The sequence below is a fragment of the Euleptes europaea genome, chromosome 1, assembly GCF_029931775.1.
Source record: "Euleptes europaea isolate rEulEur1 chromosome 1, rEulEur1.hap1, whole genome shotgun sequence".
Lineage (NCBI taxonomy): Eukaryota > Metazoa > Chordata > Lepidosauria > Squamata > Sphaerodactylidae > Euleptes > Euleptes europaea.
The window spans coordinates 59,534,933-59,607,021 of record NC_079312.1 but is presented as its reverse complement, the minus strand read 5'-3'; the positions used below and the strand labels follow the sequence as shown (position 1 = coordinate 59,607,021).

The 72,089-nt window shown below is 43.8% G+C and overlaps 1 protein-coding gene across 1 annotated transcript; it reads left to right on the top strand.

The window, feature by feature from the left end:
- The first annotated feature begins 25,015 nt into the window (after nucleotides 1-25,015).
- On the top strand, nucleotides 25,016-71,140 carry LOC130480391 (monoacylglycerol lipase ABHD6-like). The gene is made up of 9 exons (XM_056852898.1): nucleotides 25,016-25,039; nucleotides 47,374-47,514; nucleotides 51,938-52,094; nucleotides 52,999-53,112; nucleotides 55,823-55,955; nucleotides 56,509-56,666; nucleotides 58,355-58,409; nucleotides 67,035-67,135; nucleotides 70,769-71,140. Exons 2-9 carry the CDS (start codon nucleotides 47,396-47,398, stop codon nucleotides 70,943-70,945), a joined length of 1,014 nt encoding a protein of 337 aa, XP_056708876.1. The 5' UTR covers nucleotides 25,016-25,039; nucleotides 47,374-47,395; the 3' UTR covers nucleotides 70,946-71,140.
- Nucleotides 71,141-72,089: the final 949 nt, after the last annotated feature.

Genomic DNA, 72,089 nt, shown 5'->3' with positions numbered 1-72,089 from the left:
ACACAGGGAAATTGTAGGATAAAGAATGGAACACTCTTGATGCTTCAGTGCTGGGTGCAACAAGGTCTGGACCTCAATAACTAAATAAAAATAGCAGCCCCACCTCCCCACTAAGACCCACCTCCCCACACACCATACAATGCGGTTGTCCCGTGCCCAGGCTAGCCCCGGGCGCGGGACTGCCCGGCGGTGCACTTACCGGGCAGGAGGTGGCGAAGCCGGATGGGGAAAAGGGGGCAGGACCGACAGTGCCACAGCCCGCGGGAGCCCCGGGAGAACTGCCGGCCTGGCCGGGAGGGCTGGGGCCGAGCGACTCAGCAACGCCACCCAGTATTGGCAGGGTTTGCGGGGCGACGCCTCCGCCGGCCCAGGCGTGGGGCGAAGTCCCCCGGCAGAGGAGGAGCCGGGCGGGGAAGGGCCGGAGGGATGAAGGGACGGGAGCGGGAGCGGCAGAGCACGAGCCGCCGATCAGCTGGGGCGGGGCCGCAGCCCTCCTGAGGGGGAGGGCGGATGGACGGAGCTGCCAGGGGCTGATTGGTGGAGCCCCTGTCAGACAGGAGGGGAGGTGGGAAAGGGGTGGAACCCTGGAGGGCCTGGCTGGCTATATGACGGGGAGGGGGTGGAAGGCGAAGGAGGAAGCGGTGCCGGGCGTCCCTGGAGCTGGTGTGGCTCAGAGGAGCAGGAACGGACCGTGGGCTGAAGAGGAGGAAAGGAAATCCTCTCAGGAGGCCCATTCTGAGGCCAAAGGAAGCCCTCTCCAAGTCAAGCCGGCCAGGCCACGGGGCTAAGAGGCGGGGCCCGAGGGGACGGATCCTCACAGCGGTCATAAGAGACACACCCTTCCGAGCTCACACCAAAAATCAATGGGCTTAGAATGGTGTTACTCTGCCCAGGGCTGCACAGTAAATTGAGCTGTTGCTGTCCATGGGCTTAGATTCAGTGCACTGTCAGTAAACCAAAACCAGGATTTCAGGTTAGCTCTCTTGGGCCTCTAGCCAACACTTTCTTCAGTGAACAACACCAACTAATATTACTGTACAATCCTAAATCCACTAATCATGAAACAAAGCCATGGTCTATGTGGTGGGACTGCTTTAAAGGTAAAGGTAAAGGACCCCTGTGCAAGCACCAGGTCATTCCTGATTCATGGGGTGACGTCACATCCCAACGTTTCCTAGGCAGACTTTGTTTATGGGGTGGTTTGGCAGTGCCTTCCCCAGTCATCTTCCCTTTACCCCCAGCAAGCTGGGTACTCATTTGACCGACCTCGGAAGGATGGAAGGCTGAGTCAACCTTGAGCCGGCTACCTGAAACCGACTTCCGTCGGGATCGAACTCAGGTCATGAGCAGAGTTTGGACTGCAGTACTGCAGCTTATCACTCTGCGCCACGGGGACTGCTTTACTGCCCTGTAAATGTGAGGGTACTTTCTCCCCAGCCTTTCCCAACCAGCTGGCAGCCCAGTTGGGAAGCTGGGACAGAAAGTCATTAATTGACCCTCCTTTTCTGAGAGTGCCACCACCTCAGGTAAAAATCAGACTCTGTATCTTTGTCTCTCTGTGTCTCTCTTGTGGTTAGGGTTGCCAACCTCCAGGTACTAGCTGAAGATAACCTGCTATTACAACTGATCTCCATCTGATAGAGATCAGTTCACCTGGAGAAAATGGCCACTTTGGCAATTGGAGTCTATAGCATTGAAGTCTCTCCCCTCCCCAAACCTCAACCTCCTCAGGCTTCATCCCAAAAAACCTCCTGCCGGTAGCGAAGAAGGCCCTGGCAACCCTACTCGCGGTGTTGCCACAAGGGTATGTATTTCTTTAGCATGCCATGTGGCCAGACGGATGGGTAAGGAAGTGGGCAGACTCTTTAGTTAAACAACTATTTTTCTACAATGCACAAACTCAGGGTAGTTACAAGACAGGTACATCTAGCAAAATAAAGAAAAGTTACTAACTCGGTACTTACAATCCATGGAACGTCTGGTCTTTGTCGGCTGCATGATGCCCCTCCCCCTGGTGCACCGGCAAGCATCTTCTAGCACCATTCCCTGCTTTCATTCCTCATTGCAAACACATGCACGAGTGTGCTGCCAATCTCCCCAAAAAGATAGACCCCAAAAAAAGGAACATCTCCCCCTTTTAGACCCCTTTCCCCACATGGACTTGTGGGGGGGGGGGCGCTTAGCCATTCTGGGTGCCTGGGTTTAAGGCCAAAATATAGACCTTCCAAACAAGAGATGTTAACACACCAAAGAGCTTGTGTTTCCCCTTTATGTTGTAAAAGATGCTCTCTATCCGGAGGAGTGCACCTCCCACATACTCTGCCTATCGCAAGGACATCAGTGTACTCTTCCATCACCATAAGTGTCACAGCATATCTTACCCAATAAGCCAATTAATCATAAAATGAGGCCATGGTCTAGGAAAACAGATCATGAGAAGATATTTTTGCAAATATGGGTGCTCCTTCATGCCTCTTATTACACATTTTACCATTCATACTACTGCTTAATTATCACATAGAGACATCCTGGTATTTTAAGAGACCTGTGAAGTTCATTAAAATTAATTTAAAGTTTGCACCCAAGATTAGAGCTGTGAAGAAAGAAAAAAGTGAGAAATAGCAATGAAATGGTTCGGTGTTGGCTTGGAATCATTACCTTACTCCTGTTTACTCTCCTGGACAAATGAGAATTGTGGCCAGGCCAATCCAATTATTTCAGGCACTCAAACAACTGAGCTGCTTTTATAATGCAACAGAATTTGTGGAAAGTAAGAATTCAGATTAAGCAATTGTGTCCACCAGGTGTCAGTGTTAGTAAACGGCTTTCCAGATTGCAGGATTGCGACACCCTGTGTAACAGTCGAATTACCGCATCTTGGAATATGCTGGTTGTAACTCCTGTCAGTTTCTCTTTAACATCTAATTTTATTTCTATTAAAAGCTTTAGAATTTAGAGCACAGAGGACAAATATACACAATTAAACAGTGCTGTTAAGGCAATGTACCAAGCCAGAGGGTCACTTCAGTTTATTCACTTTTATCAGAAGCAAGAGGGCTGGTTTGTAGCAAGCTGTTACCATCTATTTCCATTTCCATTTATTGTGACGGCCATTGGCCAGCATAAAATAACAGAGCAGTGTGAAGTGTTACCTTCTTTCTTCGGCAGACTACTGTAACAGAAGGAGGGGGGAAGATAATACATTCAGGTTTCTGCTCTTTAAGGCTCACAGAAATCACAAATTATCAGGCGGCTCAATATATAAAACATTATATACACAGACTAGTGTGAGGTTTGATACTCTGTATCATCTAAGCTTTCGAGATATTCATCAGAGAGACTTAAGTTGACAAATTAAAAACCATAATGTTTTGAATTGAATATAGATAGAAGAAATATTTAGAGTATGTAAAGTACGATAGTATAATGACTAATAGAGGATGTGATAGAGAACTAAAAAAACGATAAAGTAATGTCTTCTTGAGGCAGATGTAGGATGCATGTATGTAATGTTGTAAACCACTAGAGCACATTGGTTCGTGTAGGTTATCCGGGCTGTGTAACCATGGTCTTGGTATTTTCTTTCCTGACGTTTTGCCAGCAGCTGTGGCAGGCATCTTCAGAGGAGTAACACTGAAGGACAGTGTCTCTCAGTGTCAAGGGTGTAGGAAGAGTTGTATATAGTCAGAAAGGGGTTGGGTTTGAGCTGAATCATTGTCCTGCAAAAAGTATCAAAGGTAATGTGCTAATCATTGTCCTGTAAGTATCAAGATAATGTGACACTGAGAGACACTGTCCTTCAGTGTTACTCCTCTGAAGATGCCTGCCACAGCTGTTGGCGAAACGTCAGGAAAGAAAATACAAAGACCACGGTTACACAGCCCGGATAACCTACAAGAACCAATGAACTCTGACCGTGAAAGCCTTCGACACTAGGACACAGATATCAAATGCTATTATTATTTTCCCCTCCTTTTCCCTAATTTTCTTTCTGTACCCTTATAAGAAAAATAAAATAATTATTAAAAAATCTAAGCTTCCGATATTTGGGGGATGACGTGGCAGCTCGCAGGTAGTTATCCAAATGGTCATCTGTCAACTGTGATCAGTTTTTAGATTTGATGTGTTTTATTGCTGAAAACTATGACTGCAATATAAGTGGATTCGAAATAAGACAATCTTTGCTGCACTGTTTTTCAACAAAGGGAACGTTTTGGGACCCACAAGCCTCCAAAAATCCTGATCATTGAAATGAGTTGTTAATTGTATATCACTTTTGAGGCGAGCTAGCACCCTTTTCATGCCTTCAGGTAGAGCTTGAGATATTTTCCCGATTTTCATTGCCTCTGCAGTTATGTTAGCAAGGCTGGATGGATTTTCAAAAAACATCATTACTGGTCCCATTTCAATAAACTGCTTGAAATGGACATTGAATTGTTCTTCCAGGGTTGTAAGGTAGCCCACAAACACCCTGTTGTCAAATATGGCATCACCAACTACCAGCTTAATTGACAGAAAAAGAACAAATGAATTCTTCTGAAAGTGTAACTCCCATATATTCAATTAGGAATTGAAGGTGTTCACAGACATAATCATCTGAGAAAAGGGTTTGTCCTTTCTCTGGAGCTCAGTGTTCAAGCTGTTTAGTTTTGGGGTTAAGTCTGCAAGAAAAGGCAAGTCCAACAACCAAACCTTATAATACAGCTGATCTTTAAACTTTAATCTTCAATCAGGCTTAGAAATCTTGCAAGAACTTTCCCTTTATTCAGCCATTTCATTGTACTTTGCACCAAAACCCTCCAGAAGTGCCTTAAAAACTCGGTGTTGCAAAGACACAGCCCAGATAGGTAGGGTTGCCAGGTGGGTGGTACTGGCGGGCAATTGGCCGCCAATCTACCCAGCCGCTCTGGAGCGGTGGCTGCGTGTGCATGAGCTTACATGATGATAGCATTTCCGGTTTTACTTCCAGAAGCGCCGCATTGCCGTGGCTGCTTTAACACTCAAACCCCCAACATAGTTGTAAGACAACATTTATTTGAGTCTTATGATGTGTTCTTGATTTAAAAGCAGCTGAGCAGCAACCCTGGTTAGAATCATAGAATAGAATCATAGAGTTGGAAGGGACCACCAGGGTCACCTACTCCAACCCCCTGCACAATGCAGGAAATTAACAACTACCTCCCCCCGCATCCCCAGTGACCCCAACCCTCCCCCTGCCATGCAGGATCCCACAATCAAAGCACTCCCGACAGATCCAGCCTCTGTTTAAAGACCTCCAAAGACGGGGACTCCACCACCCTCCGAGGCAGTGCATTCCACCATCAGTTCCTGAGGGCTGTCCTCTTACAAGGGAAAAATGTAAAAACCTCAGACTAATAGAACTAAGCACTACAGTCTGACTAAGGAGAAAGTACTCCTTAAGAACAGATACCTGTCCAGTTTCTCCCCCCTTTTTTCAAGCACACAAGGCAGTCTCTGGAGAACTGTTGTACAGTGTGTCCTCTGTCAAAGAGGTTATTACTCTCTTAGCTTTATAGGGCATCGTGTTAGCACACTGAGGAGTTATCTCCATGTTATAGATTAGTAGCAGGTTCCTTGTAAAAATAGGCCAAAGTTCATAGGGAGTAAGAGGCAATGATCTGTCATTGAATATTACACAAACATACTCCTGTGGCACCCTTTAATAAAACTTTGCATCAGAATTATTGGGCAATTAAAAGAATCTGGAAGGGCTGTTGAAAAAAAAATTGGTAAAATTTGGATTTGACAAAATTCGGCCTGTTTTGATTCAGGAAAAGCCAAAGTCCGAACTCCCCCGATTCGGATCTGTGAAATTCGGCACGCAATTCGAAGTTCGGGAAAAAATTCAGCCGTTTAAAGCCATTAAAAACACATTGGCGCCTTTCCGTGGCTCTGGGGGGAATTTTTGGAGGTAGAGGTCCCAAAATTTCTGCATAGCTTGAGGGGACCCTTCTTGCAAGAACCTCCAAGGGTTCTTGCAAGAAGGGACCCCTCAAGCTACGCTGAAATTTTGGGACCTCTTCCTTCCAAACATGCACCCCCCCAGAGCCACGGAAAGGCTCAAATGTGTTTTTAATGCCTTTATTCCAATTGGCGATTTTGGGCCCCATATCTCAAGACCCCCTGACCCAATCTTTACAAAACATGGGGGTTCTTGCAAGAAGGGTCCCCTCAAGCTACGCTGACATTTTGGGACCTCTACCTTCAAAAATGCTTTCCCAGAGCCACAGAAAGGTGCAAGTATGTTTTTAATGGCTTTAAACGGCCGCTAGTTGCTGCTATGCTGATGATTCGGAGCCCCCGAATTTGCTGAATTTATTCGGTGATCACCCCGAACTCGCCAAATTCAGCTCGTTGTTTCCCCGCCTTTTTTGAATTCGGTTCCATCCGAACTAGAAACCGCCAAATCGGGGAAAATTCGGCTGCTTTTTGGTTCGGGACAAACCGAATCGACAGCCCTAGAATCAGGATCTTGATATAATGCAACCCTTTCTTCATTTCTTCACCCCCACCCATTAATTGGTTTCATGGAACAGTTTGCAGTCTACGTGTTATAGTTCCCATTTAAACTACAGATAAGCCTTTGTCAGATAGACGATTGCTGTCTCAGGGAGGGGAAGGTATGCATACATCAGACTCCAGAAAAATGGGGCACTGATTTACCCCGAAGCGCCCAAAGTTGCTGGGCTGGGCTGTGGCAGGCGCGGGCGAACCAGACTCCCCCCTTGCCCTGAGGGTGGGCGGGTGGCCGCGGAACACAAGGAGCCCGGGGCTTCTGGTCAGCACGGGCTCCTCCGCCCTTTCAGGTAGCAGCAGCAAGGAAAGGCGGCGTCGGACCTGACGCCGCTTGTACAGCCGCGCGCCTGCCTGCTCGTCACTGGTGGGAGCCAGTTTAAACGAGCCAATCAGGCTCGGCTCCCAGTGGGGGGTGCGGGCCTCCTGGCAGCTGGACCTGAGGTTTTCACTCAGGTCCGGCTCCCCGGCATACATAAAGGCCGCGCTCGGGCTGCAAACCATAAAGTTGTGCCATTCCTCCAAGCTGGTTGTATGTCATCTTTGGGTCACACTGCTGGGGGTATGTATGGGTCCTCACTCTTAATGGGACAGGTCTCGCCAGAGCGCCCCACACAATTTGGCACTAGCCCGGCAAAAAAATCCTTCAATTGTACATTAAAAAGTTCTGAGGATAAAGAAGGACTGCCTTTCTGGAAGTCACACATACCTCCAGAACAGTGACCATTTTCAGATGAACCACACACATGTATAAGCAGCTTTTAGTACTGGCAATGGGTTTTTGGATGAGGTTGGACAGCATACAGCACCACTGTGGAAACTAACAGTGCAATCCTAAAGACAATTACTCCAGTTACTATGCCCATTGAAATGAATGGGCTTAGAATGGAGTAGTCTTACATGGTCTGGGACCTTCGTATCTGCGGGACTGCTTCTCCTGGTATGTTCCCCAGAGGACTGTTCGTTCAGCTAGTACCAATCCTTTGGTGGTCCCCGGCCCGAGGAGTGTCCAGATGGCCTTGACCAGGGCCAGGGCTTTCTCTGCCCTTGCCCCTGCCTGGTGGAATAGCCTCTTTAGTGAGACCAGGGCCCTGCAGGGCCTGTAAAACAGAGCTATTCTGCCAGGCTTATGGTTGAGGCCAGCTACGGCTCCTATATATAAATGCTGACCTCCCTAACCTCCCCACTGCAGTAATACCTTTTTTATTCAATCTGGTATTTTCCACCTGCTTGCCTAGCTGAAGTTTGTGTGTGTTGTGATTCATACTTTAGAAGCGCCTAAGTAATTTAGAATAATGTTTATATGATTTTATAGGGATATTTAAAATGTTTTAGTGCTTATATTGATTTAATAGAACTGCTCTGAGGCTGCTCTGAGGCCAGCTTTGGCCAGAGAGAGTGGGGTAATAAATGGAAATGATAAGCAAATAAATAAATAATAACAACTGTCCTTAGGATTATACTGTAAGACAGTCAGTGTCTCCAGAATGCCTAGGTGGTTGGCCATGTAAGCCATCTTGAATTTCATGGTATAATCATAGAATCATAGAGTTGGAAGGGACTACCAAGGCCATCTAGTCCAACCCCCTGCACAATGCAGGAATTTCACAACTACCTCCCCCCCACACACCCAGCGACCCCTGCTCCATGCCCAGAAGATGGTGTGAGGAAAGAGAAAAACAGGCATGAAAATCCAGAACTCACTGGTTTGCTTTTCACACAAGTAAAAATGAAATCAAAATAGGGGCATTCAGACTGAACCTGGCTGATTTTAAAATTTGATCTTATTCCCAGCCAGATCTCTCTCTCTCTCTTTCTCTCATACACACACACACACACACACACACACAAACGCACAGCCTCTGAGCACCACAACCACCTCCCAAATGCTGTGTTTCCTCTAGAGTCCCCCACCCACAGTGTCAATGCTGGAGTAGTCAGTCTAGAACAGCCAGAAAACTATAAGATTAAGATTATTAATGAGATGCAATTATTTTGGTTATGTGTGGTTTAAGCTACAGATTATGTCCCTGATGCTGGGTATGACTGTGGGTGGATTAGTGGGAAACTGTGTAAGTGCTTTTTTTACATCTGCAAAATAAACATGACATCTGTTAACAGGGTAGGCATCTTCTTTCCATCTGGTCGCCCAGTAGCTGGCAAGCAAGAGAAGTAACTAACCACAGAGAATTAATTTCTTACAACTGCTACTTTCTGCTTTTCTAACCCAGGGACTCCTGAAGCCCAGGAAGGCGAAGGCAGGTGTATACATGTCTTCTCATGGGGTAGGGTTGCCAGGTCCCTCTTCGCCACCGGTGGGGTTTTTTTGGGTTGGAGCCTGAGGAGGGTGGGGTCTGGGGAGGGGAGGGACTTCAATGCCATAGAGTGCAATTGCCAAAGCGGCCATTTTCTCCAGGTGAACTGATCTCTATCGGCTGGAGATCAGTTGTAATAGCAGGAGCTCTCCTGCTAGTACCTGGAGGTTAGCAAGAGACTACAGCACGTTTAAGGCTCGTAATAAACCTGAAAAAAAGCGCAAATGCAAACATAATTCTGCAATTGATATGTATAACAAAAATCAATATCACTCAATAAATCCAAACCATACAGCATATAAGCGTCTATAAACAATAATATACAATACAAAGAATGGTATAGAAGACGCTCCAACCTGAACTGTAGTCCTTTCAAAACTAAAAAGATCAAGACTCAAAGTCCATTTTGTATAATTCCAGGTAAGTAGGAACCGTAGCGAGGAGAACAAAGTCCTTTCAGTTCCACTTTGAGGTAAGTTCTAACAGAAATGTGAAAAGTCAAAAATCAAAGATAAAAAAAATAGAAGTGAGTCAAGCAGACGACACCTCTAGATAGGTGGTCGTTTAGCCTGTAAGGCTTCTTCAGTTCAGCTTCTTACTGGAGGCCAATCTCCTTGTCTGTAATTGTACTATTTTAAGGGCAAGTTGCCTCTGCAAAGAAATGCATATAACAACATATTTTCACTTACAAATTAATTGCTATTACAAAATAAGGACACAATCCCAGAAGAGGCTTATGAAACCCAATTGAACCAATTAGAGAAAGACCTGGAAAAATACACAGCTGATATTGAGGCTTATAAAAGCCGCAAATTCCAGCGAGATCAGGACGACTATACACACAACAGAGTATATTTTTGGCACGGAGAAGGCAATCAGCAACGAAACTACAGAGGAAGAACAGGAGTGGCTAGGGGGTCGGACTCAGAAGCCTCCTTTACTGAACGAGGCAATTCCAGCATCTCCAGTGGAGGTTCCTATGGCTCCTCCTACTATCTCCGCCCCAGTCGGCGTGATTTCTCCTATGCCCCAGACCGCAACGAGGACCCCATCGCAAACAGCAACAAACCTCATAGCCACGAAAAGAACCACCTCCATCCCTCCCTCAAACTAACATCATAGTTAATTTGTCTTCTAAAACTCTGACTCCCGAGGAGGAAAGCATTCTAAATTTAGGTCTGGGTTTTGTGCCCACCCCTCGCTATTCAGACAAGAGTGGATCTGTATAAATTTTTTAGAGTTATCAAACTGAAAGAATTTTTTCGGGGACACTCCACCATGATTCATTCATTTCATCCCAAATTGTCTTTTATTCCAAAAAAACCCAGCCACTTTATAAACACATTTCAGTCTTTGGTTCTAAAAGATGTGGATAGGCTTGAGAAGCGCAGAGCTTGGAAAAACACAGGACAATCGAACTTGACCCCCACTGAGAGGTCTACTTTAAAATCACTTGCTGATGACATCACAATTACGCGTAGGCTTGCGGACAAGGGCGGGGCCATCGTCATAATGGATTCCTGCAATTATGACAAGGAAAATTGGAAACAACTTTGCGATGAGAAATATTACAAAAAAATCCCAAGTGATCCCATGAATAAGGTTCCCAACATAGTCAAAACTGTCCTGTATGAAGGTTTATCATTGAATTTTGTTCTGCTTTCAGCTCTAATTTGTTGGTTATGGTTTCCTTTAAATATCTCAGAACCCTCTTTGCCGCCACCCAATCCTTCTGGTGTGGACAGGCATGTTTTCTGCATAACCAGTGAACAGCAACACATATATCTGGTCTGGTCCAACATCCTATGTACAGTAGAGAGCCCACTAGTGATTGATACAATCCTTTCTGTTCAAACACTTTATCATCTGGTTCCCTATTGTAGCTTGTTGTCATTGGTGTTGTAACCTCATGTGCTTCACTCATGTTATACTTCTCCAGCAATTCACTTATTTTAGTCTCCTGGCTTAGTTCAAACCAACCATTCTCATTTCTGGAGACTTGTACCCCTAGGTAATTTTTAATTGGGCCTAGATGTTTCATTTTAAACATTTCCTGTATGGTCTGCATAAACCATTTCAACTGTTCCTTGTTGTGGTACATTAAACATACATCATCCACAAAAAGCAATAAATAACAAGTTAGTTTACATATTTCCACCTGATACAGACATGGATCAGACACACTCTGCTTAAACCCTTTTTTGGTTAAAGCATTTTTGATACACATATTCCATGCACGTCCAGATTGTTTTAAGCCATATAATGCCTTGTGCAATTTTAGCACTGTTTTGGCATTTTGACATTGAAACCCTGGTATTTGTTCAAGATAGAGCTCTTCCTCAATTGGTGCGTTCAGGTATGCAGTATCGAAATCAAAATGATCAACTAGCATTCCTTCTGCTACAGCCTTGGTTAATGCAACTCTAATTGTTTCCATGCGAATCGTGGTGGCAAATGATTCATGATTCATAATAATCCTGTCCAACCACCTGCGTAAATCCCCTCGCAACTTGCCTTATATTTAATCTTTATATTTAATCTTTATATTTAACTTGCCTTATATATAATCTTGCCTTATATTTAATTTTCCCATCTGGCAAGGTTTTTATTTTGTACAACCAACGGCAACCCAGAGCTTTCTTATCTGCCGGCAATTCAGATAAGGAAAATACTTCATTTGACACCAATGAGTTATATTCTGCCTCCATGGCTTGCAGCCAAGCATTTTTCTCTTCTGAGGCTAAACTTAACACATCATTGTAATCAGTTGGAACTTTCACAAACACATGATTAGCAGTTACGCCATTCCTTTGAGGTGGAACACCTTTTGTAGATCTAGAGGACACTCTTAGCACTACTCTCTGATCTGCACTCTGCACACTCTCAGAGTCTGCATGTATTGGTGACTGCACCTCCTGTTTTACTTCTGGCATGTTTTCAGAGTCATCATTCATAGGTAACAGTACTGTGGGTGGTAATTGGTTTGCATGTATCTTAGGCCAATTAGCATCCTCACAGAATGTAGCTGAATGACTGAAACTTAATGCATTTTGGTCATTTACAAAATGGTAAGATTTCATTCCTGTCTGATACCCCAGGAATGTCAACTTTTTTGCTCTTTCACCACCTTTTCTGCGTTGTTTCAGTGGTATATTGACCCATGCTTTACTGCCAAAAATCCTGATATGATCCAAACTGGGATCTTTCCCATACAAAGCCTTGTAGGGAATATTGTTTGTGGCACTTGTCCAAATTCTGTTTGAAATATAACAAGCATTTTTTGCTGCTTCAGCCCAGAACATTTTTGGCAATCCAGCATCAATTAGCATTGGTTTTATCATTGTTTGCAGTACCCCTGCCTTTCTCTCTGCGACTCCATTTTCTTGACTCATGGATACATTAGTAACCCTATGTTCAATTCCTTGAGTCTTAAATTACGGGAATTAATTGATCTTTGATATGTTACAGGTCCTATCTTGGAATATTAACGGACTGAATTCTCCTAATAAAAGAAGAAAAATATTTCACCATCTACTCAAAAGTAATGCTAACATTATTTGTTTACAGGAAACGCATATACTCCCAAAGGATATATTTAGACTGGAACATGTAAGATTAGGTTCACTCTTCACGGCTTGTAATAGGGTTAAAAAGACTAATGGAATAGCTATGTATATACCTGTCTCATTCGAACCAAGAGTTGTTTATCAAGATATGGAGGGAAGAGTTTTGATGATTGAAATAACATCTGGATTTCAGAAGATAATGCTTGTGGGAATATATGCTCCTAATATAAATCAAAAAATGTTTTATGATAAATTAGCAATTTTATTAGCTGAATATGCCACAGAAAAGATGATTTGGATGGGGGATTTTAATGGTGTTATATTACCTAAGGTAGATAGATCTGGGAAAAAGAAAAAAGCGCTTAATGAAGGAAAATTACCAGGGGTTTTTGACACTCTTATTGATCAATGGAACATGTTTGATGTTTGGAGATTGGCACATGGAAATAAAAAAGGTTATACTTTCTTTTCACAAAGACACCTAACATGTTCCAGAATAGACATGTTGTGGCTTTCGCAAGGCCTAATAGAGAAATCAGAAAACCCAGAAATTTTACCCAGAGTTCTGTCCGATCACAATGCTGTCTCAGTTAAAATTCAAGTGGGAAATAGAGGGTATAAACCCTGGAGAATTAATGATTTACTTTTAAAAAATTCTAAAATAGTTGCTAAATTGAAGATAGAAATACAGAATTATTTTAAAGAAAATACAGATAAGGGTACTCGTCAAGATATAGTTTGGGATGCCGGTAAGGCAGTAATTAGAGGATTATTAATTCAACAAAATACAAGATGGTATAGGGAAAGAGAGAATAAGAGAAAACATATTTTAGATGAAATAAAACAAGGAGAAAGACAGTTAAGTAGGCTGCAAGATAAAGCAAGTAGATATGAACAACAGGTGAAGATTAGAAATTTGCAACAGCAATATGAGTTTTTAATTGCAGAAGAAATTGAAAGAAAACTTATGTTTAATAAACAAAGATTTTTTGAACATGCAAATAAACCGGGAAAAATGTTAGCATGGCAACTTAAGCAGAAGGAGAAAAAAATACCAATAACTCAAATTAAAAGGAAGGGTAAAATCACAAGAATAAAAGAGGAGATACTAGAAACATTTGTAGAATTTTATACAAATTTATATAGCAAAAAGACACCTTCAGAGGTAGAAATGGAGATGTATTTTACTAAAGGAGACTGGGGGAAAATAACACAAGAAAATAAAGATTTTCTGGATTTGCCAATAACTAAAGAAGAGTTGGAAGAGGCAATAAAGAAAAGTAAATTAAACAAATCTCCCGGGCCAGACGGATTTAATGCATCCTATTACAAAATATTTAAAGACCAATTAACCCCTTATCCGTTGGAAGTAATGAATTTAGGATTGACAGAAGGGATTATCCCTCAAACTTGGAAACAGGCAAATATAGTATTAATACCAAAGGCAAATTCGGATACATCGGAAGTTAAAAATTTTAGACCAATATCATTATTAAATACTGATTATAAACTATTTGTAACAGTCTTAGCTACAAGATTAAAAAGAGTATTAAATCAAGTAATACATGAGGATCAAGCTGGTTTTTTACCAGGAAGGTTGATGAGTCAGAATGTGAGGGTAGTAATTGATCTTTTAGAATATGCAGAGCAGGATACAACACCATTAGCTTTGATATTTTTGGACGCTGAAAAAGCCTTTGATAATGTTAATTGGCAGTTTATGTTTAAGGTATTAGATTCTATGGATTTTGGTGAGAATTTTAAAACAGCTATAAAAGGTATATATACACAACAATTTGCTAATCTGATTATAAATGGGTCATTATCACCCAAAATAGAAATTCAAAGGGGAACGAGACAGGGATGTCCTCTTTCCCCTTTACTGTTTATTTTAGTATTAGAATTATTATTGCATAATTTTAGAAATAGTGATGTAGTTGGTGTACGAATAGGTAGAAATCATTATATGTTTAAAGCATATGCGGACGATGTAGTATGTTTTTTGACTGATCCGATTGAACAAATTGACAGATGGAATAAAATTTTGGAGGTTTATGGAAAGCTTTCGGGGTTTAAAGTTAATAAAATTAAAACTAAGATTATAACTAAGAATATGACTCTCTCACAACAACAAATATTAGTAAAAAAGACGGGGTTTAATATTGAAAATAAAGTTAAATATTTAGGTATATGGTTATCAAATAATAACCTTAATTTATTTCAAGATAATTATGTGAACCAATGGCAACAGATAAAAAAGGATTTGATAAGTTGGGAAAAATTGCCATTATCGTTATGGGGAAGAATTTCAGTAGTAAAAATGATGCTATTACCTAAAATGCTCTTTTTGTTTCAAAATCTCCCAATAATTAAGGGTGTACAGATATTTGATGTTTGGAAAAAAGATATTATGAGTTTTCTCTGGAGTAAAGAAAGACATAGAATTGCATACAATAACCTAATTGAGCAAAAAGATACGGGTGGATTTGGATTACCAGATTTGAAATTGTATTATCAAGCAGCATGTTTCACCTGGATTAGAAACTGGATTCTCTTAGAGAATCCGAAATTATTAGAATTAGAAGGTTTTAAATTGAGATTCGGGTGGCATGCTTATTTGTGGTATGATAAAGAGAAAGTAAATAAAGAATTTAACTCTCATATTATTAGGAAAAATTTATTGCAAATCTGGAATAAATATAAAGAAGTTTTTGAAAGTAAAACACCTGGTTGGATTAATCCTATAGAAGCATTTATGAGAAGAGGTGCACATTTAAATTTGGATTGTGATAATTATAGAGAAATAATAGAATATAAAGATGGTATATGGGAACTGAAATCAAAAGAAGAAATTTTGATTAAAGATTGGTTTATGTATTATAAATTAAGAGATGTTTTTAATAAAGATAATAGGTTAGGTTTTAATCAAACCAAATCAAAATTTGAGGTTATACTATTTAAGGGTAATAAAGGATTGATAGGTAGGATTTATAAATTACTTATAGAGACAAATTTAGAACAAGAAAGGATTAAGTTAGTGATGTTGAAATGGATGAGAGATTTAGGTTATAATATAGATTTGGAAATTTGGGAAAAGTTATGGAAAAAAGAATTTAAGTTTACAATTTCAAATGAAATAAGAGAGAATTTGTATAAAATGTTTTACAGATGGCATATAACTCCTGTATTATTAAGTAAAATGAAGAAAGATGAGGAAAATATATGTTGGAAATGTGGTACAGAAATAGGTACATTTATGCATGTTTGGTGGTTTTGCAAAAAAATAAGGAGGTTTTGGAGATTAGTTTTGATCGAAACGAATGATTTGATTAAATTAAAAGTTAAGAAAGACCCCGCTTTTTGTTTATTGGGAATACCAAAAAAAGATTTGGATAAAGGTGACAGAGTCATATGCCAATATAGTTTTGCTGCAGCAAGAATTATAATTGCTAAAAAATGGAAGCAGTCAAATAAACCTTCAATTAAAGAGTGGCGAGAGAAATTATGGATGTATATGCGGATGGCCAAAATTACAGCATTTCTATATGATAAAGATATGGAGGAATTTAAAGCTACGTGGGCAAAGGCCACCGCATATTGGGATAAAGTGGCAAAAACGGATTTTAAAAGTATAGTTAACGAATTATAGTATAAGATGATTTTCAATATGATATAATAATAGCTTTTTCTTTTTATATGCCATAACACTTCATCGGAAGTCCAATGGTGGAGGGCACTGGTGGGCGGAGGGGTTTTGTATTCGGGGCACACGTTTTATAAAATGATTTGAATATTGTAATAATGGATAAATTGTGTCCTGATTATGTAATTTTTGTTTTTTTTTTATGTACATGTAATTTTTATTTTTTTTTTGTTTTTTTTTTGTGTGTTTATTATGAAAATAATAAAAAAATTTATATATAAAAAAAAAAAATTCCTTGAGTCTTAAACCAATGAGCCATTTCACCAGACATATACTCTCCTCCAAAATCACTTTGAAACTTACAGATTTTATGCCCCAATTGCCTTTGCACATTGTTAGCCCACATCTTTATAGTGTCACACACCTCTGATTTCTTCGCTATGGGATACACCCATGTGAACCTTGTGGCATCATCTATCAAAACAAGAAGATATTTTCTTTTAGATATACTGTCTGGGAAAGGGCCTACCAAATCGCTATGAATAAGAAATAGAGGAGTTTCTGATACTCTCTCACTCTTTTTTGCAACTGGGTGTGCTTTAGACTTACTCTGCTTGCACACATCACAATCTAGATATGTTTTGCACCCTTCCACCTTCTCTTTGCCCAGCAGGGCAAGAGTTTTATTCAAGGTGCCCCAGCCCACATGACCGAGTTTTCTATGCAGCAAATGTATACACTTATGGTGAGGGTTTTTGTTTAACACTGTTTGTGCTTTACCTGCTTTGTTCTCTAGCACATACACATTATCTTTCAAATTCCCCACTGCCATAATTTTATCACCTTTTAGAATGTTACAGTACTTATTTCTGAATATTACACTGAATCCAGCAGAATCTAGTGCACTGATACTTAATAAATTTTTCTCAAGAGAGGGTATACAAAGCACATCATTGAATGTATGGTTTAGACTTCCAAACATTACACTTCCTTCACAGGAAACAGTGGCAGAGCGTCCATCCGCCAAGCTTACATGACCTAACGCCGATTGATTTGAATTCATTAGTAGTCTTTCCTCCCTCACGAATATTTGTGAAGCCCCTGAGTCAATAATCCAAGTGCCATTCAGGGAGTCTGGATTCACTCTCACCAGCATGGCTTGCTGTTTGTTCACAAATTTCCTCCTCTGACTTTCCTTGCAGCAGGACAAAATCTTTTAATGTGGCCTGCCTCTCCACAGTTGTAACATTTTCTGACACGTAAAGCTACAGGTACAGGCTTGCTTGTTTCACAGACTTTCGCCGCACAGCTGTGGCTTGCTTCTTTCCTTATCTCATGCTTGGCACAGCTCCCAGTCTGGCCGACTGCCAACTCCCGTTGCGTGTAACGCGCCTCCTCTTCTAGTAATCTGCCTGTGACGTACTGCAATGTTAACTTTGCTGCGTCGACAGATTCAAGGGCTGAGATTAGTGGGTCGTAACGCTCCGTCAGGGAACTTAAGACAATAAACACCTGGTCTTGGTCGGAAATCTGCTTTCCCCTCTGAGCCAGCAGTTGAAAATACATGGCTAGGGTATTCAAATGAGCTCTGACTTTCTCATTTGGCTCCATAGTCTTCCTATAAAGCCTTCTCATTAGGGAGATAAGGGATCCAGCCATGTCTTGCACATATACAGCCTTGAGGCTATTCCAGGCATCTTTAGCTGACCCCTGTCCCGCCACATGCACCAAATGGTCATCAGCAACACTAATATCACCGTGGCTAATGCCTTCTGGTCTTTTAAACTTTCCTCAGGCGTGGGAGCTTGTGGGGGAGAATCCACATATGTCCACAATGACTCACGTTTAAGATAGTGTTCCATTCGCAGGGACCACATGGTGTAGTTATCTGTGGTCAGTTTATCAACCAGCAGGGCAGAAGTAGCTTGCACCATGATATCGTCGCTCACCGGCAGTAGCTGATTATCTTCCCCTGGTTCCTCCTCTGACTCTTGGTCAGAAACAACTGGACCATCTCCAGACTGTACATCAAGGTCTTCAGCGTCGCTGGCCTCTGTAGACATCCAAACCGCTCACAGCAGCAACTCACAGCGGCAGCTCACCAACTCCAATAGAACCTCCAGCTCTCAGCGCAGTCTATCTGGGCCCATAACCCTGTCGCGCACAGCGTGTCTGGACTTCAGGGGTTTACCTGGTAGCAACTTCACACCACGCAGTTCTGCTATGTACAGTTTATTTACAATATCTACAGAGTCCTTTAGCAGTTAACATTTACAGCTCGGACCATCAAAGTGCTTCGCCAGCACCAATATTTCTGGCAAGACAAACTTACATTCAATACACAGACTTATATATACATTCATGACCAATCACATTTCACCTGAGATGAGTCATTCTGGAAATCCCCGTTCCTGGCTGTACAAACTGGCTCAGACCAGCATAATCACATGACTCAGCTGTCACTCTGATCAGTATGATCTGTTTAGCAAACTGCAGACTAGCCTGAACTTAGACATATGTTGACAATGATGTCACAATTACGTGTAGGCCCGCGGACAAGGGCGGGGCCATCGTCATAATGGATTCCTGCAATTATGACAAGGAAAATTGGAGGCAACTTTGCGATGAGAAATATTACAAAAAAATCCCAAGTGATCCCACGAATAAGGTTCCCAACATAGTCAAAACTGTCCTGTATGAAGGTTTATCATTGAATTTTTTTGATAAGCCCACTTCTGATTTTTTGTTTGTTAAGTTTCCCAAAGTTCCTATTTTTTATTCTTTGCCAAAGATTCACAAAACTCTTCAAAACTCTCCAGGAAGACCGACTTCCTGTGAAGATGCCGATCCAGCGCCATGTCCTCTGAGTTCGCTCGGAGGAACCGAGAGGCGTTTTGAATCGGGGCTTTTTTCAAAAGCCCCGTCTCCGATCCTAATCAGGGGATTGGAATGCAGGTAACCCCTGCTGCCGAAGAAGAGCGGTTTTGACTCCCAACCCCTCCCTCTTGCTGAGGAGGAGGAGTTGGTTGGAGCCCCGCCGGCTGAGGAGGACTTTAATCGCCGCGAAACGCCTCAAGGACTCAGAAGCTGTGGTCCCCTTCACATTACACTAAATATCGTACAAGCAAATGACAGAGAACCCCGTCTTTCAAGCTCCATGTAAGTCACTTGAACTCCTTTTGCTTATCATAACGGATTTGAACAACTGGAACTGTTTAAAATACAACTAAGACTTTACACCCCATCACCCAGACTTTTAAACGATCATCCGGCTAAAAAGTCTGTTTAATTAATACAAACTGAATTAGCAGGCAAATAAAAACAACCTGGAAGATTTGAGTGGCGTCGATAGCTTCCAATCGGCAGCTGCAGTGTGAAGGGGAGGAGGAGTATTTTTAGCTTTCATTTTCCCCGTTTGGAAGAGTCCTCTAGGCACGTACTCAGGAAGAGACCTCTCTAGGACTTGGAAACCAAAGAGGAGGGTCGTGCCGGTGTGCCTCACTCAGTGCAACACCAAAATAGATCCTACTTTCTTAAATCAGAGTGAGAGTCACGGAAGGCTCAAAACCTTGTACTTCCAGTTCTGCCTAGCAACAGCACTAAAGTTAATAGATTCTCTTCACAATTTCACTGAACCGATCTGCCTGCTTACACTTATTTCTGGTCGGGGAAAAGGAGAAAAGCCACAGATAATCATGGAAATAAACTATCAGAAGATACAGGAAATGTTGGCTGAGCAAAATGAATTAATAAATGGACTAGTAAAGAAGAAGTTTGAACAGGTCTCCAAGCAACAAGAGCAATCAGTTACACAAATGACTTTAATTATCACTCAACAGTTTGCTGATGTCATAAATGAGATCAAGGAAATAAAAGACCAAGTTACACAATTGAAAGACAGTATGAATAAGATGGAACTTTCAATTAACAACAATGCGGAAGATGTGAAAAGACTCAAAAAAGATATGAATTCCCACGCACAACTAATTGATGCTATACAATTCCAGGAACAGCAAATGAAAGATCAACTGACTATTTTGGATCTACAGCAAAGAGAACATAATCTACGCATACGCAATCTTCCGGAACGACTTGGGTCTACCAGAGATTACATCATCAAATCACTGGCTAAAATATTCCATCTAAATGTACAAGAATTGAATGCAGCAATAAGCAAGATATATAGAATTCCTTTATCAACACGGGTACAGAAAACAAAAGCCAGAGAAATTCTGCTATCCTTTTTTGACATCAGGATGAAAAATATTATCATAAAATTTCAACTAGAGAATCAATTGAGATTTGATAATATACCATTGATAATTCTCAAAGATATCCCACGTCACCTGATGGAGAAGAGAGCTGTATACAAAGATTTTGCTGAATTACTCAGAAATAAAGGAATAAAATATAGTTGGTTGCTACCACAAGGTCTTACCTTTACCTATAAACAGTCTAAACCCATAGGCTCCCTTCCCTCCAAGCCCGCTGATTCCCATGACGGCTCTCATTGTTCTTTTCCTCCCTCTGCGCCATCCCCGGCGGAGGGTCGCCGCCGGGCTTCCTCCACCGGAGCGCCCCGGATGGCGCTGCCCGATTCCAGACAAGCGTCCTCCACCATCCCCGCTCCCGGCACAGCTAGAGGGAGGCGGCCTCTCGCCTCGCCAGCCCTTCGGCACAGCCTGCCGTCCCCCTTACAAAACCCTCCCGCCTCGGCCCGAGAGGGACCCCCGGGGTGAGGGCCACGCGCTCAGCAGGCAGACCCCCACACCTGGCGTAACATGTGAACGCGCCCCACCCATCCCGGAATGAATGGAGAGGCCAGAGCCTTGGAGGGGATGCGCCTGGGGATGCTGGGCTGCAACAAGCGGTCCCCGCCCGGGCCAGGAGCCGCTGGCCCACTGCACTCACCACTGGTCTGCCCACTGCCACTGCCATGCTCCCGCCGGGCCGCCTCCCTCCCCAGCTGCTCCGGGTGCCGCTCACTCACTTCGGAGACTCCGAAGAGGAGGGCGGGGCAGAAGGCAGCACCCCGGCCCGCTCTTCCTTGCGTCCCCGCCCTGCCCTGCACCTACCTCGGCCGCAGCCAACTCCCCACGGCTCCTTGCCCTCCGGCTCCAGGGGGCGTGCTTCCCCAGCCCTTCCTCCTGCCAGCCGGCCCGACCCGGCCTGCCCGGGCCCTGACCCTGCACCTCCGCCCCTTGGCGGAGAGCCGCGAGCCAGGGGGGAGCAGAGGCGAGGCGACAGCTGCCCGGCCGCTCGCCGGCTGCTCGCCGGCCGCTCGCCGGCTTCACCTGCAGGCAGGAGCCGCAGCGCGCCGCCTCCTCCTCCTCCTCGAGAGCCGCACTGAACCAGCCAAAGAGCCGCATGCAGCTTGCGAGCCGCGTTTTGCCAACCCCTGGACTAGGGCCATGGCTGCTAGCAGAACGATATCTCTCTATAGTGTTGTAGAGTTATGGTGCCATCATAAAGAAAGAGTATAATTTAACGTTATTTTAATTGTGTTTTATTGATTATATTATTAGTTGTATGTATTTTATGATGTTAGCTGGCCTGAGCCCGGTTTGGCTGGGGGAAGGTGGGATACAAATAAAAAATGTTGTTGTTGTTGGGATACAAATAAAAATTGTTGTTATTGTTGGTATTGGTATATGCCTGCTGGGTCCTCATATGTGATATGGATGGCTTGTCAAAGAAGATCTTGCCTCACCTGTCTCCAATCTCGGTTGCCACCCTGGGAGCCATGTCTCCTGTACAGCCATCTTCCTCCCAGCACTGGTTTCAGGGCTACTGCTCTGGCTTAGAACTCTACAGCTGCTGGCTTCTCACCTTGTTATCTGCCCCAACAGTTGGTGCTAATCTTGTGTTTGCAACTGCTTCTCTATAATTATATAACCTATAAGACCACTCCTTTTTCTAGGGACATGACTCAATGCTTGAGCTGCTGCTGATGGTGTATCCCTGCCACTCCTGGTGCGGTCTTGGCTATTAATCATGCTGCAGCAGGAAAGGGTCGGGTGGTCTGGCTGAAGGCAGCACCCAACAGACCTGCTGCGGCCAGCAAGGTGTAGTGGTTAAGAGCAGTGGTTTGGAGTGGTGGACTCTGATCTGGAGAACAGGGTTTGATTCCCCACTCCTCCCCATGAGCGGTGGAGGCTAATCTGGTGAACTGGATTTGTTTCCCCACTCCTCTACACGAAGCCAGCTGGGTGACCTTGGGCAAGTTATAGCTCTGTTAGAGCTCTCTCAGCCCCACCTACCTCACAGGGTGTCTGTTGTGGGGAGGGGAAGGGAAGGTGGTTGTAAGTCGGTTTGAGTCTCCCATAAGTGGTAGAGAAAGTTGCCATATAAAAACCAACTCTTCTTCCTCTTCTGCATGGAGTTGCATCAGAGCGTTGCCCTTTTGCACAACTTCCACTAATTTCAATGGAGTTTGCTCAAGAGAAGCTGTCAGTACCAGTCAGTGCCAGAACAAGCACGTTTAGACATGTGTCGGTGTACAAGATGGTCAGGATGAGCACTGCCTGTCATATGGTCAAAGGTGAACACTTTTTCTGTGAGTTGAGGCTGGCACCTGTCCCTCATGTCTTCATAACTTTAAGGCTAAAGTCCAAGCCACAGTTACACATTCATCAAATCACCATCCATTTGCACGTGTAAGGATCTGTCTGGTAAACTCGGAAAGAGGCAGAGAGGCAGTTGTAGTCTGATTATACCACAATCATTCTGGTGCCAACAGAGGTATAGGGTTAAACCACCATGGATTACAGCCCATTGATAGAACTTTATCATATAGCCCAATATCTACCAAAGTATAATATTTTCAATGGAGACAATTCATGCGTTCATTTTTATTAGAGTCTTATCCTGCTTTATTTTATATTAGTTTACAAAATATATATCTTGCCTTTCTGCCCTCACAAGGGCCCCCTGAGGCGGTTAACAAAGAGCTCGGGGTGGCATGTATGGGTTGGGTCCAGCAATCCAACCAAGGTCAACACAGATTGGAAGGCTGCAGTGGGGAGGGGAAAGCGGGCAAAATTGCCCTGCTGATAAATGATAAGGAAAGTAGTGCAGGAATCTTAGGCTATAGTTACTACAACACAAATGAGTGAAACATCAAAGTGTAATGAATGCATACAATAGTGGAAAGGGACAAACATACAACTATATACAATGGTATTTCAATAGTCCACAAAGGTATGTATAAATGTGTTTTTTTCAATAGTCCATAAGGGTACATAGATCCAAGAAGATTCCAATGGTTGGTCACAAGACCTCAGCAGATGTGTAAAAGACTCTTATGAAAGGAAGACGATCGTTTCATTCTTCATCAGTTCCATTCAATTCATGCAGTTCAAAAGGTATACAAGGTTCAAAAATTCATTTCTTCCCCTTAGGGATAAATCTTATAACTATATCCATTGGCAAATGTAATAGTCCATATGACTTAAAATCTATAGAGGATATAGTTGGAATAAACAGAAGTCATTGCAAATGTAACAGTTCCACAAGTGGAACTGTTACATTTGCAATGACTTCTGTTTATTCCGCTCTCCAGATGCGCGTTTCCCCCCGTCTGAATGCTCACAACTCTGCACGGGGGCTCATTGTGGAGCGCTGAGGATCCGGATGGGGGGAAAACGCGCGTCTGGAGAGCAGCAAATTCAAGCAAAACCTCCCATGCATCAATGACCTCTCCCTCTCTCTCTCGCCCACTCGCCCACTCGCTGGTTCGCCGCAGGAGGGACGAGGAAGCCTCCCGCACAGCCGCCTCATTGGCACCCGCCGGCCGAGGCGGAGGAGGCGGGGAACGAGCCCGCTCAGACGCCCCTTTTCTATCGGAGGGCGACGGCTGCCTGGCGGACCTCGCCTTTAAGGGCCGGACGAGGCAGCGCGAGCCCGCGCGGCCCAGGGAGGCTGGCCGGAGCCCCGCGGCGACGGAAGCAGGTGCAGCCGGCGGAGGTAGGGTGGCGGCGCCCGAGGGGGCCGGGGCCAGGTCGGCCTGGGGTTGGCGTGGCGCAGAGCGGCTGGGAAGGCGCCAGGCCTGCTGCGGAGAGGATGGAGCCCAGCGGGGAGGGAAGGCTGGCCGGCTGGCTGGCTGGCTGGCAGGGGGCGCGGAGGAAGGCAGGCGCTGCGGCGGGGAGAAGGGGGCGAGCTTCTGCCGGGCCAGGAGGCGGCCGAGCCTCCCGGAGGCCGGGGCCATTGATGCCCGGCAGCTTTGGCCTGGGATTCGCCGCTCTCCGGATGCACATTGGCCCCTTCCGTATCCTTACAACTCATGTATATGTATATGTGTGTGTGTGTATATATAGGGGATGGTTTGCTGCTCTCCAGAGGCACACTTTCCCCAGCCACATTCTCAGAACTCTACGGCCATTTGTTCGTGGGAGGTTTTGCCTTGGATTCGCCGCTCTCTAGATGCGCATTTCCCCCCTCTGAGTTCTCAGGGCTCAAAAATAAGCCCCCCCACCCACCCACTCACCCACCCCTGCAGAGTTTGGAGAATGTGGCTGGGGAAAGTGTGCCTCTGGAGAGCAGCAAACCATCCCATATATATATAAATGCCCTACACGAGTTGTAAGAATACGGATGGGGCAAATGTGCATCCGGAGAGCGGCAAGTCCCAGACCAAACCTGCCGGGCATCAAGGTCGCCGGGTCGCCCATCCTGTGCGAGGCTGAAGCGCAAGGCGTTTTCCTGAGCGCCGCTTCCGAGCTCTGCGCGCTAGGGGGCGCCGTCTCCGCTGGGCCGAACCGGCGAGCGGGCGGGCGGCTCGGCCGGGTCTCCCTCGCTAGCCGCGGGCGGGGGTCCCCAGACAGGGCTGCGATTCGGGGACGGGGGCGTTTTGCAGCATCGGTACCCAGAGGCGCCGCAGAGCGAGCATTTGCACACACACACACAAAAGGGGGGGGGGCTTTGGATGCCGCCTGCATCCCGAAATCTGCTGACCCGGGAGTAACGTGGTGGGGATTGGGTAAGTACGCCTGGGCTGCGCTTCCCTCCTCCAGCAGGCTGGCGCCTCTCCTTTCTTGACCAAGCAGCTGGGTATGTTGATGGGCAGCCTGGGCGATCTAAGCTGCTTAAGGGCTTGGGAGGCTGGTGGCACCCATTAAGTCAGGATAAGAGCCTCTGATCTCAGGAATGAATCCTGGATTTGATGTCGCTCATGACACTCGAAATGCCCTGTGCTGCTTTTTCGCTTTATGCTGAAGGGGCTTAAAAGCAACATTTTGGAAAGATCTCGTCCCTGTTTTGCATTAATTTTCACACGGCTGGTAAAGATCGCCCCGGAACCCTTTTTCCGGCGCCTTGTGAGAAAACTGCACCATTCCGTTTTATTTTTTGGACAACTGTGACGGACAGGAGGCTGTCCGGCCCCTGAAGGGAAAATCGGCCACTTAGCAGAGCCCATAGGAGTGCTGCTCCAGCATCCAATCACCTTCGAGAAGGGGGATGAGATGTTGGACGGGGCTCAGGGAAAAGAGCAGAGTACAGCGTACCTCTGCCTGGTAGTGTGGCAGAGCGGTTTATCTCTGGGAGAGAAGAGAGTGCTCAATTGTTTGGCCTGTCTCGGGATGAGCAGACCGTGTCCCATTTAGTCTGACTCTGGGGAAAGGGCAGGCTGGCGGGGGTGGAATCCTGTGTGTAAGAGAGGATCCAACCTAGTGGCTGGTCTATAAAAGTCTGCTTGTGCCTGAAAGCGTTGTAGAAAAGTCAGAAATCATAACTAGTTTAATTTTCTGTGCCGCAGCCAGGTTTCTCCTCTGTCTACCTGGAGACCTGTGCTGCTGCTTTGTTCCTTTAAAAAGTAAGGTAGTCCCCTGTACAAGCAATGGGTCATTCATGACCCATGAGGTCACATCCCGATGTTTACTAGGCAGACTATGTTTACGGGGTGGTTTGCCGTTGCCTTCCCTAGTCATCTTCCCTTTACCCCCAGCAAGCTGGGTACTAATTTTACCGATCTCGGAAGGATGGAAGGCTGTGTCAACCTTAAGTCAGCTACCCAAAACCAACTTTAAAACCAACCTGGAAATAAATAAATCTTCTTAGTTATTTATAAAGCTCACTGAGGCTGGATTATTATATACTCTCTTGCACCCCAAAACCAACCTCACAGCAAACCTAAAGTCTACACACTCACTGCCTGTAGAACACCTGGAAACTGAGAGGAAGGTGTTTAATGAGAAGCATTTACTGTTGACATGCACTGTGTAATTATTGAGGACCTACAGTTAGGTGGCAGAGAACATGCAGGAGATTCTAGATCCAGCCCTTTGCATCTCTAGTTGCAGGATTACAAAAACTCTGCTTGGCAGTCTGCTGGCAGTCAGAGTAATACCAGGCTAGGTGAGCAGATGGTCACTCAAAATAGAATGGTTTTTAGGTTGATTGTACTTATTGATAGGAATACATGTGGAGGGAGAACTCATACCTCGATTATGACATCACACAGCTGTAAGCAGGGATGAACAAGGGTGACGGAAGTGGTTGTCCCTTTGTACTTCAGGGTCAGAATGGAGTAGTGAAACCCATCTAGTAGGTAAATGGTCAATGTACATCTTGCCAAAAAAAATGCAGACCACCATCACAGCAGAACAAATACGATTAGTCAGTTTAACTTGTTGAAAATTCTATCCCAAACCTTGTGCTTATAGCTGGAAGCCAGAATCTGGTCAAAGACAGGAACATAGCCCAGGAAGATAATGTCCCAGAAGGTGCTGCAGATCATAAACAAAGTAAATAAACTTATATTTGTGGTCTAGATACTGTGGCCATACACTAGATAGAGTCTCCAGATTTTTTTAAATCCTCCCCTGTTTATGTGTAGATCAGACCTCTCTAAAAGGTATTGGAGCAGGTTAGGCCTTCGTTTTGTCCACTCTTGTCAGAAAGGTTTCAGGAAGAATACTCAGGCCTTGGGTAATTAGAAGGTTCAGTAAACAGAGGTGCTGCATCAATGGTTTGATGTTAAAGGTTGCACAGGGAGCATATAATAGGACTGCCAAATTGCCTAGAAAAAGATCCTGTCCCTTTAATAGAGGTGTAATGGGATATTATTAGGTGATGTTATTTAGCTTCATGCCTTGAAAAGCTTCACCTGCCCTTCTTCACACATCAAGCTTCTGTTAATGGGAGAGGGCATTTCTCTAGGCCTTTTGGCAACCATATAGAATGAATGTGTGTGAGGTCCTTTTAGTCTCAGCTTAGCAAAAGATTGTCTCCTCTCTTTTTTTTAAACAACTTTCTATATGAGTCCCAACAGACAGAAGTTCAATTCTTTTTGTTTTTTACACTGCCACAGAGACATGGAGTCTTGTTAGTCAGGGTTCCTCTAACCTTTGAACCCATCTCTTTAGCTGTGTTATGAACCAGTGTTATTTCTAGCTTTTTACTAATAGATCATAATACTTATCTTAAAATGTCACTTGCTGTTTTCTGCACCTCATCTTATAGCAGACTAAAGGTAAAGGTAGTCCCCTGTGCAAGCACTGGGTTGTTACTGACCCATGGGGTGATATTACATCATGACATTTATTAGCTGAATATGCCGCTGAAAAAATGATATGGATGGGGGACTTTAATGGTGTTAAGGTACCTAAGGTAGATAGATCTGGGAAAAAGAAAAAAGCAAGTAATGAAGGAAAATTACCAGGGATTTTTGATGCTCTTACAGATCAGTGGGATATGTTTGAGGTTGACACATGGCAATATGAAGGGATACACTTTTTTTTCACAGAGACATCTTACGTATTCCAGGATAGATATGATATGGATGTCAAAGGGTCTGGTACAGAATTCAGAAAATTCTGAGATTTTACCTAGGGTGCTGTCAGACCACAATGCGGTATCAGTTAACATTAAAATGGGAACTAGAGGTCACAAACCCTGGAGAATTAATGATTTTCTCTTAAAAAATAAAAAAATAGTAGATAAATTGAAGGCTGAAATAACGAATTATTTTAGAGAAAATATGGACAAAGGTACCAGTGAAGATATAGTTTGGGATGCAGGCTAAGTCAATCTTGAGCTGGCTGCCTGAAACCGACTTCAGTTGGGATCAAACTCAGGTTGTGAGCAGAGCTTTGATTGCGGTACTGCACCTTACTACTCGGTACCACGGGGCTCCCTTATAGCAGGCTGCTAGACTGTATTTCTCTCCCTTTCTGCGCAACTGGCAACCCTATGAGGGAAAATTACCCCCCTCCCCCGCTGCATGAAGCAACTACTTCATGGACGAAAAGACGCTTCATTATTTACCTTGGAAATGAGAAAAAGGATGCAAAAGTCCAGAGGCACCATAAAGACTAACAACATTTACTTCCATAGGAGATTTAGTGAGTCCCTGCTCACTTCTGATATCTGTGTAGGCCATTTAAAATAGAAGAAAGTTTAATGAAGATTATACATGGTCTAAACTCGAGTTGCCTAAACAGCTCAAGGGAACAAAGGAAAGGTGAAAACAGAGTAGTCTGTGCCTACTCTACGTACTTCAGACTCTACTTGGAGTTGCAGTAAATGGAGTTCATCATTACCTATGATTTCACTGTCCCCTGCCTCCTGGAGTCTCTTGGTGAAAGCTGAGTTCATCATGGCTTGTCCACATACCAGAAGCTTCCGAAAATGGAAGAGACTCCTCTCCCCCCCTTGTTCAGAGTCTTTATTACTTCTCTTTTTACACCCTACCCCTGTCCTAAAAAGGAAGAGTTTCCTTCTATCACTTTAGTCTTCCCGGCTTTAAGGCTCTATGTGTGACTAACTAGCAGGGGATGGGGTAGTAAGCCCCTTGCCTTTTTGCCAGCTGTCATTCTGCTGTCCATAAACAGAACAATCACAATAGTTGGAGTAAATTCTTGGGTGGAGAGTATATCTCCATAGTTTGCTTCAGGTGCCAAGATAAGGATCAACTGATGTTGGTATCCTCTCCGAAACCTTATAATACTCAACATCTTGGATAATTAGAAAGCTTCATTAAACAAGGCTGCTGTAGGTTGCATGGGACACATTTGTTTATTCTTTGATTTCTATCCCTCCCTCTATCCCCCGGCCAAGGCCAGTCTCAGGGTGGCTGACAATGTGGTATATAACCATATAATAGTACAATAAAATGATAAGATATAACTACCTAAAATCATTTTAATCATGTCAAAATTAATCAATTCCAAAATGGTGCATCATTAGAGCCCAAGGCTACCACACACCTGGCAATGCAATCAGGGTCCCCTCATAGAGTTTAATGAAACCTAAAAGGGACAGGGGGGCAGGAAGGCCAGATTTGATGGAACCGTTGCTGCTCTCAACTATAGGCCTGGTGGAATAGCTCTGTTTTGCAGGCCCTGTGGAATTCCCTAAGATCCTGCAGGGCCCTGGTCTCATTTGAAAGAGAATTCCACCAGACCAGGACCAGGTCTGAAAAGACCCTGCGGCCCATGCCATGTGTTTGTGTAATGAGTCTGGAAATGGAGTAGGATAATAGTGTTCTTAAAAAACAACAACCAGTAAGATGCTATACTCAGCTGTTAACGCAGAAATCAGTTACAAGTAGTCTTAAATGAAGGTTTTCATTTCTTGAGCAATGAGCTCACAACTACAGCCTTTGAATATTAAAAATGATTATTTGTGTTTTAACTTAAAAGTTTAAATTGCTGCTTAAAGGACTAATCTGGGTTTTTAGAATTCTTGTTCCCACAAAGACTTTTCTTGGGTTCTACGAGCCTAACTAGATGTTACAAACTGCATAAGTTCACCATGGGGACTGCAGCTGCTGTTTCCTAGTTGCAGCTGGAGAGTAACTGTGCAGCAGGGCCTAATTTGGACTTGTGAAGTTTGTAAAGTCTTCTTAGGCTCAGAGATAATAGTTCCTGAATACTTTCTGGAAGGGAGGTCATTATTCCTCCTTGCTAGGTTCCTGATCGCTGTAGTGCAAGTAGAGTTGCCAACTGCCTGAAGGTCCTTTCCCTTTAATGGAGGCTTAATGGGTATTATTTACCAGGTGATGTTGTTTAGCTCCATGTCATGAAAAGATTCAGCTGCCCATTTCCACACATTAGGCCTTTATTAAAGGGACAGAAAATTCCCCCCATTTCTGTTGGCAACCCAAGGAACAAGGGAGGCCTACTCTAGGACTCTGCTTAGTTCTCCAGAGAATTGATCTGATCCTGGCTGGGGCAACTTATTCTTCAGTTTCTCATTCTCTGGCCTTTTCTGAATGGGCTGTTTCCATCATGGTCACACACACACCCCGACTACTTTGGGGCTTTGTTTTCATTATGCTCATTTTCTCTACCTTTAGAAGTCGCCTCGCCTCATGTTTTCCCTGTGTTTTCTGGATGCTGTTTTAGCCCAGGTTTTCCCTGTGTTTTCTGGATGCTGTTTTAGCCCAGATTTAAAGTATGCCTCAATCCCAAATCAAAAGCTGGTCCTGTGCATACTTGTCAGTTTGAGTTTTTCTCCCTTCGCCCACTCTCGCTTCTTCCTCCCACTTGACTTTCCCTCTCATCCATCCCCTCCCCTCGAAGCTGGAATATTATGTGGCTGCTTATTTGGGCAGTTTCACAGCGAGTGTTGGTCGAATGGGACAGAGCCGGGCTGATTTGCTGCCCTCCCCTTATACGCATCCTCTTTAGGATAGCCATGAAAGCCATTATTTTTTGTTTGCAAATGCAGGACTAGCGATATAACCATGGAATAGTCACAATATGAGGCAACTTATTTGGTCAGTTTCACAGTGAGTGTTGGTCAGTTTCAGACCTTTGTGCAAAGTGATTTGAGAGTTCGACAGCAAATACTGTGTATCAAGAGAGCAGCATATCTAACAGAAACAACCCATGCATAAAAGGCCTCTGAGATCTTGCTGCAGAAGTGCGACACTTGATCTCATGACCCTGAAACATGATATGCAGCTTTTCTCAGTATGGAGTTGCAGTGATGGCAAATGTTACACTTCTTAAATTCCTGCCTTCCAGACTGTTAATGGGCCCAGAGCTAGTGTCAGGGAAAGTGCCACCAAGGGATGCTCTCCGTTTCTGATCTTGGCTGTTTCCACTTGAAAATCCCCATTTGATCCTGTTTCTCCTTTATGTGATTTGAACCTGTGTTCACTTTTTTGTGTTTGTAATTTTCTGTTTGTCCGTGCCTAATTTTAACTGGGTGAATATATAGAAAGTACATAAAATATGCAGTCATTAAGATAAAAACATAGGCCAGAAAGTTCCAAAAATAGAAATTACAAACGTTGGGCTTTTTGAACTTTCATCACATCCACTAGAAAGTTGGCAACATCTACAGTAACCTCCGGATTGGAATCATTTAATAAAAATTGACGTTTTGCTTGGGTAGATAGGAGATATTTTGAAAGAAGCCAATTTTTTAACCATTTCCCATGGGGTGTTTCATATAGAGGGCAGACCAACAGAATATGATCAATTGAGTCCAGGGAATGGGTATCACAGGGACAAGTCCTTTCCTGGATTGGTATTTGTTGATACCTTCCATATAACATCCTTGAAGGAAAGGCATTAACCCTAGCGAGAGAGAAGGCTCTGCGAAGGGGTGGGATGTCCAGAGTGTGAAAATAATGGGGAATATTGTTGGTTAAATTCTTGAGACCCAACATTGCAGGGGAACAGACCAAGGGTTGAGTGGGGAGTAACGTCTGACGCTCCATATCCAAGAAACGCTGTTTAACAATTTTAAAAATATGGGCCTCAGTAGTTAAAGCCAGGTCTTCCACAGAGATTCCAGATGATCTTATTTTGGACAGAATTAGACAATCCCAGGAGGTATTATGAAGTTCTTTTAGCAGCAGGGACATCAGAGAACCATGCTCTGTTCTAAAAAACAGTTTAAGCCAATAACGAATGGTTAGCAGCCATGCCTTGGTTTCACACAAGCTTTGACCAAGTTCAGAGGTAATAGCATAATAAGAGACACAGCGAGGGAGACCAAGCATTTTTCTAAAAAAGTTAGCTTGAATGGATTCTAAGTCTCGATTGAACGCATTGGCCCAGATAGGTACACCGTACAGAATCTGGGGTAAGATTTTTGAGTTGAATACCTTAACTGCAGCGGGGACATACTGGTTACCCTTATAAAGAAAGAAGGACATCAGTTGGTTTGAAGAGAGTCTCCCTAGTTTGGTAATCCTGGATCTATGAAATGCCCATTTAAGGTTATAATTAAAAGTAATGCCAAGATATTTAAAACTCTTCACCTGTTGGATTTTGGCCTGACCTATACGCCAGCTGGTGGGCGACCATTTTTTTGAAAAAACCATGATATTAGTCTTAGAGTAATTAATTTTAAGAAGATTTAGATGACAGTATTCCTTAAACGCACTTAAGTAGCGTTTGAGTCCAATTTTAGAATAGGATAAAATAGCGGTGTCATCGGCATATAAAAGAATAGGAAAAGCTTTGCCTCCCAATTTAGGAGGATGTCCATTAATAGGCTCTAAAGAACAAGCCAGGTCTGTCAGAAACAGATTAAAAAGAAGGGGAGCAAGTATACAGCCTTGCTTCACACCCTTATTAAATGGGATCTTATCAGTAAGGCCACCGTTTGAAGAATATTTTACTTGGCATGTTGTGGATGAGTGGAGTTTTTTTAAAAGGAATAAAAGACGAGGGTCATTTCCCATACTAGACAGCTTAGACCAGAGTTTATCTCTGATAATGGAGTCGAAGGCAGATTTGAGGTCAATAAAAGCGACAAAGAGTTTCTTGCCACCCATTTTCATATACTTTTCTGCAGTTGTGGCAAGAACCAGGCAGTGGTCCAAGGTTGATTTGTTTTTGGAGAAGCCGATTTGTTCTGGGCCTATTATTGCATTTTCCTTTACCCAGCTAAGGAGACGCTGTTCTAGATGTTTCGCGTACAGTTTGCCCAAGACTGGAAGAAGACTGATGGGACGGAAGTTATCAGGAAGAGTTGGATCACCCTTTTTAAAAATAGGAATTATTATTGAATTTAGCCAGGAGTTTGGCAAGATGCCATACAGGTCAATAGATGTGAATAGTTTAGCAAGGAGCGGAGCCCACCAATCAGTAGATGCCTTAAACAATTCGGCCGGGAGACCATCAGGACCTGGGGCTTTGCCTGGCTTCAGATTACCTATTAATTCAAGAATTTCCTCGACATCTACAGCTGGCCATCTAGGGTAAGTTAAGGGCATAGATTCATCAGAATTAAACACATGGTTAGTGTGAGAATTGAAAAACTTGGAAAAATGTTCTACCCAAACTTGGGGAGGGATACTGACATCAGGAAGAGAGTTGCAGGAAGCCTTCCAGGAAGTTGCAATGGCCTTCCAAAAAGTTTTACTATTTCTAGACTTAAGAGACGAAAGCAAATGTGACCATCTATGTTGAAAGAAGAATTTCTTCTTTTTAGTAACTAGGTTTAAGTACAACTTTTTGTATGTAAAGCAATCATCGTAGCTGATACAGGGATCCTTCATACTAGCTTTCCTAAACAGGGTTCTTAGAGATCTTTTATGTGCTAGGCATTCCTTGTCAAACCAAGATGCAGACTTGATAGAATTAGTCTGAAGTGGTTCGGCCAATGAAAAGCAGTGCTTTTCAATCTGGGAGAAGGCTGATAATATCTCCGTATGCGAGTCAGAGTTCAAGATTGATGATTTCTGGGCCAGCAATTCTTTAGAATGGAGAAGAGTGGAAGAGGAAATTCTCATAGAGTCAGACCATTTAATTCTTTTCAAATTCTTAATGGCCTGCAATGCAGATAGAGATTCTTGTGGGGAAGAATTTTCAGATGGGCATCGCCAGGAGAATAAAACCGGGAGGTGATCACTTTCAGTACGGAAGTCTATGTAGACATCGTTGATTAAAGGTAGATATCTAGAGGAACAAATTCCATAGTCAATCACACTCCTCCCTAGCCCCGTACTAAATGTAAAATACTGAGAAGCTGGAAATCGGCAGAGACCATTTAAGGTAATCAAATCAAGTTCAATACAAAATTCGATTAATTTGCAGCCCGCTTTGTTAAAACAAGAATCATGAGAATGGCGAGGCAAGCCCAGCTGCAGAGGTGAAGGCTCTATATCATCTAGATCTATAGAAATTGCCCATTTCCGAGTATCGTGGCCTATCCTAGCATTAAGATCTCCTAAAAGGAAAGTCGGGATCATTGGAAAATCTTGAGAGATTTTCGAGACGAAATTGGTAAGAAGTGACCAGTTTGAATCTAATGAATTGTCATTATCGGTAGAGGGAAGATAAATATTGATTAAAATAAAGCGAGGCGCAATATCAGAAATTAAAACAGCTTGAGCAATACATTTGCAGGAGCCCAGTGACACAACCCTAGGGAAAACATTTTGTTTAATTAGAATGGCTAGGCCGGCTTTACCCCGACCCTTTGGGTTGTCTTTATATGCTGGTAAAGGAAAAGAATGATATCCGTTAACAGTAAAATTTTCTGTCATCCAGGTTTCCTGGAAGCAGATGCAGTCGAAGTTCGTAATATAGTTGATAAAATCAGAATCAAGCTTTTTGTTATTCCAGCCAGAAATATTCCAGGACATCATTTGGACATCTCTAACAGGGCTCTTTGAGGCTAGTCAGTCTGATTCTTCAATTAGGTCCAGCCTCTTGTGAGTGTCTTTGAAGATACACCCATTAGATTTTGGAGGGCAGACCGGCGGTAAATCTGAATCTTTTACTAAGTCTGAGGCCACTGGAATATTTATAGTCTGGGAGGGAGAGAACATCCTTCCAATGCTGGGAGAAGTCGAGGAATCTTGGGATGGGAGGGCAGGACCTGCTGGTGGGCAGGACCCCAAAGGAGTGGCGGGGGTAGATGCAGATGTTGAAATTTTATGTGCCTGAAGACGATGGACTGTACTTTCCAGTTTTCTAATAACTTCCTGTTGTTCCAAAGGAGGCAATTTATCAAATGAGAGGAGAAAAGAGTCTTCAAGGGAAGCACAGTCCAGTGGTGAAGCAGCATCATTCGCTGCCTCACAATTGTTCCTCGACGGAAGGTCCATCTTGGGAATTAGAGGCTCTCTAAGAGGAATTTGTGAGGGAATAAAGGAGTCAATTAAGAAGTCCATTTTGCCTGCCTTAGATGGGATAACACTAGGCACGCCCTCTGGTAACTTTAGTGTACTGGGAAGAATAGGAGTCTCCTTCATAGAGTTCTTTTTTATAAGTGGCATAATAACTGGGTCAGAGAACACTCTCGTGAGCAGAATCTTGAAGTTTAGTAAAAACCGTCTGCGCCTCAGAAGTGGTTCAGGAATAAAGTGCTTTTTAAAGGTCAAAATTAGTCTTTTCCCCATTGGAGAATTGGGGAGATTATCCACAGCAACCAAATCAATAAATTTTATGTCAATTCTCAGCAGGGAAGCCAAAGAGAAGAGGATGGATCTTCTGCTCTCCCATCTGGCAAAGTTGACAGGCAATTTGGCTATTGTTAGTGCAATTTTGTTGTTCAACAGAACTCTCCTGGAGGATAATGTGACACATTCAGCGACATTCCCAATTTGGGCAGTGGAGCAGTTTGTAGGAAGTGATGGATGTGTTGACCCCGGGATATAGTTGTCTCCGTATTCCTTGGAAGCTTTACTCAAGCCAGACAGAGTATCTTTGTTTGCCAGTAGCTCTTCAAGAGATTGTAGCCTGCAAGATATTTTGTTTAAGTGCTCAAATATGTTATTCGTCGTTCGGGCGGTTAATATGCTGTAATCAGCAATTAGTTTCACTAATTCAACTTTGGAGAGGTTACTAACAGAATCAACATCAAAGTCTCTAAAGTGAGGAGGAGCCTCTTGAGGAGGAGTAATACCAAACGTTGCATCAGAATCTGGCTGAGAGTGATTGTCGGTCGGCAGCTGTAATTGCGGGTTGGAAGGTTGTAAATTATCCTGTTGTTCTAACACCTCGTAATTGTTGACCGAGCATGGAATAAGAAAATCACAGTCCACCTCAAGGTCATTTGTAAAAAAATCCTTTATCTTCAATTGCTTATATCCTTTCAGTGGAGGGGAGCCAGGTGAGTCATCGGTTAAACATTCTCTATTCCTCTTCCTGGTAAGAGGCATGTCAGATAAATTAAAATCAGCCTTTAGCACGGCAGGCTCTCCCATCCAGCAAACTCAAAGTTAAAAGTAGTTTCCCTCTTGGGCATTAAATTTTTTAGAAAAGTTAAAATATCTTATTTGAGCTGCGAAGACGCGTGGCTTATCTCTGCACCGGAACCGGAACTCGGGTGAATATACAAAATTTTGTTTCCCTCTTGTGATCTTCCCTATATTATGCTATTGAACATGCTTCTTTTCCCCCCAGTTATTCACTATCATGATATATGTAATTTGCCCTAGCATAATAAAACTAGCCATTCTTGAATCATGCTAACTCATTTATAGTCACTTATAAACTTATCTAAACAGCTCTCCTGAAGACTTCATAATAACCAATGGTAGAATTCCTAACCATATGGTTTTAGAGTCCATTGGAAATTTAATTTTTAAAATTGTTTGAGTTTCAGTACGGACTTCACCCCAAAATGTGTTTATCGTCTTACATGACCACCACGCATGAAAAAAGGTCCCCTCTGTCTCCTTACATTTCCAACAGTGTCCGCTCACATCCTTATTCATTTTCTGGATATCTTTAGGTGTAATATACCAACAAAAACAATTTTATACCAATTCTCTCTCAAAGACTGGCTTGACATAAACATGATCACTTTAGTCCATAATGGTTCCCACTGTTACATCGAGATCTCCTCTCCAAAGTTCTGCATCCATTTAACCATGCATGGTTTAACTTGTTCAGACTCAGTGTCATGTTAGAATAGTAATTCATATATCTTACCCAGGAGATGATCTTTGTTTTTCATAATCAGACTTTCAAATTCTGTCATTTCTCTCATTTTGCCCATTGCTAGGCAGTCTTTTCTTAATCTTGATACCAGTTGACAGTATGTAAGCCATTTTATATTGCTATTCTCCTCTTTAATTTTCCATTATGTTTTAATTTCTCCATGTGTGTTGATAATGTCCTGATATGTTATATAGTCAATACATTTCCTTACTGTACTGTCATAATACGCAAAGGAAATCTCTTTTTGAGAGACACTGGGCGTTATTGACAGCTCTCATTTAACTATTTCCTTCAGCTGTATCTCCATAGCAGCTTCAAAATGTATTGTTAGTGTGGGCTACTGACTCGTTATAGAAGAAGAAGAGTTGGTTTTGATAGGAGACATGCCATTTTAGATTTTTAATTAATCCTTTTCTATATTAGATTTTGTATTAACCCATGCCATGATTACACTCTGCCCCACTGGGAAGGAATGTTGTGGGAAAGGAATGCTGACAGGGAAGGCTCCTTGAGAAAATGCCAAAGGGATCTTGTGTAAAGAACAGTATATTATGTGTAAGATAGAAACTTTGAGGTACCAACAGAAATCTCTGATGTCCATTGTTTATAGAACATCGCAAGGCAAGTACAGTGGGTATCCGAAGGGTATGTTAATGGAATGTCCTGAAGTAATGGTGACAATCTGACACCTATGCATATCAGTACAACACACCTTTCTAAGAGACCCCAACAGTCAATGCATTCCCAGACCACATTCCAATATATTGGTTTTACTAGCACATGTGTCATTAGTACATTTTATTATTATATTAAGCAACTGCTGTATGTCACGTGTATGCCATAATGTTGTATTACTACACATCACCCAAAAAGTATATATGATGTTTCCAATTATAAATGTCAGATGTGGTGAAAGGGACATACTGATAGTGTTGGATAAGTGTACCTGGGTTTGCAGTGTTGGGAATTGCAACCTCACGTAAGGGAGTAATGACCCGGGTGGAGCCACATTCCCCACAATGTGATTCCTTCTGTAATTTCACCATAGAGGAAGTTCCCTGGGGGTGGGGGTCTGGGTTATCTAGGGAAGAGTAATGACCTGATATGTTATATAGTCAATACATTTCCTTTCTGTACTGTCATAGTACGCTTCTATTGGAGACATTAATGGTGACGGTGTGGCTGAGCCTCTTTTTTATTTGTCATCCATAAACTCCATAGGCTGCCCTTAATTACACGTTCTGTTTCTTGCCCTGCTGAAGCTCTGTATTTTTTTCCTCCAGAGATGATAGATAATGTAGTCCTTCTTTCATTTCAGCTTTCTCCAACTTTATGAGGCTCACTTCTGGGTTTTGATCCAATCTGATATCCACACTAGTCCAACCGCCTGTTAGTACAATTTCTAATTCGGTAAAGCCAGACCACCTCTTCCTTTTTCATCCTGCAGTATTTTAAATCTGATTCTTGGTTTCTTGCCATTCCACACAAATTTATTTAATTGTTTTTGCCAGCATTTCAGTCTTTTCTTCCAGGTGAATTGGCAACATTTGGAATAAGAAATTAAGTTTAGGCAAGACATTCATTTTAGTTGCTGAGATTTAATTGCTGAGACTCCAGCCACAAAAGTTTTTATTTTGACCATCTCACCAAGTCCTTTTCAGTTTTCCTCCATTCTGTTTTACAATTATCTTTGAACAAAGTCTTGTTGTGACCTGATACTTTTATTCCAAAATATTTTATTACTTCCTCAGTTACCTTACATCCTGTGATAAGTCCTATCATGTCTTCTTCTTGTCACAGAAGGTGCTTTACAGTTATTTTCATCTTGAGTTTATTAATTTTGTAACCTGAATATAGTCCAGATTTTTCTATTCATTCCATTAATGTCCCAACCCTATGGATTAAGAATGGTCAGCATCACCACCACATCATAACATAACATTTCATTTTAAATTCTTTTCCTTCCACCTGCAGACCTTTAATTCTGGGATCTCTTCTTATTCTGTTCACTAGCACTTCCAGGACAATATTGAACAACAATGGTGATAATTAACAACCCTGCCTTGTACCTTTATCAATCTGCAGCCCTTCTGTTAGTTTCCCATTGATCACAATCCTTGCTTTTTGTTTTGTGTAAATACTCTGAATCCATTTTAAGAATCTCTCACCACAATTTAGAGTTTTCAGTGTTTTTAATAAAAACGACCGGGAAATATCAAAAGCTTTCTCAGCATCCAGGAATACGAATGCTTCTTTTTTGCCCTTGTTTTTAACATATTCTATTGCATTCAGTACAAAACGAACATTGTCTTTCATTTGCCTTTATGAATCATAGAGTTGGAAGGGACCACCAGGGTCATCTAGTCCAACCCATTGCACAATGCAGGGAATTCACAACTACCTCCCCCCCACACCCCCAGTGACCCCTACTCCATGCCCAGAAGATGGCCAAGATGCCCTCCCTCTCATGATCTGCCTAAGGTAATAGAATCAGCATTGCTGACAGATGGCCATCTAGCCTCTGCTCAAAAACCTCCAGGGAAGGAGAGCTTACCACCTCCTGAGGACTCCTGTTCCACTGAGGAATTGCTCTAACTGTTAGAAATTTCTTCCTAATGTCTAGACCAGGGGTGTTGAACTCATTTTTTATGAGGGCCGTATATGACATAAAAGTCACTTGGCCGGGCCATGTGTACCATAAAATTTAATCCCTGGTACCAGAGATATAAACTTTATAGAAGATACAGACAAAGCCAATTAATTGTGGGGGGGGGTTTAACTTTATTTTTTACTTATAACACTAACATGCTTAAAACAATAACACAGTATTTTATTTTATTTACCAGTCTGTGATCATTGACACCTCAGGACTGGAGTGGGGGGTGGCTGCCTTGGCTGGTTTGCAGGCCGGATAAGAGCCCTCAAGGGGCCGGATCCGGCCCCCGGGCCTTATGTTTGACACCCCTGGCCTAGACGGAAACTCTTTTGATTTAATTTCAAACCATTGGTTCTGGTCCAACCTTCTGGAGCAACAGAAAACAACTCGGCACCCTCCTCTATATGACAGCCCTTCAAGTACTTGAAGATGGTTATCATATCCCCTCTCAGTCTTCTCCTCTTCAGGCTAAACATACCCAGCTCCTTCAACTTTTCCTCATAGGACTTGGTCTCCAGACCCCTCACCATCTATGTTGCCCTCCTCTGGACACGTTCCAGCTTGTCTACATCCTTCTTAAATTGCTGTGCCCAAAACTGAACACAATAGGTGAGGTCTAACCAGAGCAGAGTAAAGCGATACCAGCAGTTCCCGTGATATAGACACTACACTTCTGTTGATACAGCCCAAGATCGCATTTGCCTTTTTAGCTACTGCATCACGCTGCTAACTCATGTCTTCCTTGGCCTACTAAGACCCCAAGATCCTTTTCGCACACACTCCTGCTAAGACAAGTCTCACCTATCCTATCGTTATGCATTTGATTTTTCCTACCTAATTGCAGAACTTTACACTTATCTTTGTTGAAGTGCATTTTATTAGTTTTAGCCCAATTCTCCATCCTGTCAAGATCATCCTGTATCCTGGCTCTATCTTCTACCATATTTGCTACCCCTCCCAATTTAGTATCATCTGCAAATTCAATAAGCATCTCCTCTATTCCTTCATCCAAATCATGGTATAAACTCTGTTTGATCTGGATGTATGACTTTGGTTATAGTCTTCTTGAGTCTTTCTGCCATAATGGTAGCAAAAAGTTTGTAATCCACTTTCAGAAGTGAGATAGGTCTATAAGATTGTGGTAGTAAAGAATAATTTCCTTCTTTATAGATCAGTGAGTTGTACACTTCTTGCCATGATGTAGGAATACTTCCTTCTCTTGTTATATCATTCATTAATTTTTGAGAATTCAATGCCATTTCTTCTTCAAAACATCTGTAATACTTTGCCTGGGGCCTTCTCTAGTTTGAAATTACCAGTAGCTTGTGTAATTTCTTGATTAAACAACTCTTTTTCCTCTGCTGTAAAGGACTCTGTTTGACTATCTTTGATACATTCCTCCAACTCTGAGGAAGCAATTTGACACGAAGTGTGTCATGATCATCGAATAAATACTGTTTACATATTTGCAGATTCTCTGTGTACCTTTTGTTTTGTTTTTACTTTTGCTGGTGCAGCCCATCTGTGCACTTCTTGTCTTTCAAGTCAAATGTCCAAGGAAACATGATGTCTTTTTATCTCACATATAAGTACAGCCTTCGTCTAGCAGGTTTCCAAATAACAGACCTTTAGGGAGCGCATAGTTTACATGCCACTAATCCTTTAATCAAAGTTTGCGTCCCCCCCTTTTGATTTGATTATGGGCAGTTGAGGTGTAAAGAATCTGTAGGAGATGCCAGAGTGGGGGACTGGACATTCTTCAGTCCAGAAGGCAGTTGCCTCAGAGCTTCCCCACACCCACCCCATAGCCACCATTTTCATTCTGAATGAATGAAAAGGAATGCCTCAGGGTTACCCAGTAAATTTCATGGAAAGATGGGAAATTAAACCCGGTTTAATTTAATTTAAAGTTGGTCCTAGTCCAACTTTCTAATCCCTACACTACCTAGGCTTTCCACACTACATCAGATATATCTGAAATAAATGGCCCTCCATGCTTTAATAAGGTAGCCCTCAGTACTTTACAAGTAATGGGCTATTATGGCCCTCAGTGCTTTACAAGTAGCCTGCTGCTGGATTATAAAACTGGAAATCCATAGAGCATATGCAGAAAGATTCTCCCTATACAGATAGTCTTTTTCATAACTCAGTTATTTTCATAGAGGTCTACTTCAGTTTTGAAGGTTTTCCAAGATCTTAGATGAATTTTTTTCAGCATCTATGCTTGCTGTTTGCAGAACTGAACACTAAAAGCAGTGACGCACAATTCTCACTGTTGGGGGAGTTTAAATCTAGAATTGCCCATTGGCCTAAAGGTTTTGAATGCATCCATTTATCTTCAGTTTGCTGAGCATCCCTTGAAGGAATTTTCTGTGTAGATTATGTAATGTGTGCTGAGATGCATTGAGAGAAAATTTGCTGACAGTAGTAAAAAAGAAGCATGTATTGGTTGGCCAGGGTTGCAGAACTATGTTTGGCCCTCAGTGTTTGTAGAAGGAGAAAACTTATGTCAGAAGGGAAAGAAAGGGGGGGGAAGCATTTTAAGACAGAGGAAGTTTCTCACTAAAAATCAGGAAAGCATCAATTACGTTTTGCCACATGCAAGCTGGGCTACTGAGAGGAAAGGACTGGGGAACAAAATTCCTGGGGTTCTGGAGAGCCAGACAAGGCACTTCTGGTGAGTGGCAATAACTTTATTGAGATAGAAGGAAGGGGAAGTGAGATCTTCATCTTTCAGCCAAACCTGCCTCGCGGGGTTGTTGTGAAGATAAAATCAGGAAGGCCTTATGTTCCTTGGAGGAAGGGTGAGATATAAATGTGAGGAGTGGGATGGGGAAAAGTATGTGGTGCATGTTTAGATAGCTAATTATAATCCTATTTTTGATAATGAATGGTGAGGCATTTGTTTTTTCATGATGTCTGGGTTGGTTTTTGGTGGTGTGAGAGGGACCCAAAGGGAATCTCTTTTTGAGAGACACTGGGCGTTATTGACAGCTCTCATTTAACTATTTTCTCCAGCTGTATCTACATAGCAGCTTCAAAATATATTCTGAGTGTGGGCTACTGAGTCATAATTCGTTATAGAAGAAGAGTTGGTTTTGATAGGGGACATGCCATATTAGATTTTTAATGAATCCTTTTCTAGATTAGATTTTGTAATAACCCATGCCATGATTACACTTTTCCTACTGGGAAGGAATGTTGTGGGAAAGGAATGCTAACAGAGAAGGCTCCTTGAGAAAATGCCAAAGGGAGCTTGTGTAAAGAACAGTATATTATGCTTAAAATAGAGAAAATGGACAGAGATATCTGATGTCCATTGTTTATAGAACATCTCAAGGCGAGTACAGTGGGTATCCGAAGGGTATGTTAATGGAATGTCCTGAAGTAATGGTGACAATCTGACATCTGTGCGTATCAGTACAACATGCATTTCAAAGAGTGTTCACGCATTTCTAAGGGACCCCAACAGTCAATGCATTCCCAGACCACATTCCAATATATTGATTATACTAGCTCATGTGTCATTAGTACATTTTATTATTGTATTAAGCAACTGTTGTATGTCACGTGTGTATGACATACACACCACCCAAAAGGTATATAAGGTGACACTTTGCTTGCATTCAGAGCTCTCTGCATCAGCAACCTTTGTTTGCTAGCAGGTAACAGCTAGCAGCTAACAGCTAACATCCACCTTTTTGCTCAAACAACCCTTTGGAGTTTCTTGGGTAACCGCTTACTGGTGTGGCAGTTCAGCTGAACCAAACCACGGACCGCCCAGAGTGGTGAGTATATTGGATTTTATTATTTTCCATACTAATCCAGTCCCCGAGGGGTCGCTCCCCAACTCGGGAATACCAGACAGTCTGTGATACTATCGGTGTGGGGCCTGGGTACACAGCGGGGCACCAGTAAGTGGTGTGCTGTCTAGAATTGCTTTGTGGGGGAAGCTAGCTTCGTGGGGGAAGCTTGGTTGACTGGAGTATAGGACAGTATGGGGCAGGGAAATTCAGGGCAAGAAATCCCGAAAGGGTCTCTTCGGTCATGGTTTTAGCTAATCAAAAGTGTTTGGGGTTGGCTAAAATCTCTCCCAAACAACTCATTCTTTGGTGTATTTGTGAGTGGCCGAAATACCCCCTTACAGGGAAAATGTGGCCTGAATTTGAGTCTTTTTACCATGACACTAGAACTAAGCTGTAGCTGTTCCTCCCACAGCAAGGGAGGTGGGAAGAGCATGAGGCTGCCCAAGGCTTCATGAATATTATTCTTCAACCAGATATATATGTATGTCCAAAAGGAGGAAAGGCGATGGTTGTTAGAGAAGGTCGCCAGGACAAACTTATTCAACTGTCAACTCCTGTCCTCCTTCCCTCTGTAGAAGACAATGGCTGGCCGGTTCCTCCTTACTCTCCCCTTTTACAATTAGCTGAGGAAGCCGCAGGGGTGAGTGACCAGCCCGCTGCTGCGGCCCCTCTGGTGCTGGAGAAGGAGGACGACGACCAGCAAGAGGGGGGAGAGGAAGGTGATCATATGGTCATTAGAAGCTCAGATCAGATAAGCTACATGACTCTACCCTAGGTAACCTAGACCCCCGACCCCCAGGGAACTTCCTCTCAGGTGAAATTACAGAAGGACATTCCATTAACATACCCTTCGGATACCCACTGTACTCCACTTGTGATATTCTATAAACGATGGCTATCAGATATCTCTGTTGGTGCCTCAAATTCTCTATCTTGTGTATAATATACTGTTCTTTGCACAAGCTCCCTTTGGCATTTTCTCAAGGAGCCTTCCCTGACAGCATTCCTTTCCCACAATATTCCTTCCCAGTAGGGCAGAGTGTAATCATGGCATGGGTTAATACAAAATCTAACATAGAAAAGGATTAATTCAAAATCTAATATTGCATGTCCTCTATCTGTTCCCTTCTTCATTCCTTCCACTATACATTTAGGGAACAAAATTAAGCGGGATTTGTACAGTTTTTATATGCCGTCTTTCTCTGCCACTTAAGGAAGAATCAAACCAGCTTACAATCACCTTCCCTTCCCCTCCCCACAATAGACACCCTGTTTGGTAGGTGGGGCTGAGAGAGTGTGACTATCCCAAGATCACCCAGCTGGCTTCATGTGGAGGAGTGGGGAAACAAATCCAGTTCAGTTTAGCCTCTGTTGCTCATGTGGAGGAGTGGGGAATCAAACCCGGTTCTCCAGATCAGAGTCCACCACTCTTAACCACTACACCATACTGGCTCCATGGGGCAATAATTAAATACAAAATGAATAACACTAAATAAGCATTTTTATTCCTTTATTTTCTGCTCAAGGCTATAGCTGTATGTGCAGTACTAGATAGGTAGATATCTGTCTCCACATCTGAGCACTGAGAAATTCCAGGGGTAATTCTCCAGGATTTAATTTCTTTTGAACAAAAGAGAGTACTGCAGACTTAGGCTATCATAGTACCTACTTTATGAAGAAGAAAAGCGTAGTGGGAGCAAACTGACTCCTACAGCCAGCAGGAAATCTGCCAGCGTGACATCAGACTCCCAGAGAGAAGTTGTCCACAATTTCTGCTAAAATGTGCCAGGTGTTGAGCATGCTTCATCCTGCCACATTAATTTTCTCACCTCCTTTTCCTCTTTCCATTAGAGTTGCTTTGGGCCATGCCTTTGCATATTTGGAATTCTTAAGTGCAATGTGCAATCAAAGCAAAGATTAAGACCGGTTTGCCATGTCTGTGGTAGCATATGCAGTTTACCAGCTGTGACGTATGAATACGTAATACAGGCCAAAAAAAAGAATAATTTTTTTAAGCTTCAAATAATCATCCAAACTGGAGATTTGTGGTGGCTACACCCAGGAAGAGAATATGAGCTGAGTGAGGTCTGTCTTTGAGATTTTTAAGATCATTCTGAATTTTGGCTTTTTAAAAAAAGTTTTTAATGTTTAATTGCAACCCCCAAAAAGAAAAAAAATGGAGAACAGAACAATGTCAGCAAGTCTATACATAGGCATCTATAAAAGGTTTCCAAATGACCAAAAATATGTCCATATGCACTTGTCATCCTGAATGCCATACACACAAATGTTAAGGTTGTTAAATTCTTCAACCCATTGGATTATGAAAGGTGGACATTTATCTCTCCAGTGTTGTAATATAAGCCTTTAAGCAACAGTAAGGGCTAAGAGAGTCTGTTTTTGTTGACCATCAGTTGTCCTCCAGGAGACAAGCTAATAGTATAAAAGGACATAAGCATCCTGAATATTGTAATACAAGTGAATCTACAGCACTTGACATGACCAGACATGCCTTGAAACTATCATGGTACCCATCCCAAGTAGTAAAAGGAGACTGTAGTGGGACTAGCAAATGACTTGTGCTGAGCTATATATATTATATTGACAAAGTTATTTTCCCAAATACGTACTGGCCAGCATAAAGTGAGTGTGTGCTGGGTCTTTGTAGAGAAGAATTAGGAGAAGGGGTGTTTAATGCTTCCAACACCTGATTCTTCCATGCAAATACATTCCCCCTTGCCTAGTGCTGAATCTGTATTTAGAAGCAGTGCTGGAATGGATAGGAAGCTTAATTCTGACTAGATAGATATAGACAGACAAGACAACTGGCTGTGGAAACAGACTGTCCAGGAAATGAGACAAGGCCTGTATCTGATGGGGTTGCACTTCATCCAAAGTTCTGGTGGTGGAGGAGGAAAGTCCCGTGAAATCGCAGCTGACTTATGGCGACTCCGTAGGGTTTTCAAAGCAAGAGACGCTCAGAGGTGGTTTGCTATTGCCTGCCTCTGCATAGTGACTTTGGACTTCGTTGGTAGTCTCCCATCCAAATACTAATTAGGGCTGATGCTGCTTAGCAGCCAAGATCTTACAAGATCGGGCTAGCCTGGGCCATCCAGAGCTCTGGATGCACAATTTGGGCACCATGCTAAACCCAGCCTTGCTCCTGGATTATGAGGTGGGGGACTGTGGCCAGGAGTATCTTTTACCAGGCTAGACTGATACACCAACTGTGACCTCTCCTGAAAAAGTAGCACCTAACCATAATTCCACATACCTCACTTGAGTTCCCGGTTAGATTATGGTAACGCACAGTAAGTGGGACTGCCTTTGAGAAATCCTCAGATATTTCAGCTAGTCCAAAGGACAGCTGCCCAGCTGTCCATGAGAGTTGGCTGGTTTGAGCATGTTATGCATATTTTTAATGACTTCATTGATTTGACAGTTTATTTCTGGTCCCAATGGAAAGAGCTGGTGTTGGCCTTTAAAGCACTAAACAGTTGGGATCAAGTTACCACAAGGCTTCCGGTTCTATCAGCCCCTCTATATACAAAACAGGCATTTGTCTGGAGAGACCTCTTTCCGTGTCCCAGTCCCTCCACTTCAGAGGCTCTGTGAGTAGCAACTTGGGGTAGAGTACCAAGATCATGAAACTCCCTCCTCTGTGTACCAGTTCCACCCCCACACACACACACACGCAAATTGGCAGGCCGCTCTGTTTAAGAGAGCTTCTGAAGGTGGACACGTGATACAGAATCTTTGGTGAAGCTAAGCAAGTCTGGCATCGCAGCCCTGTGCATACTTACATGGGAGTAAAGCTTACTTCAGCTGTAGGAAAACCAAACTAAAGAGAATTTAATGAGTGGATGTGGGTTGAGGAGCATTATTTGTAGTTCTGATCATAATGGGATGCACACAGGAATGGAATATACTTGGCTGCAGCCTTTTTGTTCATTATTTTAATGTTGATGTTTGGCTATTCTTTAATTCATACAGGTGAGGCAGAGCTGTAAGGAAGACGAGATGGATCTCGATGTGCTAAACATGTTTATAATAGCCGGAGGCACTCTGGCCATCCCTATTCTGGCATTTGTAGCATCCTTCCTCCTGTGGCCTTCAGCACTGATCAAAATATATTACTGGTAGGTGATTTTGTTTCATCAGATCGATCAATTTCAGTTCTGTTTTCAGTTGTTAATGCATGTTACTTAAAATACGCGTTCAGGTTGAATGACAAATATCAGGCTCCTTTGGAGTGAGGCTTGATGAAGAATAATTGATGTACGGGAAGAAGAAATGGTTGGGCAAATATTGATGTATCTGCAGAACCATTTGGGCCATATTCGTTGGGCTCTCCAGATTCTGGCTTGACTGCAAAATTTTTAAGATGGTGGTCAGCAGCTAAGAAAATGATGATATTTTACCTTTTTCCCCACCGGTTAGTCTTTCTTAAGCGTAGAACAGAGGTTCATCTAAAGCAGCTCCTCTTTTCTCACAAAGAGGATGAGTAAGTGCTTGCACATTCCCACCTTACCAGCAATGTAATTTGTGATTTGCCCTGACCTGGATGGCCCAGGCTAGCCTGATCTCGTCAGATCTCAGAAGCTAAGCAGGGTCAGCCCTGGTTAATATTTGGATGGGAGACCATCAAGTAAGACCAGGGTTGCTGTGCAGAGGAAGGCACTGGCAAACCACCTCTTAGTATCTTGCCATGAAAACCCCAAAAGGGGTCACCATAAGTCGGCTGCGACTTGACGGCACTTTACACACACACACAATTTGTGATGTGGATTATTGCACAGTGAAGCATGGATTAATCACACTGTCTCCCTTCCCCCCTTTGTTGACAGGGAAGGAGCACTTTAGTTTTCTGTGCATTTAGCCCTATTGCACATTTATTTATTTACTGTGTGTTGTAGGCTACTGGGGGCATTTGGACCTTCCTTGTTGCCCTACTGCACCTATTGCTTTAGGTGATTGTCGGGCTAGGGCCGCTGTATATAGAATGGGTTCTAGTTTAAAACCTCAGTGGCGCGCTCCTGTAAAAGTCACTGCTGTTGCTGTTCCATTAATATCAGTGCTGCTAAGGAAATATCGTGCTATCTTATTATCAAGCCATGTCTTTGTTGCTAGTTGCTAAGCAATGCTGTATTACCCTGGTTACATTGTCTGGCTAGGGAGATAAGTGCTCCATGAGTACAGATGCCATTGGCTCGTTTCCTCAGACAGGGGGGCAAATTGCTTACCAGACAGGTTTAACAGACAGAAAAAGCCGTTTTAAATGTGTAAACAGGAGTAATTGTCACTATAGGATTGGAATATAGGCCCCTGTAGATCTGACAAGAAGAGATCTTGGGTGGGGGGGAGGACTAGTGCAGAGAAGTAAAGAGAGAGAGAGGGAGACTGTTGGAGGAATCACGTTTCCATAGTGAACTAGGGAAAATAAGGCAGACATTGGTCAGGAGGATGAGAATTGCTTCTCCTGCTCTGACACCATATTATGAATAGTAATAGCAGCATTCCCTATGTGGTGATCTCGCAGTCTCTCATGTCCGCTTAGGGGAATCTGGTCTGCGTAAGGAGCCCCTTGTGGCTGCTTTTTACTATAAGGAGCATTAATGAGGCTGCAATCCTGTGAGAGTTGTTACTAGGGTTGCCAACCTCCAGGTAATAGCAGATCTCCTGCTATTACAACTGATCTCCAGCCGATAGAGATCAGTTCACCTGGAGAAAATGGCCGCTTTGGCAATTGGACTCTATGGCATTGAAGTCCCCCCCTCCCCAAACCCCGCCCTCCTCAGGCTGCTCCCCAAAAATCTCCTGCCAATAGCAACCCTAGTTGTTATCCCTAGCACCATGGCAACCCTAGTTGTTGCCCCTTGTGCTGCTCTTGCTGCTTGCCACAGCTTTGTCAGCCTTCCTTTGGAATGGCTGAGTGGCTCCAAAATGGCTTAGGCCTGCAAGCTCAGCCTAGTGAACATGTTGTGTTGTAAAATACGATGTTGTAAAATAGCCACAGCTTTCTGGAACTGTGTCTCCTGTCAATACGAATGTCATATGAAAGGAGAAAGTCCCCTGTTGATAACTCACTGTACAATATCTTTCTGATCAAACCTCTCTCTGGATTAAGAGAATTAATAAAATAAATATTCCAGGCTTTATCTTGTTTTCCCCCATCCATAGAAAGTAGATAGAATAGGACAGGATGTGTGCAAACATGTGATGTAAATGGGGGAGGGGGCTTTACTGGTGGTAGTAACCAGGTAAGTGCCAAGGTCATCCTCTCAGCCCATTTAAGCATATTAAGGACACCATGTAAAATAATTAGGGCCTCATCCTGGCATTAAAACTAGGTTTTCAACACTGATATGTAGATTGGAATGCCCGATCTTTTCTTCCCTTTGGCAGGGGGTGAGAGGGATTTTAATCTGAACTGCTTTTGTGCTTCAGTTTTCCACCAAAGAGCATGTAAGTCCACTCCTGATGTCTCTAAGAAGGAAGGAGGCACAGTATGTGTCCTGGCTAACAAAATGATATTTATCCTTTCAATGGATTTCTCAGGATGAGGAGCTCTTTGACATTCAAGTGAAATTAAAGAGAACAGGCAGGCTCAATACCTGCTCAATAGCTTTTTGCTGGTACTTTCCTGAGCCCACTCCTCATTCAGACAATTCAAAGTATGTCACTCTAGGTCAGGGATTCCCAATCTTTTTGAGCCTGTGGGCACCTTTGGAGTTTGTATAGGGTGATGGGTGCAACCCCAAAATGGCTGCTGCAGGAGGCGGAGCGAAAGACACAGAGGAGGCCCAGGTGCAGGGAACAAGGAGGATAAAATAAGGAATACACTGGGGGGAAGGAGTGAGAGGGAATAAAACAAACACTGCGGTGGCAAAACCAACATTTATTTTATTCTGTGTAGCCAATCAAAAGGCCTGCCAGTCAAGAGCCCCACCCAGCCCCACCCACCTTCTGAAAGCATTTAGTGGGTGCCAGGAAAGGGGTTGTTGGGCACCGTGGCACCCACGAGCACTACTTTGGGGACCCCTGCTCTAGCTCATTGAAACGTTGTCTATTGCAGGTCTGCAAACATGCTTTTCAATGATATGTGTGTGCGTTTTTATTGGTTTATAAACATCTTGGAACTCTTTGAGGCTTGTGGATTTATGATAATTCTGCCTCCTGCACCCCATGATATTGCTTTTCGAAAGCTTTGTGCAGATCTGCAGAGTTGTGATGTGAAGGCCTGGGGAGACCTTAGTGTAGTCTCGGCCTTTGAAAAGCAGAGCCTCTCTCGGTGCTAAGTGGTTTAGCTGCCACTTCCACCCATAATCGTGTTAACACTTTGTGAAGGATCATTTGAGCTTTTGACAGATTTCTTTGTAGCATTGATCCATCTGTATACATTGCTGAAAATATCAGTATGAAGCACCTCCATCATAATACAAATTTGGGGCAAGATTCCACTTTAGGCATGGCAAGATATTTTTAGATTCTTCGTTGCTATGTAAACTTTCGAATCAGGATATGTGTGTTTGTGGGTGGGGAAGCAATTGAGGTCACACATCAACTATATACCAGAACCAGAATTCTACATTCTTTTAATGTTAACATCATTCAGCAGGGGTTTGATGAGATGCCCTTAAAACAGTTTCACGTCACAGAGTGGTGGATAATGTTTGGTTGGGATTTGGGAAAAGTTAGCTGAAATTTCCCCTAAGATAGTCTTTTTCTTGTGGCTTTGGGCTACAACTTTCAAACATTTCATCAGGGGAGCTGAAACAATGGTGATCAATCTACCAGTGGGATATAAGGATTTTGTAACTCTTTGCATATTTATGGAAATATTGAATAATAACACCAGTGCTTTTCCAAGCTAATCATATCTTGTTATTGTATTGATGGTATAATAAATAACAATAGAAGGAGGTTTTAAAAAATATTCTTGTAGCAATGTAAATTGAACACAGCAGGCCATAATTAAAAGTTTGACTGTTTTTGTAAAAAATCAAATTAAAAATATCAGTAAGGTTATTATACCATTGAGATAACAGAACTATTCAGCCAAAGGTTAGATCAAGGCATAGTTTAATTATGTAGATCTGTAAATAGATCATGGCCTTAATCTCCCATTCAAAGCACAGCTAATAAGACTATGATCCTTAGTAAGTATGTATATAATTTGGTAAGCATTTAATATGTATTGTATCCATAGAATATCTGGAAACATCAATAATTGTTGAAGACTCCAGGCATCAATGTTTCAGTGGTGTGTAGATTACAATTGCCTAGTAAACATCTTCCTTTCATTTTAATTTTCTTTCTGTCTCTCGCATTCTCTCTTGCTCTCGGTTCACAATAATCAACAGGCTGATTCTGTAAATCCCAGCACTTCTGCCCTTTTCAATATGGTTTGCTCTCTAAGAGGTGGGATTTGATAAGATGGGGCACAGGTAGACTATTGAAAGAGAAGGCGAGTGTCTTGAATCTACATCAAAACAAACCAGGGATTAGAACTGTCTGAGGTTGTGCTGCACTCAATACACTGCAGTCCTTCTCCTTTGCCAGGTATTGGCGCCGAGCACTGGGCATGCAAGTTAGATATGCCAACTATGACGACTACCAGTTTTGCTATTCTTACCGGGGGAGGCCTGGGCACAGACCCTCCATACTCATGTTACATGGATTCTCGGCGCACAAAGATATGTGGCAATCTGTAGTCAAGGTATGTTTCTGTTTCTCTGGCTGTAAAAGAAAAATACTACTTCAGGCAAAAACCTCTTTGCAGTGGCTGTTTCGTATTTAATCATTCCTGTGCGTGTGTCACTGTGGCTGGCATCCATGTTGCATAGGTAATACATGGATATTTATTATAGGTAGAGCTGTTTATGCAACTATTTCCCATCGATTTTTCTGATGTTGGTCCAGGAAGCAGTCACATGATACAAACATCCATATGTGATCAGTGTATCATGGAATCCAGCTACAGAGCAGTAGAACTGTGCCATCAACCATGAAATTAGGATTGAGGACAAGTCCAGATGGCCCAGTGGGTGGTATAGTGCCCAGATGGGAGCAGAGGAAAAGTCATAGGATAATATAGCCCCTACTTCTGTAGTAATCTAACATTGAACATAGAAAGCCAGATGTGCAGACTGAATGGCACACAGTTGTCCTGGACAGTTCTGGAAACTTTTGGCTATCAAACTTCTACATCTGCTTGTAAAAACACTTGTGGCCAGTAGAGCTGCTCTCAGTGGGGCTGCTTTCTAAGCCTCCAGGTGAGTCATTATGAGAGACTGGAAAGGGGACTGTGTTTGTCTGCTTGCTTACCTGTTCACAAAGAATTTGCTTAATATGTCCAAAGGCATTAACAAGCTGAGTATGCGGACACTTGTGGTTGATGGTATATGTGTGCAGTTCCTTTTCCCACATAAAGGTCTGTGGGTTTTCCTTGAAAGGAATAAATTGTGCTGGATCAGCATTAGGATAGTCCAGCCACTGCCAATACACAGTTATCCAACAGTGGCTTTGTTCAAAAATAAGTGGCTGGAAACCCATTCAGGAATTGCTTTTGCTCTCATAAAATTTCTCCTTCAGCCTAACCACTTGGAGCTTTTTTTCTGCAGTTCCTCCCGAAGCACCTGCACTTGATTTGTGTTGATATGCCTGGCCATGAGGGCACTACCCGGTCATCTCTAGATGACTACTCAGTTTATGGGCAAGTGAAAAGAATACACCAGGTAACTCTTCAAATAATGTCCCCCATTGTTCAGTTATTCTCCCTGTTCCACCTTGTATGCATGAATCACTTGAGAGTTCTTTCTTTCGTTTTGTGAAAACGAGATTATGAGCGCTTTTGCACATGCTGACTAATCCACTATAAAGCACTTTAGTGATGGTTTGCAAGTGGATTTTGTTGTTTCACATAGCAAAAATCCAGTTACAAAGTACATTGAAAATGGATTGAAAATGCATTATTCAGCATGTGTGAAAGGATTTATAATGAAGAGCAGGGGAGCATTATAAACCTGTGCTCAAGGTTGACTCAGCCTTCCATCCTTCCAAGGTCAGTGAAACGAGTACCCAGTTTGCTGGGGGTAAAGGGAAGATGACTGTGGGAGGCACTGGTAAACCACCCCATAAACAGTCTGCCTAGTAAACATCAGGATGTGACGTCACCCCGTGGGTCAGGAATGACCCGATGCTTGCACAGGGGAATACATTTATAGTGCCACCCTAAGCAAAGTTACACCCTTCAGAGCCCATTGAAATAATTGAGCTTAGAAGGGTATAATTCTGCGTAGGATGGCATTGTTAAGCTTCTCATTTATAGTGTTCACAAGCAACCATGCCAGCCAGTCACAAAGACATCCTTCTCATTTCTCTGCCCGAACTCCCAGGTTAAGGGATCTTTGCTCTGTGCTAGAAGAGGCACACAGCTGAGCAGCGCCTCAGAATTTGAAGTAGCGGATTGAGACAGGACTTGGTGGAAAAAAGCAGGAAAATGCTAGTAAATGGAAAGAGCAATGTAAAATACTAAATTTGGGAAATTACTGAGCTACACGTAACTAGGTGGCCTACAGAATTACACAAGCATTTGGGGAATAAGCAACAACAAACAAATAAGATGATTCCTAATAGAAGCTGTCCCAGTTACATTAGATGTGTCCTTCCTCGATTTAGTTCAAACTCAGAAACACCCTCAGTATCAGTGTCCCCAGAGAGAAGGGGGAAGGTTAGAGGGTGATGGTTGAACCAATTTCTCTTGGAACACTTGGAGCAGAGGAAGGGAAGGGATATGTTCACGGAAGGAGGAGGCTAGGATCAAGAAAGAAGGGACAAGATTAAAGAAGCAGAGTAGAAAGTTTCATACGCTGCTTGATTCAGCGGTCTCAGTGCAATTTAGGAAGTTCTGAAGTAGCAAGGGGAGTGGTCCAGGGAGAAAGGAAAGGTCTCTGTCCAGTGATTTGTGCAGTAGAGGAGCAATCTTGAGGATCAGATTGAACATTTACGCCACTAAGCTACATTCTGGAGTGGTTGAGCAAATTTGCTCATGCTAGTATGCCTTTTTTAGCTTATTTTTCCTGAGCATTTATTATAAGGAACAAATTCTATTGGGTGCATTTTTGGCTCCTCTCTGTCATTGGCCAGATTTTCAGAATTCTGCCTGTGACTGGGTGAATTTATAATTGGGGAACCTCTGGGAAGTTTCAGAATCCTGGCTCTTATTGGCAGATTTTGAATTGTCCCAAAAAGGTAACAGGGAAGGAGAGGAAGAGGATGGGTACCAAGTGGGAAGTGGATATTGGAGAGATGATTGAACTTCCTGTGTAGCACACCTGATTAATGTCTGTTAACAAAGGCCAGGTGATGGGTTTAAGTAAAGCCCTGGCTTTACTTAGGTTTCCAGAGAGGTCTGCAACGTAAGGCAGATTCCTGGATGGTCCAGGAAGTTTGAATATTGTCTTGCAAACCTCAGTCATTAATCATAACCTGTGATTTGATGAGTGTTCAGAAAGCCGAAGGATAGTGTCAGGGTGGGCTCAAGCTTCCAGGGGAACCTGGCTGCTCCCTGTGAGTCAGCTTTTGATTGCCTGTAGCCTGATCTCATTTCTCAATTTTAATATTAAACATGTAGTCTCTACTGCAATCTCAGGCATCACAAGGTCTGAGAGATCATGGGGATGCCACAAAAAACATCTGAGTTTCATTAGCATCTGTAGCTGTAAAATACAGAATACTTAAATGAGTTACCTAAATGAATAATTAGTCAACCCCCCTACCAATATTTTGGTTTCTAAGGTGCTGATGATAGTATGGTAGGTTTTGTTTATCAAGAGCTCATACGTATTTTTATGAAATCACCCTAAATCTGCCAGTATAGCTTGTATGAGTAGAAGCCTATTCTACATTGGCCTTCTACAGCAGAAACTGTGTTTGTAAAATGCCATCAAGTTGCAGATAACTTACAGTGACCCCAGCCAGGGGCTTTCAAGGCAAATGAGAAGCAGAGGTGGTTTGCTATTGCCTTCCTCTGCAGAGTCTTCCGTGGTGGTCTCCCTTCCAAGTTCTGACCCTGCTTAGCTTCCAAGATCTGATGAGATTGGGTGACACCATGCTGCCTTCCCTCTCAATAGAAATTACACCCCCTCATCTTTTCTACATTTGGAAAAAGGCACTTGTGTGTGTGAAATAATCTGCTTGGTGGGGCTTTCTTTCTCTCTCTGGAATAGCGAGGTCCAGATCTTTCACTGGTAATGGTAATTCTAGAGAATAATAAAGGGAGAGCTATACAGGGCTCTGATAATAAGCTAACCTGCTCTGAATCTCAAGAGTCGTTAGTTGCTTTTTCTTATTATTTTAAAATACATTACTCTTTTCCCAGCTCTCTAAAATTGTTACCTGTGGTGTACTAATGCATTGTTGCCCTTTTGGGTTTTTTCCCCCCAGTTTGTTGAATGTATCAATCTGAACAGAAAACCCTTTCATCTAGTAGGCACGTCAATGGGTGGAAATGTGGCAGGCGTTTATGCTGCTCAATACCCAGCAGACATCTGCAGTTTATCTCTTGTGTGCCCTGCAGGTGAGTGAGCACAAGGAAGCAGCGGAATATAGAGCCCCATCCCAATGAACTGAATGCTGGAGTTATGTTCCGTGTTTGTGCAAACACAGGAAGGAAGCAGGATTCGAATAAATCTTGAACTGTTGCCAGGACCTTTTGGCCTTGCTTCAGACAGGTGCCTAAGGGAGAACTGCACATTTTGCAAAATGTGTGGCTATTGCTGAAACTTGTAACCACACGTTGAACTTCCTCCTTCTTTATCAGATATGATATGTCAAACAATGCAGAGAGTGGAATTACAGAATTACAGAATTAGAATGCAATGCAGTAAAACCAGCATGATATGTACAATAAACAGATAATACCTATTATAAACAGTTGCGATGCATTTAAAGTAACATGTGATTCCACCCTGGATGTCAAATGCTGGATCCATTTCTAATATTACTTTTTTCTGCTTGCATCATTAAGAAATAGTTCATTATGGTCCAGCCACCTTTGGCAAGGCTAGCAAGCTTGCTTCTGTGTTCCTTTCAGACTGTAATATGCAGGTGTGCTTGTCCTCTGTTTTCAGGATTACCGGTTTCCACAGAAAGCAAATTAATTAAGCAGCTGCGGGAGATGACTGAATCTAAGGCATTGGACAGGATCCCATTAATTCCATCCACCCCCGAGGAAATGGGAGACATGTTAAAGCTCTGCTCTTATGTTCGCTTTAAAGTCCCCAGGCAGGTAAGAAGCATGAATTACAGGGCAATCTTTCATTTAGGGCTGTTGGGAAAAAAAATTCGGTACAGTTCGGCTTTGGCAAAATTCGGCCCTTTTGAATTCGGACCGTGCTGAAGTCCGAACTGCCCCGCTTCAGATCCCCGAAATTCGGGCGAGATTCGGAGTTCGGGGGAAAATTCGCCCCCCGCGTGCCTTCAGGGAAGCCCCCTGAAGGCTGCGGGGGTGGTGGTGGTGGAACAGATCTGTGCCTCCCAGCCGGGAAGTGCAGATCTGTTTAAAGGGTCCCCCGCGCGCCTTCACGGGGCTTCCATGAAGGCGCGGGGGGGCTCTTTAAACAGATCTGCGCCGCTCAGGTGGGAGGCGCAGATCTGTTTAAAGGGCCCCCCGCGCGCCTTCAGGGAAGCCCTGTGAAGGCACGCGGGGGGGAACCGAACCCCGAATGTGCTGAATTTATTTGCCGAACCCGCCAAATTCGGCTCCCCCCGTTTCTCGCCTTTTTTAAATTCGGTTTGTCCCGAACCGGAAACCGCCGAATCGGGGGAAATTCGGCGGTTTTTCAATTCGGATCGAACCGAATCGACAGCCCTACTTTCATTGGCAATCTTATTTAGCACCAAGGTTATTGCAGAAAGTCTTCTGTGCCTGCTGCTATTTTAACCAATGTTTATTGACCTAATACAAATACCACTCCTGTGCATGTGACCAATAACAGTTTGGGTCCAGCACTTGATCTGTGGTAGCATATGAGTCTTCCTGAAGATCCTTCAGGGCCCTGATCTCAAAATTCATGAAGTCTAGACAATTTTTAAAAATCCAACCAAAACCTCACCAACGTGCTTGAATTATTATGGGTTGGATCCGTAATTTCTGCTGACAGAAAAGATATCCATCACCAGAAGATGATTACCTTGCCTCCCTCCATCCCATGGCAACCTGAAATGTTTCCAAAATGCTGCTTCTGGGGGTCAGAGCACCTTAAGGAACTATCTGAGGGGCATATGCTCCACAGGATTTATGTGAGTTTTATCATTCTTTGACACTTTCCTTCTTGTTGTTAATTTTTCCCAAGCTCTGTCCTGAATACTTTTGAGCAGCTGTGTGGGTGTTCAAATGGAGAGCCGAGAGCGCGCTGTGCCATATGCATGAGATATTTTTAAAAAGAGAAAGGGAGAAATGAATGCAACTGAAATGTTATTTGCTCCACTGGGAATGCTCAGACTGTTCACTATGTGTGCAAATCTGATGTTCCTCCAAAGGCTAATAAAATGGCTAAAATTATCTTCACAATGGGTGAATATATAATAACTGACTTTCAAGAAATTTTTCTGACACAGGATTCTCGTTTTCTTAGGTGGAAGATCCTCTTTCCCTTTCAAGCATATAGTCCCTTTCTTTTTGGAGACGGAGAGTTGCCTTTATTTGAAAATAATTCTGCGGGAACTCTTCTTCTCTAGCAGCATGAAAAAGACTCGTTTCCACTGTGTCCTGCAGCAGCTTTTGCTGTGCTGACTTCAAACAGGCTTACCCCTTAATTGCACACGAGAAAACAGAGCACACGAGTGTTTGTGAGAATGGATCTCCTGGTGCGCTTAGGCAGCAGTTTCTTGTCTTGTCTCCCATGAAGGAAAATGTCAGAAGATGTAGGTGGCATGCATATTCTGTACTTCTAATACAGAGTTATGTATTTATAGATACTGCAGGGCCTCGTTGATGTGCGCATACCACATAATGATTTTTACCGAAAACGTAAGTGCATCAAATTTTTCTCTCCTGGGCCATGAATGGGAACACTTCTGGAGGGCTCTTTCTTGGGGATTGAAATTGGTGTTTCGATATTCCTGAGTGTATAGAAAAAAATATGTCCCCCCCCCCCGCCCGCCATTTCTGTACTCTTCTCTCTTTTCATTTTAAGGAGCCAAATTGTTTGGTCTTTCCTTAATTATTGGTTTATTTGTTTTTATATCAGACCTGCCAAATTACAGAGAGACAGGAAAATGGGTGCACATTTTACAGGCAACTTAAAAAGTGTACATCCTTTCATTTTTCCATTGGTATTTATGAGAGACCTAGATAGTCTTCTTCTGCTTGAAGGATGTGGCGAGTTTCCCCGTAGAGTAAGCAGGGTAATTCACACACAAAAAAATTCTGCAGCCACTGCATCTCTTTTCTCCCTTCTCCTCCATGCTGTTTCAGCCAGCATATCTAATGCAAAATACCTCCATTACATTGCTTTGCAGGGCTAATGTGCAACAATGGGGGAAAACAAAATGAATGAGATTTCTTTTGGTTTTTCCTATTCATTTCTGTCGTAAAGACAAATGGAACAATGGGAGTCATTCATTTTCATCTCCATTCATTTTTAAAATAAATGCCGAACTGCTTTCCTGTTTTCCAAAACCCACCCTAACCTGCCATATGCCTCTGGGAAGGTCACAAAGCAAGGGATGGAAGTGTGATGACCATCCTCTGTTTTCCTCTTGGCATCTAATAATCAGAAGCACATTGTTCGGAGTTTCCATGTGGCTACCAGAAATCCAGCTCCAGGTTTTGAGGTCCTTGGGAAGATGCTGTCCTGCTGGCTCCCTCCCAGGCTCATTGCCACTGCGATGCAGATAAAGTGTTCCTTTTATTTCCTTTATCCCTTAGAAGCTCCTTGATCCTGTCAGGCTGCTATCTCGGTTTCGTTATTGCCTCTGTCTCTGCGTTGTATTGTCTGCCCCCCAAGGTCGCATACCTAGGCCTGGGAACCCAGCTCCTGGGAAACTGTATTCAGCCTGTACGTGTAATCACCCGCCTTTCCTGCCTTATAATATCTCCCAGCTAGTGAGCCTCTCATAGCTGTCATTTTATTCGTTTGCACTGTATGCCTAATTGACCAGTAAAAGCCATCTGTTTGGACTCTATATGACTTTGTGGTGATTTCTGGTTCTGTGGGCCAAGGGCTGACATTATGACAGCTAACTCTTCACCATTCTACTAGCCAGGCTGGAGCCCAGGGGGGTTCGCCTGCCACTTGGATGGGAGCTATGCAGCTCTCCAGGTGATCTACACCCTGGAGCCCTTCTCTGAGGATCCTACTCTGTTACAAGACTTAATCGCTGAACTTTTCCGGACGACCCGAGAGGTTTGCCGCTTGAGGGGACTGGTACAGAAACAGTGGCAATCTCTTAAAGGACGTCTCTGGATGTTAACGTCGGAGGATACTGATGCTCGTCTAGATCTTCAGGACTTGGATCAATTACTGGACGATGCCCGATTGGCGACTGAGGATTTACAAATATTAACTGGACTTTTGGATAATCTTATTTCTCGAGAAACTCTTTCTACCATGGCGGGAGCCCCACCGGAGGGTTTTTCCCTGATCCCGGATGCAGCCAGCTGTCAGGCTGAGGCCAAGCGAGTCGCTATTAGCACCGCTCTTCTCCTTGTGGAATGTACAAAGGACACCCCGGTAGCCACCTTGGCTCAAGTTTTGACCTCGACCTTCGGAGCCGAGGCACCCGCACTGGCGGTTCGAGTACAACCTCTGCTGGGCGGGGAACCCGACCCCATACTCTCACTCCTGGAGACAGAACTTTTGCCGCGCATTACGGCAGAGACTGCCCTGAGACTTGAGAACGCCAAAGTTCTTGCGGATCAGCAAGCCGCCGAAGCGGCTAAGGTCGCAAGAGAGAGAGAGGCTGCGGAAGCAGCCAGGGCGGCTGCAGCAAGGATTAGGAATCAGGCGAACGTGGACACGCGCCCTAAGGGCAATGTACTAGGGCTATCAGGTCTGTCCTTTTCCCCGGCGTTTGTCCCGCCGCGCGCGACTCAACGCGCACGCCGTTTGGCTGACCGACGTCGAGACTCAGAAGAGTCTGAAGACGAGGATTTATATGGGGATAGCTCTCAATGGGCCACAAGCTTCCGGACCAGTAAGCCTCATCTTACTGGTGGCCCAAGTGAGGAGGCTCATTTCTTAAGAGCCCAAAATCGGGAGCTCTCCGACCGTGTTGATCAACTCCAAGAAGTAATGGAACGTATGCTTCAGGAGAACAGGCAATTACAACAAACCCTGATAGCTCTGAGACAGCCCGTTCCGATACCGGGTCAGGGGGTACCCGTACAGCCACCCGCTAATGTGCCTGCTCCACCCTTGCCTCCTGGAGCTCCTGTTGTCCCTCCGCCCGGACCACCCGTGCAACCGGGTCAACCTGCGCCCGGCCCTTGGAAGCAACTCAAATTGAGGACTACGTATGACGGATCTCTCGAGACTTTGCCTTGTTTCTTGCATCAAGTGGACAGTTATATGCGAGAACAAGGACAACTTTTCCCCACGGAAGACAGCCGGGTGCGTTACGTAGCTTCCCTTCTGACAGGTAAAGCGGCTGACTGGATGGTCCTCCAGTTTGACACCCGCTCTCGTGCTATTCGTTCCCTCAACAACTTCATGACTGCCCTGAGAAGGAGGTTTGAGGACCCCTTCCTGGGGGAAAGAGCCAAAACGGAACTCTTACAATTAAAACAAGGCTCTGCTACAGTTCGAGAATTTGCCGACGAATTTCAACGACTGGCAAGTAAAATTGTAGGTTGGCCCGAGACCACCCTGATCCATCATTTCAGGGAAGCCTTGCATCCTGACATTCTGAACTGGTCTTACATGCGAGGCGATCCCGATACCCTCGAAGACTGGATCCTATTAGCCGAGGAAGTGGAAAGCCGCCGACGCTTCATTTCTCTCGTCCGTCAAAAGCACAAGGAAAAAGGCACCCAAAAGCCTCAACCCAAGGCACCACTGCTCGTCCCACGAAATCCCCCACGTCCTCCCCAGGAACGTGAAGCCCGATTTCAGAGGGGTGCCTGTCTTACTTGCGAAGAAATGGGCCACTTTGCAGCCGTTTGCCCACGCCGCCAGGAAATATTTCGTCCCAGCACGACAACCCGCGCCCGAGGTCGTCCACCACGCAGAGGCACCGCGGCCACCCGCAGCGCAGCTCCGGGAAGACCCACACCCTCTGCACTCCATGCCGGGGACCCAGCCTCCCTGCCTACTACCAACGACCCCGCCGGGTCTCGGATTACAAGTGCCCCATTGGGGGACGATTTTCCCTCTTCGGATGAGGAAAATCCTTGGATTTCTCCAGCCTTAAACCTGGAATCTCCCCTCGACTTGTCAAAAAACGGCTCCGGTCTGTGGTGAATGGAGCGTCTCCACAGACCTCTCAGGATCTTCCTATCAAACCGAATGCTCCTACCAAAATTAAAGACGTGGACTCCACCGTCTACGTGGATGCAGTTTTACAGCAACTTAACGGTGGCCCACAAATCCCCGTCAAAGCACTAATTGACTCCGGTTGCTGTCGCACTCTCATAAGCGAAACCACTTTTGCTGCACTCAGAGCCGACTCTGAGGCTTTACCCGCCCCCGTCCAATTTGCCCAAATGGACGGAAGCCATTTCCAGGGGGGTCCAGTTGATCACCGCACCATAGGGGTGGCAATGGGAATTGGTTCCCACTGGGAACAAATAGACTTCACTATAGCCCCTATCCGATTTGAAGTGGTCTTGGGAATTAACTGGATTAAAGGACATAGTCCCAGTATTGATTGGGAAACAAACACTATCTCCTTCGCTAGTCCCACCTGCGGCCAGCATCGGCAAAACTTTGCTCTGCTATATCCGCCCGTTCCAGCATTAACCTCTACTGCCCCAGCACCACCGGCTCTACCCGCTGTGTACCGGGACTTTGAAGATGTCTTCGACCTTAAGGAATGTGATGCCTTACCCCCCCACCGGGCCTCAGACTGTGCAATTGAAGTGGTAAAGGACTGCACATTAACCAAGAGTAAGATTTACCCTATGAGCGCTTCCGAGCGCACTGTCCTCCGGGACTTTTTGGACAAAAACCTCGCCAGAGGGTTCATTCGCCCTTCGAATGCCCCAAACTCGGCCCCCGCGTTTTTCGTCCGGAAAAAAGAGGGCGACCTTCGCCTGTGCATTGACTTCAGAAAGCTCAATGCGGTTACCCAGACCAATGCCTATCCTATCCCATTAATATCCGATATTTTGGGACAATTACAGGAAGGCCGTGTGTTCTCTAAATTAGACTTGGTGGAAGCTTACTACCGAGTCCGTATCCGCGAAGGGGATGAGCACCTCACTGCCTTCTCTAGCTGTTTCGGAATGTATGAATTCCTTGTGATGCCGTTCGGATTAAAAGGGGCCCCGGGGGTCTTCATGCAACTCATCAATGAAATCCTACATGACCTTCTATATCGTGGGGTGGTGGTCTACTTAGATGACATTCTCATTTATTCGAAAACTATGGACGAGCATGTGGCTCTGGTCAGGGAAGTTCTGCAACGCCTGCGCAACCATCAACTTTTCGCAAAACTTGCTAAGTGCGAATTTCACCAAAGCAAACTCACGTTTTTGGGATACATCATCTCCCACCAAGGTCTTCGCATGGACCCCGCCAAAGTCCAAGCCGTCCTCGATTGGACTCCCCCCACCAACCGGAAGCAAGTACAGCAATTTCTGGGATTTGCAAACTTCTATCGAGGATTCATCCCTAACTTCGCCCAGGTGGCTCTACCCATTACGGACCTACTGAAAACTAAGGGAAAAGTAAGCTCGGCTGCCTTGCCCTCCGCGAAAATCCTATGGACTGAGCAATGCCAAGCCGCCTTTCTGGCCCTCAAACGCCTCTTCACTTCGGAGCCGGTGCTACAGCACCCAGACCCAAATCAAATGTTCATTGTGCAAGTCGATGCTTCCGATGTAGCCATGGGAGGGGCTCTCCTCCAGCAAGGACCGGATGGTCTTCTTCACCCTTGCGCTTACTTTTCAAAAAAATTTGCGCACGCTCAATTAAACTGGCCCATCTGGGAGAAAGAGGCCTCCGCAGTTCATCATGCTCTGACTCTATGGCGACAATTCTTGGAAGGGTCTAAAGTCCCCTTTGAGGTTTGGACCGATCACAAAAATCTAGCTGCCCTCACGGGGTCCCATAAGCTATCAGCGAAACAACAACGGTGGGCGGAGTTCTTTGCGCAGTTCCGTTTCACCCTGAAGCACGTCCCTGGGAAACAGAACGTTCTTGCGGATGCCCTCTCCCGTTTACCACAATATCCGGTAAAACTCGAAAGACCCACCAACTCTCTGTTCACCCCTATGCAACGTGGGGCTCTACCTATGCTGGCTGTACAAACTCGATCCCAGCATCAGCACACCTTACCCAACGTACAACTTCCGCCAGCTCAACCGGCTGCCCAGCCGCCACCGCAACAAACCGGAGTTCCCGCCCTTCCTACCCCTCCGACCGCCCAGCCGCCTGCAGTCTGCGCGCCGCCGCACGTAAGCACTAGCCCCATAACTGTTTCTAAGATCTCCATGGCCGACGGGGGGGCCCCCTCCAAAATCCCCATCTCCGAGTCCTTTTTAACTGTCCTTCGGGACCAGTGCCTTTTAGAACGTTCCGCTCATACCCTACCCCCTGGTGTTTTGGAACAAGGAGGATCCTGGTACAAGGACTCGAAATTGTATGTCCCCAAGGCTCTCCGAAAGGACGTTTTACATTTAGCCCATGGAGCCAAAACAGCTGGGCACTTTGGGTTTCTGAAAACCCTTCACTTATTGCGCAGACAGTTCTGGTGGGGGGGAATGCGTTCCGACATTGACTCCTTCATCCGCAGCTGTCCCGTTTGTGCCGCTGCGAAACGATCGCAGGGCAAACCCCCGGGACTACTACAACCTCTTGAAACGCCCAGCAAACCTTGGGAAGTGATTGCTATGGACTTCATGACTGATCTCCCTCTCAGTGGGGGTAAAACTGTGTTGTGGGTTGTTACTGATTTGTTTTCTAAGCAAATACATTTGATTCCATGCGCAGGGATTCCCTCTGCTCAGAAACTGGCCCGCCTCTTCGTGACGCATATCTTTCGTTTACATTCGTTTCCGCGTAAGATAATTTGTGACCGCGGCAGTGGTTTCGTTTCTAAGTTTTGGAAAGCTTTCCTCAAGTTGGTGGGAGTGGAACAAGGGTTGTCTAGTGCATACCATCCTCAAACTGATGGTCAAACTGAACGTGTCAATGCTGTACTTGAATGTTATTTACGCTGTTATGTTAACTACCACCAGGATAACTGGGTAGAACTGTTACCTTTAGCAGAATATGCCTACAATAATGCCATGCATCAATCCACAGGTTTTAGCCCATTTTTTGCTGTGTATGGACAAGATTTCAGTCCCATCGCTCCTACAGATGATATAGAGGGGGAGGGGAACCCCGACATTGCCTCCTGGGCACACGCCCTCCGTACCACTTGGCCCTGGCTCGTTTGCAACCTCGACCGAGCCAAACGTAAATACAAAGCACAAGCTGACAAACATCGCTCCCCCGGGGGTGATCTGCAAGTGGGTACTTTGGTTTACCTTTCCACCAAAAATCTCCGTTCCACCCAACCGTGCCATAAGCTCAGTGCTAAATACATTGGCCCTTTCCCCATCACCCGGGTCATAAACCCTGTCACGGTGGAACTGGCTCTCCCCAAATCCTTAAGGCGTGTGCATCCTGTTTTCCACATTAGCCTCCTCAAACCCCATGTTGCTTCTCCACGGTGGCATCCGGACCCACCTCCTGCGCAACCCATCATGGTGGGGGGGGAGGAACACTTCGAAGTCTCCAAGATCCTTGACTCCCGTGTTCACCATGGCAACCTGCAATACTTGGTCCGTTGGAAACATTTCCCCCCTGCCTATGACGAATGGGTACGCGCACGGGATGTCTCCGCCCCCGACCTCGTCGACGCCTTTCACATTGCTTACCCAGATCGGCCAGCCCCCTTGCGAACTGGGAGGGGGCCTTGAGGAGAGCAGAATGTCAGGCTGCTATCTCGGTTTCGTTATTGCCTCTGTCTCTGCGTTGTATTGTCTGCCCCCCAAGGTCGCATACCTAGGCCTGGGAACCCAGCTCCTGGGAAACTGTATTCAGCCTGTACGTGTAATCACCCGCCTTTCCTGCCTTATAATATCTCCCAGCTAGTGAGCCTCTCATAGCTGTCATTTTATTCGTTTGCACTGTATGCCTAATTGACCAGTAAAAGCCATCTGTTTGGACTCTATATGACTTTGTGGTGATTTCTGGTTCTGTGGGCCAAGGGCTGACAGATCCATTGATCTTGAGCAGCGTAATTTTAAATCTAATGTTTGAGGGATATAAGGACTGAAATAAATCTTGCCACTGGCGATGTAGCCTTGGGATCCCTGTCACTTAATAAAAAAGGCATTATGTCAGACACAGAGGCATTAGATTTATATGTTAAAAAGGGAGAGATATAATGTGATCTACAGTAAATTCCTCATAAAAGCGGCATTCCAAGAGGGCATGAGCTAATGAATCAATAGAGCCAGAAGAGCAAGGACAGGTCCTTTCTGAGTATGGTATATTCAAAATCCTGCCCTGCATAACCATAGAGAGGTTAGTGTTCAATCTAGCTAAACAGAAGACTCTAGAAAGATGAGAAGTTGTCAAATAATAAGTATAAGCGGGCAAACCGCATGGTGGTGGTATTCAAAAAAACTAAGTTGAACTAACGCGGCGAGCACAAAAAGTAGTGCTGTTATAATCAAGCTCTTTAATGCGCTTTTTATTTTTGGCGAAAGCTTCTGTTTTCCCAAGATCTAATAACATATCCTGCGAGAAGCCCAACAATAACAATTTCTCATCTATGATTTTTTGCCATGAGGATTTAAAAGTCATGCTTCAGGGAAGCTAGAAGCCCCTCGGTGCGATGCAGATAAAGAGGGCAAGCAACTGACTGGTGGCCACTGGTCCTGAGCCCCGTGGCTTCTTGCTCACTGCCCCCAGCCAAACAAGCCGCTGCCACTGCTGTGCACACCAGTCCCCATTCGCTCACCTGACCTCCCCCTTCGAGTGGCTTCAGCTGCTGCTTTGGCTCCTGTTAGCCATTGTAGCTTACGAGGGCAGGTGAGTGATCTGTGGCCGGCAGAATGCAGCACGCACTGCTGCCTGCCCTATGCCTGTCTGAAAGATGAGGATGAACCTTCTACTCTACCTGTGCTAAGCATTACGATTATGTTACAGCATTAGCAAATCTACCTATGCAGTACATGGGGAAGAGGAGACCACACAGGGCTGATAGGTTTAGTGGCAGCCCCATAGTCAAGTGCCACAACTAAAGGGATCTTACACAACCACACAGCCTCTAGCCTTATTGTCTGACCTTCCGTTTCTTGTGTTCTGGAAATTCTTCCATTTCTTGTTATCTCCTTTCATTGGCAAAAAATGAAATTCAGTATAAAAGATTTGGTTCGCAATCAAATCCCACTTGTGCTAGACTAATTTTTCCCCTTCATTCTCTTTCTGAAAAGTATTTTTAGAGATTGCGAATGAAAAGTCAAGAACCTGTCTTTATGAAAACATGAGCAAGATCAAAGCCCCAACACAGATCATCTGGGGAAAGCAAGATCAGGTACATCAGCCGATTTGCTTTTCATGTTCGTTCCTCCGTAGTTCAAATGAAAGATCAGTGAGTACAGCAGAATAGCAAATGAAGAGAGCTAGAAAGAAAACGACAGTACCTTAAAGATGAACAAATTTATTACTGCATTTGTGGGCCCGGAGCCTAGCCCAGTTGTCCAGATGCAGATTAATTTATAACCTAGCAAGTACAACTAGGTTTCTTACTATGTAACAATCAGGAATATAAAGATCTTAGCCTGCCCCAGATCACTTTCCCTGGGCTTAGACATTGTGATGAAATGACTTTTCTGTTACTTGAAATTATTATACGTCAGTCTGTTTAGAAAAGAATGGTGTGGGGTTGGTTAAATAGGTAGCCCTGCAACCAGCTAGGGAGACTCCTTTTAGGATCGTGTAAAAGAGCAACAGGTAAATATTTCTTTCTGTTATCTTTTTTGTCTGCACATGCATTGGCCAGAGTTTTGGGTTGGGTGGTGGTGGTGACTATTAACAACATTTTCTGGCACTTTATTTTATTTGTTAAAATATTTATACCCTGCTTTTTTCCTGTGGCTGAAGGCAGCTTTCAGATCCAAATTTAAATCATAGAGAATACAGTAAATAGCCCCCTTCCCTTTAAAAATGCTCACAGCCTACACACAATTATGTTTATTTATTATGGCTGTTAAGAAATTCAGTTGAAGAAATGACAGTTAGAGTATACAGGTTAAGGCTGAAGAAAATTGGTGAAGTCTTTGTATGTTAGTCCTGGACAATGCTTTTGTTGTTGTTGTTGTTTAAAAAAAGAGCCAGTAATAAGGTTGCACATATATCTACCAATTCCCCCTTCAGGACTTAGGAGAGCCCCCCCCCTGCCCCCAAGGTGCCAGTAATCTGTACCAGTGATTACCACCACCAAAAAAAAAAAAAGCCCTGGTATTGGACAAAAATATAATTTAGTTGTCTGAGAGGTGCGTAATGTAGACGTTTATGTGTTAACTTCTGAACCAATCCTCTGGCTTGTGTTGGTGAAACCGATTTTAATAGTAATATGTTTCGAATTTTTTGAGTTTTTCTTTGTAATAAATTGGTTTTTTTTTAAAAAAAGAAACTGGTTAGGAGAATCTTGTTAACCTGTTGCCCCTATTACCCAAATCCTAGAGAATTGTCCAGAAAATGGTGTGTGTATAAATTGGGACTCCACAGTAAGCTTGAGTAAAGCTGATAAATACTCAGAGATACAGTTTAAAGAGAGGCCCTGAGTGATGGCAGTGGAAACGGAAAGAGAGGGAGGTGGTGGAGTAAGGGTCTTTGAAGCTTAGGCTAAGCATAGTAGCAAATGCTAGGAGAATGCTAGTGGAGAAGAAAGCCATCTTGCTTCAGAGTACCCCAAAATGGATTCCAGCGCACACAATCAAGCTCTTGAACACACTCAGGGCTGCCCTGTTCATTTGAATTGAGGCAACAGATATGTGTGAACTGATCTGTACTGAACTGTTCAACCCACAAAAAGCAGTCTGGATGTCACTTGGGTGGAGGAGCGACGTGTTGAATCAGAGCTCCCACACCTAGGCCGAATTGCCGTAACCGGGCGAATGGATGTTGCGTGAGAGAATAGGAAGGAGAAGGTTGCGGTGAATACTAATTCACCCAGAGATCCAAGGTACCATTAGCACCAAAGCTTTAGTTAAGGAGAAAAGGTGTTGTCATGACAACTAGAAGGACCGACTGCTCCAAGAGTTTCCGGCAGAGTTGGGGGGGGGGCAGAGACAGAAAAATGCAACAGCGGGAAGGAAACAAAGGCAACATGAAAAAATTAGCAGTGAGAGTAGGAGGGACTGATTACACGTGAGGGAGCAGGAAAAGTATGAGGGCAGAATGGCATTAGAAACAAAGCTGAATTGAATGAGGGATAGGGTTAGCTTCAGGGAAGTTAGATTCAATTCCAGTAGCACCTTAGAGACCAATGAGATTTTGGGGTATACGTTTTTGAGAATGGAAGCTCCCATCATCAGACACCTTCGCCAGAGAGCTTTGACACTTGAAAGCTTATGCTGTGAAAATCTTGGCGGTCTCTAACGTGCTACTGGACTCGAATCTAGCTCTTCTGCAGACAAACACGGCTACCCTCTGAAACTATCCTGTAGGGAAGTGGTATTCATTAAGTGGTCCGGGTGCTGCAAAGGGCCTCCATTGGCCTTCCTTTTTTTGTGTCGCACCTGTTTCCAGCCTGACGTCAATCTCCTCACCAATATTTCTGGTCGGTCTGAAATATTGCTGGTGGTTGCTCTCAGTAGGTTCCACACATTGAGATATTTTGGCCAGTGGCTCTTTAAGGCAACTTGAAACTTGAGGAATTCCCTGTGCAGGCAGCATTTCCATGTATGGAAAAGTGGTACAGGTTATTAACATCTGACAATCACACATACTGCTGCTCCATGTCCACATATGGGGAGGAGTCTGGGAAGATGTAGTATGGTTGTGGGGGAGAAACCTCTCTCTATTCAAGATATTATGGGGTGTGTATAGCACTTTAGCAACCAGGAGACTAACTGCCAGGAGCTACATGGTACACAGGAGGATAAATCAAGAGAATATTTTTCATAGAGAATCCATGTCTAACACTCTAGTTCTCAGGATTTAATTTATAGTTTTTGTTTTTGCATTCTTCTCACTAGTAGCTTTTGCCTTCTTATTCTGGTTTCTCTTCAGTGTAGCTCAGCTAACGTTTATCTTTGTGCATACAAACTCCTCTAGCCATTTCAGTGCTGAAAGGTTACGGCAGCCAGTTAGCCTCCCCTGTGCCATATTAGTCTTCAGGTCTAGTGAGAAAATATTGCTTTGTGAATAGGGTTGCCATCTCTGGGTTGGGAAATACCTGGAGATTTGGGTGGGTGGAATCAGAAGAAGGTGGGGTTTGGGGAGGGGAGGGACTTCAGTGGAGTATAATGCCATACAGTCCACCTTCCAAAGTGGACATTTTCTCCAGGTAAACTGATCTCGGTGGAGATCAGTAGTAATAGTGGCAGATCTCCAACCCCACATGGAGATTGGCAACCCTATTTGTGAATCTAGTATGTGAAGAAGTAAAGTTCTTACTTTTTACCCCGCAAGAATAAAAGGAAAAAAATGTCTGACCAGGCTTATTTGTTTCTGAATCTCCCTTTTTAAAATCTAAGGATGGATTATGGATTCAGAGACTCCATAGGCAGGATTCAGATGAGTCACAATTTACTTTCTACCCAGTGAAAATGGGCAGGAAAAGGAGGAATAAAGGCATACAGCAAACCTGAAAGTCAGCAGGTTCGCAAAGTAAGATCAGATAAGGGCTTAGTTTCTTAGCTGATGGTAAAAGCTGTTTTGGAATTTGTGACCTCTGGGGATGAACTATTTTTTTTTCCAGTATAGTGAACTAACTACTTTAAAAAATATAATTTTCCAGCCTCAGTGTTAAATTCAGTTGCAGTTCCAGCTTTATTAAATGCTTCTTGCAGCCAAACTGACAATTTCCTGGTGAATGCCACTGATGTAAGGGTCAGCACAGACTATTTGTCTAAGACGATCTATTTTTCCTGATCCTGTGATGAGGCATATCTTTCTCGTGAGCAACATCCTTTTCTTCCTCTCCCCCTTTGCCATCCAGGTGCTGGACGTTTCTGGAGCAGATACTTTAGCAAAATCAATTCCTGACTGTCAAGTACACATTTTGGAAAACTGTGGACACTCGGTAGTCGTGGAACGGCCCAGGAAAACAGCGAAGCTCCTCCTGGAGTTCTTAGCTACTGTCCAGAATGCAGAAAACAACAAGAAACTGGCTTGAACTTTCATTGTTGAGTTGAACCCTTAATATAGATGTTTCAGTTGTGGTGAAATTCTCAGGGATCTTGTACAGAACTTGGTGACCGTGCCAAAATCCCTGAAGAAATATGAAAATTTGATCTATGACTTCGTAGTTCTGCCAGTGTAGTGACTCAGAGGACACTGAGCTGTGTTCAGAATATGGTTACTCTTGGTAAAGTCCAGTAAAGTTCCACAGTTTTTGGGAAGCAGTAAAAAACCCATCCTATCTGTGGCACTAATTTGTTTTTCTTTCAGTACTATCCCATCTGTTTTCACAAATTTTGAAACTAGGTATCCAAGTTGGGATTGGATACTGTACATGTTAACTAGAGAGTCTGAAGAGATACAGACCTACTTTTATCTTGCAGGGTCGCCAGTTTTCAGCCCTTTGCAATGATCTGGTATATTGTGAAACCTAGTTGAGCCTGATCGTAAGCAGCTTTGCTCATAAGCACCACTTATTTCAATGGGCCTTAGTCCCAAATAAAGTACGTAGAGGACCACAGCCTGAATTACCTGAAAAAATGTTTTATGTTTATCCGCTGGACTTTAACTATAGCGTATGTGTCATATAATTATTTATATAATATATAAACTAGAATATGACCAGAAATCAGAAGATTCTATATCATGGAATGTACTGGCCAATCCTAGGTTTATGCAGCTCTGTTATGTGATCTAGCATAATATCTGGCTAATTGGAACGTAGATGTCAATGACATTCATTTAAAATATATAGGAAACACAATAAAGAGGAAAATTTCATAGACTGAGCCTCGGGTGTATCCTGCCTCTTAGTATATACGGCTTTGCATGATAAGCAGCTCTTACAGAAGATTCTGGTGATCCAGGTGTTAGCAGAAGTGCTGTTTTTGTAGCTCATTAATTTATGATTTTGGCTGAGAATGAAGGCAACATACACAGTTTTAATGGTATGAAAGTTTCATGGACTGTGCAGCTCTGTCATGTTTACATTAATTTATTTTGGATGCGTTTTTCTATCTCTTGACGACTCCTTTGTTATGTATGTACTGCCTTAATTGTCAGCAATGCTGAAATATTAGTATCATCTGGCCTTGCTTTCATTACAAAAAATGTTCTTATATGCCTGTGGTTGTGATAGT

What these genes read in the sequence shown, in the direction of transcription:
- LOC130480391 (XM_056852898.1), top strand. Translation starts at nt 47,396, where the DNA reads ATGGATCTCGATGTGCTAAACATGTTTATAATAGCCGGAGGCACTCTG. An exon ending in ATCTCTTGTGTGCCCTGCAG is followed by an intron (nt 55,956 to 56,508) that starts GTGAGTGAGCAC and finishes CTCTGTTTTCAG; the next exon opens with GATTACCGGTTTCCACAGAA. An exon ending in GCTTTAAAGTCCCCAGGCAG is followed by an intron (nt 56,667 to 58,354) that starts GTAAGAAGCATG and finishes ATGTATTTATAG; the next exon opens with ATACTGCAGGGCCTCGTTGA.